This window comes from Aegilops tauschii, chromosome 6, assembly GCF_002575655.3.
Source record: "Aegilops tauschii subsp. strangulata cultivar AL8/78 chromosome 6, Aet v6.0, whole genome shotgun sequence".
NCBI classification, from domain to species: Eukaryota; Viridiplantae; Streptophyta; class Magnoliopsida; order Poales; family Poaceae; genus Aegilops; species Aegilops tauschii.
Window position 1 is genome coordinate 280,797,485 of NC_053040.3, and position 72,089 is coordinate 280,869,573.

Sequence of the window (72,089 nt, forward strand, 5' to 3'; positions counted from 1 at the left end):
TACTTCTGAAAGACTTCGTCTCAATCTTCGGGTTGAGTCTAGTGGGTAAAGTGTGCAAACTCTGCAGAATATTAAAAACTAATCATGATTAGCCGTGTCCCCGGTTACGGACAAATTTGAGCAACTATGCCATTACAGTTGTTGGATGATCTTGACAGATGTGACACTTAATAATATTTGTGGGAGAACTTAATAAAGGGTAGGTTGGAGTTGAATTTGCCAACTCAACATTGTGTATATAATTGTAGTAATAGAAGAACTAAATATTTTTTTTACTATTAGGTAGTTATGAGGAAAAAATCAGCTTTCTGCAAAAATAACCCTCAAGCTTTCATTTTGTGTACCATGCATATACATGTAGGTCTGCTTTATTATTACCCTGTGTAACTTGCTAATACATTCAAAGTATTGACCTATATGGCTGCAATGTCTCATGTTGCATGATTTTCAGATGAAGTGTAAGGTACCGTTAGGGTCGCGAGTCTGCACTCAACATCACCAGTGGGCTATGATGGGACTCATCGTTATTCCTGTTACGTTTCCGCTGTTTGATTAATGAAGCTAGCCATGTGCTATGCAGATTCTTTTATTTTATAAATTCTGGATCATACGTTGTAATAAATGATGCACTTGTTACTCTATTATTCATCTATACTATGTGTCCTAGCGAATCAATCTAGGGACTAGCACGGTAAGCACAAAGACTCAAATCCTTCGAGGTTTGGTTGTTACAAATACGGAGTTTGCCTGGATCATTCGGACGCCCATCCGGACGATCAGGACAATGCCCGGACGATCCAGACAATGTGCCCGAAGACAACAACAACATGGACCTCGAACAAGCTGGATCATCTGGGACTTCACTGATATGTCCATTTTGCATCATGTTTTTATGTTGATATTTATTGCATTATGGACTGTTATTTCACATTATGGTACAATACTTATGCCGTCTCTCTCTTATTTTACAAGATTTAAATGAAGAGGGAGAATACCGGCAGCTGGAATTCTGGACCGAAAAGGAGCAAATCTGATATACCTATTCTGCACAACTCCAAATGTCCTGAAACTTCACAGAGAATTGATGTTATATGATGGGATTTGATGTTATATGTACTGACCCCTCTAATAAAATGTTTGGTTAAGTTTTGTGTGGATGAGGTGTTCGAAGATCGAGGAGGTATTGATGTTTTAAGAATAAGGAGAGGCAAGAGTTCAAGCTTCGGGATGCCCAAGGCACCCCAAGTAAAATATTCAAGGAGACTCAAGCATCTAAGCTTGGGATGCCCCGGAAGGCATTCCATCTTTTTTCTTCAACAATTATCTGTATGCCTCGGTTTTTGTTTTGTTCACATGATATGCGAAAATTCTCGAAGTGTCGTGTGCTTTTCCTTTTTCTTTTAGTAATGCACCATGATGGTATGAGATAGTCCTTGGTTGATATATAGAATGCTCTTTGTGCTTCACTTAAATCTTTTGAATATGGCTTTATAGAATGTTGTGTGTGCTTCACCTATATATTTCGATCTTGCATGTTGGTCTCTCTATATTTATTATAGAATGCTCTATGAACTTCACTTATATCTTTTAGAGTATGAATAAAACTATTATGAAAGTGGATTTGGAGAGGTCATGACTTTATTTAGTGACGAATCCACTACTTTGGAGGAGGTTTCAGTTGATTATTATGAGAACAAAGTTGCTATCTTTGATGATTATGGTAATAACATGTATGGTATAAAGAATGGTGAAAACCATGAACCTTGTCATCATGATTTTAATGCTCAAATTTATTATGCCAATCAAGTATTGCAAGATAGTTATTTTGTTGAGTTTGCTCCCACTATTATTGATGAGAAGAAACTTGCTTATGTAGAGTGTAATAAATATTGTATGCTTGTGGATCATAAAAAGAATGCTTTATGTTATAGTAAAATTGTTGAATTCATTCATGATGCTATTGAAAATTATTATGAGAGAGGAACATATGCTTGTAGGCTCCTCAATATTATCAAGTTTCCTCTCTATGTGTTGAAATGTTTGATGTTATGCTTGTTTTTCCTCCCTATGCTAGTTGATTCTTGCTCCCATAAATTGTTTGCTCACAAAATCCCTGTGCATAGGAAGAGTGTTAGTCATAAAAGTGCTAGCCATATGCTTCATGATGCTCCTGTTATGTTTCAATTCCTTACTTTTATGTGAGCATCATTGAAATCATCATGCCTAGGTAAAAAAGTGTTAAAGAAAAGTGATTGTGTGGAGGCAACCCAATAATTACCTATTGTAAGGTGGGTCACTAATGGAGATCTTTTCACACTTGGAGGGGGGGGGGAGGGATGAACTCGGAATAACACAAGGGGGAAATCACTCAAACAAAACCCAATCACACATCCACTAGAGTAGCACACATGAGATCCACAAGAATACAAGAACTATTCAAGGAAAATAGCACCAGGGTAAAGTTCTTCGAACTCCAAAGGAGGTGAGGTATTGATGACAGTCTTCTCCAAGAGGAGGCCTTGATATCCACAAGGGGATTTACTCCTCGGAGGTCTTGATCTCCAAGAGGAGGGGGAAGATGTGCAGGGCTCTCTCAATGTCTATCAAATACTTTGCTAACCCTAAAAACAAGCTAGACGAGGAGTACTTATAGGCTAGGGACGAATTAGAGGACAACGGGGGTATAAGGGTCTTTTGCCCATAGTGCTCGCAGGCACAACCGGTGGGGTCCAGGCACACGGGGTAAAGTGGCCCGAGCACCCGGGGTAGATGCGTCGGGGGCGGGGGGGGGGGGGGGCGGGAACCCGGGAGTGTGGAGGACCAGGCACCCGAACCGGGCAGAGGGTGATAACCCACGAGTATAGGGGATCGTTTGTAGCCTTGTTCGATAAATAAGAGTGTCGAACGCAATGAGGAGCTAAAGGTAGAACAAATATTCCCTCAAGTTCTATCGACCACCGATACAACTCTACGCACACTTGGCGTTTGCTTTACCTAAAAACAAGTATGAAACTATTTTGCAAGACTAAACTATGAGTACTTTGCGAGAATAAAACTATGAATAAATTGCAAGGCAATAAAAGTGGATAGCTTTTGTCAAGAAGAAAGTCATTTGTCCCTAGGCAATAGATAACAAGTACCGGTAATCATTCTTGCAATTTTATATGAGGGAGAGGCATGAGCTAGCATACTTTCTCTACTTGGACCAAATGCACTTATGATTGGAACTCTAGCAAGCATGCGCAACTACTAAAGATCATTAAGGTCGTGAAACCCAACCATAGCATTAAGTATCAAGTCCTATTTAGCCCATACGCAACAACCCACCTACTGGGGTTTAAGCTTCTGTCACTCTCGCAACCCACCATAAGAGAATCATGAATGTATTGCAAGACCCTACAGCAGGGGCCCCTCACGTTTGCATGAGACGGAGGGCACCATAGGACAGCACCATAAATAAAATATACAATCATACCAACCAAGATCATGATTAACCCATAGGACAAAACAGATCTACTCAAACATCATAGGATAACCATAGATCATTGGGAAATAATATATGGAGTTGAGCACCATGTTTAAGTAGAGATTACAGCATGGAGAAGGGGTGTTACACCGTTGCATAGAGGGGGAGAAAGTTGGTGTAGACGGTAGCAAGATTGTCGATGTAGATCGCCGTCACGATCCTTGCCCCGGCGGCACTCCGGCGCCACCGGGCAAGAGGGGGAGAGAGCCATCCTCCTTATTCTTCTTCCTTGGTCTCCCCCTAGATGGGAGGAGAGTTCCCCCTCTGGTCCATGGCCTCCATGGCGGCGGAGGGGCGGGAGCCCCTCCGAGATTGGATCTCCCTCTTTGTTCTCTTCTATTTCGCGTTCCCCAGATCTGGCCGAAAACCTTTTCATATATTCCGGGAGATCCGTAACTCCGATTGCGCTGAGATTTTAACACGATTTTTTTTCGAATATAAGCTTCCTTGCACCCGAAGTAAAGCTCCAACCGATGTACGAGGTGATCACAACCCACCACCACGAGCCATGCTCCTCTGGCGCACCCTGATATCTTGTGGGCTGTGTGGGCCTCCTTTTGCGGTGATTCCAACTCCCAAAAATCACATATGTTCCAAAATAATTCTCCGTAAAAATTTATTGCATTTGGACTTCATTTGATACGAATTTTCTGCGATACAAAAAACATGCAAAAAACAGGAACTGGCACTGGGCACTGATCAATAGATTAGTCCAATAAATCATATAAAAAGTTGCCAAAAATATGTGAAAGTTGTATAATATTGGCATGAAACAATCAAAAATTATAGATACGACGGAGACGTATCAGCATCCCCAAGCTTAATTCCTGCTCGTCCTCGAGTAGGTAAATGATAAAAAAGATAATTTTTATGTGGAATGCTACCTAGCATAAACTTGATCATATATCTAATCATGCCATCAATATTAAGACATAAGTGATTCAAAGCAATAGTCTATAATTTGACATATAGACATCAATACTCAGGCATCCCAACAAACAATCATGTCTTTCAAAATATCAATGCTAAAGAAAGCTATCCCTACAAAATCATATAGTCTTGTCATGCTCTGTCTTCTTAACACAAAGTATGTATCATGCACAACCCCGATGACAAGCCTAGCTATTGGTTTATAATTTTTAACGCGCTTCAGCTTTTTCAACCCTCACGCAATACATGAGCGTAAGCCATGGATATAGCACTACGGGTGGAATAGAGTATGGTGATAGGGGTAAATATATAGAAGACAAAAAAGTAAAAAAGTCTCACATCGACGCAGCTAACCAACGGGCTATGGAGATGCCCATCAATCGATATCAATGCGAGGAGTAGGGATTGCCATGCAACGAACGCACTAAGATCTATAAGTGTATGTAAGCTCAATATGAAAACTAAGTGGGTGTGCATCTAATCCTATAATGAAAAATTCCCACTAGTTTATGAAAGTGACAACATAGGAGACTCTCCATATGAAAAACATGGTGCTACTTTGAAGCACAAGTGTGGTAAAGGATACTAACAATGCCCCTTCTCTCTTTGTTTATTTTTTCTTTTTCTTTTTCTTTTTTTTTTCTTTCATTTTTTTCCTTTTTCTCTTTTTTTCTTTCTTTTTCTTTCTTTTTTTTCTTTTTTTCCTTTTCCCTTTCTTTTCATCATTGTCCGGAGTCTCATCCCGACTTGTGGGGGAATCATAATCTCCATCATCCTTTCCTCACTGGGGCACTGCTCTAAAAATTAATAATGATGATCATCACACTTCTATTTACATATAACTCAAAGAAATAAAAAATTACAACTCGATACCTATGACAAAGTATGACTCTATATGAATGCTGTAACGCCCCGAGACCGACGCTCCAGACGTCTGCCATGTTTTGCGTGACCGTCGGGTGTTTATTTGTTTGTTGCATTCATCATCGCGTCATTTGCATTGCATCGGCACTCGTTGCCGTCATTGGTTTTAAAACTTGCATCCATTTTCGGTCTCCGGAAACTGCCGTCAGGCCTCTCCTTCCTTTCTCTCCTCTCCGCCCTTGGTCTTCTACATAGCCACAATCAGCCCACCAAGGCCTGCCAAATCCCCCCTCGCGATCGGATCCGTCGGATCGCGATCGGAGGCTCCGAAACCCCCCCTCTCTTAGCCCCCTACCTATAAATGGACACTCCTTCGTCCAAATCAAGCAAACCCTAGCCCCTAACCTCCCCTAACCTGCAACCGCCGCCCCTCCTCGCATTCCGCGCCCGGCCATCCTTGCTCCGCCACTTGTCGCCGCCAAATCCACCAAGCCGCCGTCCCGGTCAACCTCCGCGCGCCACCTCATCCCCCCAGCGTCCCCCGCAGCCAACCAGCACGCGCCACCTGCCCTCCCTGCGCCCCACTTCGCTGCGGCCCGCGGAGCCCATCTCGGGCCCGCGCAGGCCCGGATCTCCGCCGCCTGGACGTGCGCCTCCCGCGCCCGAGCGCCTCCCGCTCGATCCCACCTGGATCGGGAGGGAGCCCGAGCGCTGCTCTCCCCTCGCTGCGCCGGCGAGTCCGCCTGCCGGAGCCGTCGGTTGCCGCCGCCTCAGGTCTTCAGCGCCGCCTCCCCACCTCGTTTCCTCTCGATCTCCCTCTCTCTCTCCCGCAGGGAACACCTGTGGACCTCCCCGCCGGCCATGGAGCTCCGTCGCCGTCCGGTTCCGGCGCCGACCCACCAGATCCGGTTGCCCCTCTACTTCTCCGCCTCGCGCCCCTGCTTCCATCTCCATCGCCGCCGGCTGCATCGAGCAGCAACGAGCAGGTCGCTCGTCCCGCGCCCGTGCGCGTTGACCGCGCTCCTCGTCGTCGTGCAACTGGCCAGCCTCCCACGCGCTCGTGGGACGCGCCACGGCCCAGCCACCCGCTGCGAGATCCCCCTGCCGGCCTCCCTCTCCGCCAACCTGGGCCTCTGCCCGTGGTGAGCAGCCAAGTTCCAGCAGATTCGGCCAATTATGTTTTTTCCTGGTTCTACGAATTTGCCTATTCATCCAGTGAACGACAGATTTGCAGAAAACCCGTAATACATCATGCATATAATAACTTCACAACCGTGCATCGGATTAAAATGATTTAAACATGTAAAATGCTTAGAATTTTGAGTAGTTTAATAATATGCCAATTTCACCCATGTTAAAATTGTTTAAAATGCTGTTTGATTAAATTTTGCTCAAATAACATGCTAAATGCTTTAAATCATAACTAAATAACCGTAACTCGGATTTTAATAAGCTTCATATGTAAATGGGGTAGAAAAATGCATAGATCAACATGGTGCACTTCATTTTGCTGTTTAACAATATTAAAATTGCGTTTATGGCAGAACAGTACCAAACCTAAAAATATGGACATGAGGATTTTCCAGAAATTGTTGTTTGTTGTTCCGGCCTCATTTAAATTGCCTAAAATAGGTAGTTTCCTTATGCTTCACCTCTTGCCATGTTAATCAACATTTAATATTGTTGGGTACATAACCGAGAGAACTAAACAATTGATGTGGAGTCTCGTCAATATGCAACTCGTTGCATATTGAGCTCCACTTAATTTGTAGTGTTGTTTGTTGCACTTTGCCATGCCATGCCTCATTAAACCGGACATGCATCATATTTGTTTTTGCATCATGCCATGTGTATGTGATGGTTGTTTACCATGTTGTTTGTTTCTTTCCGGGTTGCTTATCTCATTAGCTTCGGTTTCGTTCCGGGGTTGTGAGGATTCGTTCGACTACGTCTGTTTGTCTTCTTCATGGACTCGTTCTTCTTCCTAGCGGGATTTCAGGCAAGATGACCATACCCTCGAAATCACTTCTATCTTTGCTTTGCTAGTTGTTCGCTCTATCGCTATGCCGCGCTACCTACCACTTGCTATATCATGCCTCCCATACTGCCATGTCAGCCTCTAACCTTTTCACCCGTCCTAGCAAACCGTTGTTTGGCTATGTTACCGCTTTTGCTCAGCCCCTCTTATAGCGTTGCTAGTTGCAGGAGAATATGAAGATTGCTCCATGTTGGATTATGTTTATGTTGGGATATCACAATATCTCTTATTTTATTAATGCATCTATATACTTGGTAAAGGGTGGAAGGCTCGGCCTTATGCCTGGTGTTTTGTTCCACTCTTGCCGCCCTAGTTTCCGTCATACCGGTGTTATGTTCCTTGATTTTGCGTTCCTTACGCGGTTGGGTGATTTATGGGACCCCCTTGACAGTTCGCTTTGAATAAAACTCCTCCAGCAAGGCCCAACCTTGGTTTTACCATTCGCCTACCTAAGCCTTTTTTTCCTTGGGTTCTGCAGACTCAAGGGTCATCTTTATTTACCCCCCGGGCCAGTTCTCCTTCGAGTGCTGGTCCAAACCGAGCGATGTCCAGCACCCCCTGGGCAACCAGGGTCTATGCCAACCTGACGTCTGGCTCATCCGGTGTGCCCTGAGAACGACATATGTGCAGCTCCTATCGGGATTTGTCGGCACATCGGGCGGCTTTGCTGGTCTTGTTTTACCATTGTCGAAATGTCTTGTAAACCGGGATTCCGAGACTGATCGGGTCTTCCTGGGAGAAGGAATATCCTTCATTGACCGTGAGAGCTTATAATGGGCTAAGTTGGGACACCCCTGCAGGGTATTATCTTTCGAAAGCCATGCCCGCGGTTCTGTGGCAGATGGGAATTTGTTAATATCCGGTTGTAGAGAACTTGTCACTTGACTTAATTAAAACGCATCAACCGCGTGTGTAGCCGTGATGGTCTCTTTTTGGCGGAGTCCGGGAAGTGAACACGGTTCTTGGGTTATGTTTGACGTAAGTAGGAGTTCAGGATCACTTCTTGATCATTACTAGCTGACGACCGTTCCGTTGCTTCTCTTCTCGCTCTCATTTGCGTATGTTAGCCACCATATATGCTTATTGCCTGCTGCAGCTCCACCTCACTATCCTTTCCTTCCTATAAGCTTAAATAGTCTTGATCTCGCGGGTGTGAGATTGCTGAGTCCTCGTGACTCACAGATACTTCCAAAACAGTTGCAGGTGCCGAGGATACCAGTGCAGGTGACGCAACTGAGCTCAAGTGGGAGCTCGATGAAGATCTTGTTCGTTGTGTTGTTTCTTTTCATGTTGATCAGTAGTGGTGCCCAGTTGGGACGATCAGGGATCTAGCAGTTGGGTTGTCTTCTTTTATTTTGGTTCCGTAGTCGGACCTATGTGTGTATCTCTGAATGATGTATGTTTTATTTATGTATTGTGTGAAGTGGCGATTGTAAGCCAACTCTTTATCCCATTCTTGTTCATTACATGGTATTGTGTGAAGATGACCCTTCTTGCGACTAAACCACAATGCGGTTGTGCCTCTAAGTCATGCCTCGACACGTGGGAGATATAGCCGCATCGTGGGTGTTACAAGTTGGTAATCAGAGCCATCCCCGACTTAGGAGCCCCCTGCTTGATCGAATCGCTGGCGTTGTTGACTCTAGAACAAAAATGTTTTGAGTCTTAGGATTATATATATCGGAGAGTAGGATTCTTTTTACTTCTCAGTCCCTTCGTCGCTCTGGTGAGGCCTCCTGACGTAGAAGTTTTTACTTTTCTCTCCTCAAATTTCACTAAAAGTTTTTTTTTTGGATCACGCGGGTATCTTGGAATCGTTCCGATGGTTTTGTGATGAGAACATTTTTCTTGGTGCCTCCTGACATTTAGGGGTTGTGGCAGTGTCCCGGGGAGTTGAGCTCCGAGGTGTTGTCGTCACAATTTTATCGTTGCAGTTCTGGAATACCTAAGTTTCGCCGACATCGAAATCTCTTTTATGCAGTTGTTGGTGAGATCACCTCGACGCCACCCAGTACTGGGGCGGGAGTTCGGTATTGCCATAACTCGTATAACGGATGCTTTTCGAAGGTTGAGGTAAACGATTTCCGAAGGTTTTCTTGGTTATGTGTTGACGGATGGATACAGCTGGATCTAGGTATTGTTAGTTTGGGTGATATATTTTGTGTCCCCTGTATCCCCAACACCTGATTGCATAACCAGAAAGTTTTGGGAGTTTATAAGTGGGAATTCAAGTAGCTCCTAGGATATCTTTCCGACAGATGCATGATATGAGATTGGGGTTCGACGTCTAGTGGTCCGCCTGTACACGGTTGGTTTTACAGTGGTCTCGTAGTGTCTTAAAGAGTCCTTGGCTATGCCGACTCGGGGACGCTTCGTATGTCATGTGCACTGCCTTGTACATGATGGTGTTGTACGATCGAGCCCGTGTGGGCCCCACCATGAAAACTTCGGACGAAATCTCTATCATATGTTTGTTCCGGCTTATTCCGCAAGCCAAATCCTTTGTTTTGTTTTTATTTGTGGTATTCGAGTTGCTTCAATGTCAAGTGTTGATTCCATACCTTATCCTAAGTGGTGTTCTCATATTCCTATGGGGATACTAATCCTTCTTGACCATCAAGGTCGTCATGGTAATTTCTTTTCCAACCGGCGTGCTTCTCTTCAAGTGGATCCAATCATTTCAACATTCGCAAGATCACCTCTCAGTTTCCCAACATTGTTCGTTTCAACCGTTTCCAAGTTGTCTTTGTTTTCCCGCCCTCCCACCCTTTTCCTTCAAGGAATCAGATGTCTTAACCAAGTATCCATTTTATTCACGTGAAGTCCCTTCATTCTTTTCAATCAATGTTCTTACCCGGTGGTTCTCATGAAGATGTTCTTCAAGTTTATCATTCTTCATTCTTTTTCTTCTCCGGTGGATTAAATTAAAGCCTTCAATGTTGGTCACGTTCCTTTCCTTGTTTCAATTTTTTTTCTCATGCTGGTGCAACTCTTAATCATTCTTCGCGTGCTATTCATTTGTTCCGGAGTGCTGAAGATATCTCTGAAGATTCGTGTTTCCACTCCGCATCAATTCTAACTATTTTGAGGTTGTTATCTCATTCAAGCCATTTAATTCAACCGGTGCAATCTCCTTTTTAAGTAATCATTCCAACGGTGTTTCTTTTGAGTGGGCCCATATCCCACAGGTCTTTTTCCAGGATCTTACCTGACTCTTCTAATTTTTCAGAGTTATTCTCAAATTCATGGCAAAGTTTGACGTAAGAATGGGTTATCATCAGTCATATGTCTTTCTCCAAGATCTTTCAAATTCTTTCATCGTTGGTTCATCATTTCTATTATCCATTGTTCCGGAGTGTCTCAATAATTCATGGCGGTGTTTCTCATCGTCATTCTCAACATTTGAAGACCGAAGAAGAGTTTCTCTTCAATATTGCTCCATTCTCTTCAAGATTCATAGTTCTAGCTTATGCCATCCTCTCATAATTGCTTTCGATTGCGAGAATTCTTTTCTTACCCATCCGGAGCATTTCAGGAGTCTTTTCAGTTTCATTCTCCGAAGGCCATCATCTCAGAAGATTTCTTCGTTCTAAGTTTTCAGCTTCGTTCTCCAATTATTCTAAATTGATGTCTCTTCGTTCTTCTCCATATTCTCCCGGTGCATCACTCAAATTTCCTCTAATCAGTTCATGATATCTTCCTTCTCATGTATCTAAATTCTGTCAAGTATCTTCATTCATTTTCTAATTCTTTCCGTTGAATTGTGCCTTTGCCACTTTCATTTTCAATTCTTACGGTGGTTCGTTCAAGATTTCTCTTCCTTCGTTATCATATCAATTTATTCGTTGTTTCAATCCTACCGGTGGTTCGATGAAGACCTTCACAAGTTTGCGCAATATCTATCTTAATCCTTTCTACGAGAATAAGTAGTATGCCAAATCCGTTGATTGTCATCAATTTATATTGGTGAAGGATACGCATAACATAATTCTTATTATTGTTTCATCCAAGTGATCTAATTTCTTCTTTCTGGAGTTGTTCATCATATCAAATTTTCGGTTCAAAGTTGTTCATCTTTTCTTTCGGGAGCTCCAAGTTATTTCAATTATATCATTTCAAAGATCCATCTAAATCATTGCAAGGATTCATCCTGTTCTTTCAACTTCTCCTTCTTTTATCATCCTTTTATTACGGGAGTTCTCACGAAGGCTCTACATGGTGGTTCGTTAAGGATTCCTTTCATTTTTCAATTGTTCTTCAAGATTTCTCTTGAAGTCAAGATCCGCCAAGCTATACTCAAAGATAAACATGGTATTCAACACATGTCTTGTTTTGAGGAGTTCAAGCATTCTTCATCTTGCATTCCGAAATGCAATTCTCTCTATCTTATCTTTCGAGATGGTGTTATATCATTCTTGACAATTACCCTTCATGGTTCATGATTCACAAGTTGTCCGGAATGACATATTTTAAAACCATCAATTTCAATTCGTTCACGAGATCTTTTCAATCCTTTAATCTCTTCGTTGGATCTATCTTGTGTCATGTTTCACCTAAAGCCTTCCCTAAGGAATATTGCTATTATGGTGTCTATCAATGATCCAAAATTTCTCCTATCCTCTCGGCGAGAGAAGTTTTCATCTCTTCGTTGATCTCAAGCAAGCAATTGTTTTCGTTAGTGGCAGAATTTCTCCTCAAGTTTCGAGATGTCTCCATAAGCCCACAAAGTTCATATCCTTTCTTTGTTGATTTTTCAACAACTCCGTTCTTCTCCGTTCTTTTCATTGCATTCTTTCATTTCTACCGGAGGCTTTGTGATGCTGCTCTCTTTGACCAATCATCTTGTTTTGTCAAGATCATGTAATTTTTCCTTTCTTATCCGTCTAGCCGGAGTGTCGTGTTTTCATTCGAGTTCTCTCATCTTATCAAGTTTTGTCTCCTTCCTCAACCGGAGTGCTGTCTGAAATCTTTCTTACCCCTTGTGCCATTCTAGCATTAGTTCCGGAGGCAATGTGTTGTTAATTTCATCGAGTATCCTCTCATCTTGTCAAGATCATGTTCAATTCCTTCCATTTACAGTCGGAGTGCTGCCCAAATTATACCATTCTCATTCCTTCTTTATCTTGTTTTAACCGGAGTGTTGATGTCTATCATTCCTCTTCTAACCGGAGTCTCATCCAAGTGCTTTCATTTTGCCAAGTCCATATTGTACCCCTTCCATTTTCCAACCGGAGCGTTATCGTAATTGATCATTATCGTTCCTTGTACATCGCGTTTCAACCGGAGTGCTTGCATGTATTTCTCGTTCATTGATTTTTCCATTCATGTCTTTCAACCTACAAGGTTCTCGTGATGTTCCTTGCTCCTCTTTCCTAACGGATTGTTTTCAACTTTGTTCATCTTTGTTGTATTCTCTCTTTTAATTCGTTCTACCTCTCAAGGTTCGTGGTTTCACTCGTTTGTCAAAGAAGCAATTTGTTTTACTTCTTCCCCTTCCATTGCTCTCTGGTGCCATCCTAGATCTCGGGACGAGATCCTCTTGTAGTGGTGGAGTGTTGTAACGCCCCGAGACCGACGCTCCAGACGCCTGCCATGTTTTGCGTGACCGTCGGGTGTTTATTTGTTTGTTGCATTCATCATCGCATCATTTGCATTGCATCGGCACTCGTTGCCGTCATTGGTTTTAAAACTTGCATCCGTTTTCGGTCTCCGGAAACTGCCGTCAGGCCTCTCCTTCCTTTCTCTCCTCTCCGCCCTTGGTCTTCTACATAGCCACAATCAGCCCACCAAGGCCTGCCAAATCCCCCCTCGCGATCGGATCCGTCGGATCGCGATCGGAGGCTCCGAAACCCCCCTCTCTTAGCCCCTACCTATAAATGGACACTCCTTCGTCCAAATCAAGCAAACCCTAGCCCCTAACCTCCCCTAACCTGCAACCGCCGCCCCTCCTCGCATTCCGCGCCCGGCCATCCTTGCTCCGCCACTTGTCGCCGCCAAATCCACCAAGCCGCCGTCCCGGTCATCCTCCGCGCGCCACCTCATCCCCCCAGCGTCGCCCGCAGCCAACCAGCACGCGCCACCTGCCCTCCCTGCGCCCCACTTCGCCGCGGACCGCGGAGCCCATCTCGGGCCCACGCAGGCCCGGATCTTCGCCGCCTGGACGTGCGCCTCCCCCGCCCGAGCGCCTCCTGCTCGATCCCACCTGGATCGGGAGGGAGCCCGAGCGCTGCTCTCCCCTCGCTGCGCCGGCGAGTCCGCCTGCCGGAGCCGTCGGTTGCCGCCGCCTCAGGTCTTCAGCGCCGCCGCCCCGCCTCGTTTCCTCTCGATCTCCCTCTCTCTCATGTTCCGGGCTCTCTCTCTCCCGCAGGGAACACCTGTGGACCTCCCCGCCGGCCATGGAGCTCCGTCGCCGTCCGGTTCCGGCGCCGACCCACCAGATCCGGTCGCCCCTCTACTTCTCCGCCTCGCGCCCCTGCTTCCATCTCCGTCGCCGCCGGCTGCATCGAGCAGCAACGAGCAGGTCGCTCGTCCCGCGCCCGTGCGCGTTGACCGCGCTCCTCCTCGTCGTGCAACTGGCCAGCCTCCCACGCGCTCGTGGGCCGCGCCACGGCCCAGCCACCCGCTGCGAGATCCCCCTGCCGGCCTCCCTCTCCGCCAACCTGGGCCTCAGCCCGTGGTGAGCAGCCCAGTTCCAGCAGATTCGGCCTATTATGTTTTTTCCTAGTTCTACGAATTTGCCTATTCATCCAGTGAACGACAGATTTGCAGAAAACCCCTCATACATCATGCATCTAATAACTTCACAACCGTGCATCGGATTAAAATGATTTAAACATGTAAAATGCTTAGAATTTTGTGTAGTTTAATAATATGCCAATTTCACCCATGTTAAAATTGTTTAAAATGCTGTTTGATTAAATTTTGCTCAAATAACATGCTAAATGCTTTAATTCATAACTAAATAACCGTAACTCGGATTTTAATAAACTTCATATGTAAATGGGGTAGAAAAATGCATAGATCAACATGGTGCACTTCATTTTGCTGTTTAACAATATTAAAATTGCGTTTATGGCAGAACAGTACCAAAGCTAAAAATATGGACATGAGGATTTTCCGGAAATTGTTGTTTGTTGTTCCGGCCTCATTTAAATTGCCTAAAATAGGTAGTTTCCATATGCTTCACCTCTTGCCATGTTAATCAACATTTAATATTATTGGGTACATAACCGAGAGAACTAAACAATTGATGTGGAGTCTCGTCAATATGCAACTCGTTGCATATTGAGCTCCACTTAATTTGTAGTGTTGTTTGTTGCACTTTGCCATGCCATGCCTCATTAAACCGGACATGCATCATATTTGTTTTTGCATCATGCCATGTGTATGTGATGGTTGTTTACCATGTTGTTTGTTTCTTTCCGGGTTGCTTATCTCGTTAGCTTCGGTTTCGTTCCGTGGTTGTGAGGATTCGTTCGACTACGTCTGTTTGTCTTCTTCATGGACTCGTTCTTCTTCCTAGCGGGATTTCAGGCAAGATGACCATACCCTCGAAATCACTTCTATCTTTGCTTTGCTAGTTGTTCGCTCTATCGCTATGCCGCGCTACCTACCACTTGCTATATCATGACTCCCATACTGCCATGTCAGCCTCTAACCTTTTCACCCGTCCTAGCAAACCGTTGTTTGGCTATGTTACCGCTTTTGCTCAGCCCCTCTTATAGCGTTGCTAGTTGCAGGAGAAGATGAAGATTGCTCCATGTTGGATTATGTTTATGTTGGGATATCACAATATCTCTTATTTTATTAATGCATCTATATACTTGGTAAAGGGTGGAAGGCTCGACCTTATGCCTGGTGTTTTGTTCCACTCTTGCCGCCCTAGTTTCTGTCATACCGGTGTTATGTTCCTTGATTTTGCGTTCCTTACGCGGTTGGGTGATTTATGGGACCCCCTTGACAGTTCGCTTTGAATAAAACTCCTCCAGCAAGGCCCAACCTTGGTTTTACCATTCGCCTACCTAAGCCTTTTTTTCCTTGGGTTCTGCAGACTCAAGGGTCATCTTTATTTACCCCCCGGGCCAGTTCTCCTTCGAGTGCTGGTCCAAACCGAGCGATGTCCGGCGCCCCCTGGGCAACCAGGGTCTATGCTAACCCGACGTCTGGCTCATCCGGTGTGCCCTGAGAACGAGATATGTGCAGCTCCTATCAGGATTTGTCGGCACAGCGGGCGGCTTTGCTGGTCTTGTTTTACCATTGTCGAAATGTCTTGTAAACCGGGATTCCAAGACTGATCGGGTCTTCCTGGGAGAAGGAATATCCTTCGTTGACCGTGAGAGCTTATAATGGGCTAAGTTGGGACACCCCTGCAGGGTATTATCTTTCGAAAGCCGTGCCCGCGGTTATGTGGCAGATGGCAATTTGTTAATATCCGGTTGTAGAGAACTTGTCACTTGAGTTAACTAAAACGCATCAACCGCGTGTGTAGCCGTGATGGTCTCTTTTCGGCGGAGTCCGGGAAGTGAACACGGTTCTTGGGTTATGTTTGACGTATGTAGGAGTCCATGATCACTTCTTGATCATTACTAGCTGACGACCGTTCCGTTGCTTCTCTTCTCGCGCTCATTTGCGTATGTTAGCCACCATATATGCTTATTGCCTGCTACAGCTCCACCTCACTATCCTTTCCTTCTTATAAGCTTAAATAGTCTTGATCTCGCGGGTGTGAGATTGCTGAGTCCTCGTGACTCATAGATACTTCCAAAACAGTTGCAGGTGCCGAGGATACAAGTGCAGGTGACGCAACTGAGCTGAAGTGGGAGCTCGATGAAGATCTTGTTCGTTGTGTTGTTTCTTTTCATGTTGATCAGTAGTGGTGCCCAGTTGGGACGATCAGGGATCTAGCAGTTGGGTTGTCTTCTTTTATTTTGGTTCCGTAGTCGGACCTATGTGTGTATCTCTGAATGATGTATATTTTATTTATGTATTGTGTGAAGTGGCGATTGTAAGCCAACTCTTTATCCCATTCTTGTTCATTACATGGGATTGTGTGAAGATGACCCTTCTTGCGACTAAACCACAATGCGGTTATGCCTCTAAGTCGTGCCTCGACACGTGGGAGATATAGCTTCATATAGCCTTGTCATGCATCATACTTGGTTGAGCATCATGCCTTGTTATGTGTTGTGTGTTTACCTTGTTGTGCTTCTTCCCTATAGTTCCCGTGTCGTTGCGATCATGAGGATTCGTTCGTCTTCGTGGCTTCATCTTCTTCATGGACTCGTTCTTCTTCCTAGCGGGATTTCAGGCAACATGACCGTTACCCTGGATCTCACTACTATCATTGCTATGCTAGTTATTTCGTTCTATCACTATGCTGCGCTACCTTTCACTTGCTCCTCAAGCCTCCCAAATTGCCATGAACCTCTAACCTTTGACACCCTTCCTAGCAAACCGTTGTTTGGCTATGTTACCGCTTTGCTTAGCCCCTCTTATAGCACTGCTAGTTGCAAGTGAAGATGAAGATTGCTCCATATTGGATTATGTTTATGTTGGGATATCACAATATCTCTTATTTAATTAATGCATCTATATACTTGGTAAAGGGTGGAAGGCTCGGCCTTATGCCTGGTGTTTTGTTCCACTCTTGCCGCCCTAGTTTCCGTCATACCGGTGTTATGTTCCTTGATTTTGTGTCCCTTACGCGGTTGGGTGATTTATGGGACCCCCTTGACAGTTCGCTTTGAATGAAACTCTTCCAGCAAGGCCCAACCTTGGTTTTACATTTGCCTCACCTAGCCTTTTTCCCTTGGGAGTCGCCCATCCCGAGGGTCATCTTTATTTTACCCCCCCCCCCCCGGGCCAGTGCTTGTCTAAGTGTTGGTCCAAACTAGAGCACCGTGCGGGACCATCCGTTGGCAACTTGGGTTACGTTGGTACCTGTACGCTTCGCTTATCCGGTGTGTCCTGAGAACGAGATACGTGCGACTCCTATCGGGATTGTCGACACATCGGGCGGCTTTGCTGGTTTTGTTTTTACCATTGTCGAAATGTCTTGTAACCGGGATTCTGAGACTGATCGGGTCTTCCCGGGAGAAGGAAAATCCTTCGTTGACCGTGAGAGCTTATAATGGGCTAAGTTGGGACACCCCTGCAGGGTATAAACTTTCGAGAGCCGTGCCCGCGGTTATGTGGCAGATGGGAATTTGTTAATATCTGGTTGTAGAGAACTTGATACTTGACTTAATTAAAACGCATCAACCGCGTGTGTAGCCGTGATGGTCTCTTCTCGGCGGAGTCCGGGAAGTGAACATGGTTTCGGGGTTATGTTTGACGTAAGTAGGAGTTCAGGATCACTTCTTGATCATTGCTAGTTTCACGACCGTTCCGTTGCTTCTCTTCTCGCTCTTCTTTGCGTATGTTAGCCGCCATACATGCTTAGTCGCTGCTGCAACCTCACCACTTTACCCCCCTTCCTTACCCCTTAAGCTTTGCTAGTCTTGATACCCATGGTAATGGGATTGCTGAGTCCTCGTGGCTCACAGATTACTACAACACCATTTGCAGGTACATGTTTTTGTGATGATCATGACGCGAGAGCGATGTTACTTGTGTTGGACTTCTTCTTTGGCTTCTTCTTCGATCAGGGGATAGGTTCCAGGTCGGCAGCCTGGGCTAGCAGGGTGGATGTCGCTTGAGCTTCTGTTTGTGTTTCATCCGTAGTCGGATGTTGATCTTATGTATGATGTATTGTTGTATTCTTGCGGCATTTGTATGCCTTGTATGTATCCCCAACTATTATGTAATGTTCATGCAATGATATCCACCTTGCAAAAGCGTTTCAATATGCGGGTCTATCCTTGGTGGGACCTTCGAGTTCCTCGCGGATAGGGTCGCATATTGGGCGTGACAAACACCAAAGAGGAAACCGGTACATTGCGCCCGCTGGCGCCCTCCTGGCCTTGGTCGTCACAGGTCACGTCACATGAACCTCACGAGGTGTACCCTGCATAGATATCTCTGCTCCTCGGGAGTCAGCCTGGTGAGGCCGCCCCTCAGGGAGGTCTTGGTGTCATCCGCCTCGCGAGGCTTGGCCCCTCGCGAGGGTCTTGGGTTGTCGTTGCTGAAGCTGGGTCGTACCGAGCCGTTGACAGATCCACGCCGTGGGTCGTAGGCACGCAAGTCTAGGTACCCCCATTCCCAGGACGCCGACAGTAGCCCCCGGGCCCAAGGCACGCTCGAACTTGGCTTCAGCGCGAAGCTACAGGGCAAGTGCGCAGTGCCGCGGGCTCTAACCGCCTGCGGTCTCGGTCGACGCGTGGCGATTGATGGAACGTGGGCGCCTCCGTTTCCCCACGCTACCTCGGCAACCGTTTGACTTGACGAGACCCTGCTTCATGCAGAGAAAACCATCATTATGCGCGATCGCGGAGGCCGACGGTTGGCCTCCTTCTGGCTATAAATGAGGAGAGGGGGTGGATCCCCCTGCTCATCTCCTTCTTCCCGTCACCCGCTCCTTCTTCTTCCTCTTTCTCGTCTCACCGTCTTGTCGTAGCACCCATGGCGCCGATTAGGAGGTTCTCTGCAGCGGAGAAAGGGAAAACCCCCCGCGAGGAGCAGGGACCGCTCCCACTGAAGAAGGGGCTCAGCCGCCCCCGCGATGCCGGCGAGAGGCCAGAGGTGTCGCGGCCTTGGTACGAGCGGCCTCCACCTGGCTTCCCTCTCCCTCTGTACGCCCAAGCGCAAGGCTCCGGAGAAGGCGACGGCGCCCAACGCCTCTCGAGCCGCGGCCGAGGTGGCCAAGCTGAGGTCGTGGGGGCTGTTTTTTTTACAGAAAGACTATAAGGGAACCCCCTACAGTATAATTGGTGCAACAAACCCAAATTGCAAGTACCATGCCTTGAACCTGGGTGAGGTCGCGCGGGCTGTTGGCCTGCGAACCCACGCCGAAGGCTCCTCGCGCGAGTTCGTAGTGTGGGCGGCGATGCCACCGCGCATGTGGATCTAGATCCCACGGTTCTTCACCTAGGAGATGCCGCCGACGGGGCCACTTGAGCTGTGGCTGCAGCATGCCGGGTGTTCAGTCTGGCCACGGGGGCAGAGGTCGAGGTCGTCCCCCCGGGCAAAGTCTTCATGACCCGAGGATGGGGTGAGGTTGCCCGCGCCTGCCGTGCGGAGGGGGCCCTCACCATCCATTTCGAGTATGATGGTGCGTCTACACTGTTCTTCAAGGTCTTCGATGAGGAAGGCCGCCGCCTGGAGTGCTGCCCCGGGGGAAGCCGGCAGCAGGCGCTGAGCTTGCCTCTGGCCCTGCCGACAGCTCCTCCAGCAGCAGCGGCGACTCCTGGGAGTCCAACGACTCTCCCGAGCCTAGCAAGTCTCTGGAGTCGAGCAACGACAGCTATGTGCCTCCGAGCTCTCGCCGTGCCCGGAGCGCAGCAACGACATCCGCTCGACGTCGACGATTATTTGGATGGGGTTGGCTTCGGGCTTCCGTGGTCCACTATTGATGATGGCGTCAACGGCGATGCCTGTAGCCAGGGCTCCTTGAGATTTTTCTTCTTTTGTTCCCTGCGAGGAATCGAGACAAACCCCGTGGGGGTATGTAAAGAACTTGTAATGCTTTTGCTCCAGTGTTTATTACTCCTAGTTTATGGTTGCAGCTGCGTGTCTCACTCTGGCATTGTTCCCCCTTTTTGTTCTCGCGGTAGCTTAGCACTCTAGACCGGCAGGTCCCAGTCCCCAGGCAAGCTTCGGCTGTTGCTGTATGCCAGGTCGCGATGCCGTGGTCAAGGCCAGGAGGTGAGTGGCCCAAGGTCCGGTAAGAGCTCCTAAGGTGCGGTGCTCAAGAGGTCCCCTTTGGCATGCAGCAGCTCCCTGAAGGCCGAAAAGGAAGGCGGCATTGCCGGAGCGAGGTTGCGAGAGTTGAAAATTCTGGACAGCGGCCTCACGCTAGTACATATAGGTGACTTATCTTAACGGGCCTGAGGTGATTCCTTTGCGCGGCGTCTGATTGTGCTCTTAGCGGCGGTGCTACCAAGTAGGGCTAACACCGGCCTCCACTTTCCTCGCTCATCTAAGTGCTCTACGTCCTCGGGTCCCGACCCTCGAGCGAGGCTCAGCCGCCGCTGGTATGCTAGGTCGCGATGCCGTGGTCAAGGCCAGGCGGTGAGGGATGGAGAGTCAATAGGAGCTCCTGAGATGCGGTGCTCAGGAGCCCCCCTTTAATGCACAAGTGAATTGCGTAAAAAGGGGACGGCCGGCGTGGCCGCTTGCATTTAAGCTCTGAAGATTCCTGCGGGTTAGTTCGAGAGTAGAATATAACTCATAATCGCGTTTGCTGTCCTACTGCTGATCTTTCTGCAAGAAGATGAAGGCACTGAGGACCTGGTGAGGTGACGTGCGCGGGGCGGGCCGCGAGCCAGAGCTCGATCTCTCAGATTTGTCAGCGTTGCAGGGACGGACTCGACCACAAGCGCCGTGCCAGGACGTGTAGCCCCCATTGCGGCATGAGCAGGAGGCCAGTCAGCAACGCGGGTGGCCGTGAAGGGCAATAATCAACAGGCGAGCAGGTGATAACATAAATCATCTCATGGCAGGAGGTAAATCTAGCTCTGATAGATGCAAGAATGATACATGCCACTGGGACAGACCCACGCGGCCTGGGGATGATGCAGCCCGAGGGGCGCCCCCAACAGGGCGACTAGAAGATGCAAGAAAGATACATGCCGCAGGGACATGCCCATGTGATATGGGGATAATGCAGCCCGAAGGGCCCCCCAACTGAATAAACCGGAAAGTGTCACCTGGCTTTGTTGATGAAGAGATGTTGAAGTAGCTGAAGACGCGTGCTGAAGAAGTCGCTCCTCACGAGCCGCCTGGGTCCTGAACCTCGGGAGGCTCTAGAGGCTTGGGAGGCTCGTGAAGAACCGTCACCATCTCCGCCAGGACTGCCTGGTGCCTGGCCTCCTGGGTCGCCATGATGCTCCGTATGCGGCGCTGGAAGGTGACAGCCGCGCTCGGCAGGCCAAAGGGCATGCGAACGCAGCTGTGAGGTGGGCCCTCACACTGACCAACGTGCGATGGCCAGAAACGCTCCTGGGATGCGGCACTTTTGAGCCCTGGAATGTTGATGTAGACGTGCAACTCATTGTCCTCGCGAGGACAAGGAGCCGCGCCAGATGGTTGGCGGCGGTCGCCGCGCATGGCTCTTGCCTCTTGAAGCTCCTCGGTCGCCTTGGTGATGAACTCTTGAGCACCTGGCACATCATTCCTTGTGCGCTCATGAGGAAAGCGTGCGATGAAGCATGCCTCCATGTGGTGCCCGAGCGCCTCCCTCGTGACATTGGCTAAGTCCGAGGCCCTCCAGAAGAGAGCCCCCGAGCCCAGCCTGAGGAGGGCGTCGGGCGCGCCTTCCTATGCATGAGAGGGAGGCGCCCTGTCCGTGGGCGCAGGTCCTGAGGTGGTGCCACTGGAGACACCACTCTCCTGAGGCTCTTGGCGGAGCAGCTGCTTCTTCTTCTTGGGGACAGCCACAGGAGGGTAGATGGTGCCTTTGTTGTCTGGGTCCTCGACCGCCGCAGCCTGGTAAGCGAGCTCGAGAGAACACACCGCGTCCTTCTCCTCGCAGGCGATTCTGATGATGTCGCGGTATCCTGGCATCTTGAGAACATTTTAACCATGATGAGTCACCGCCATGAACTTGGCCAGGGTTGGATACGCAAGGATGGCGTTGTACGGAAGGCGGATGTGGGCGACGTCGAAGTCGATGAGCTCTGTGCGGTAGTTGTCGCACTGGCCGAAGGTGACAGGGAGGCGGATCTGCCCTATCGGGATGGTGGAGCTGTCGGTCATTCCTGAGAAAGGATTGCTAGGCTGCAGCTGATCATAGGGCACTTGGAGGCGGTCAAATGTCTCGATGGAAAGAACATTGAGCCCTGCACCGCCATCGATGAGGGTCTTGGTGACGAGGACGTTGCTGATGACGGCCGAGCAAAGCATTGGGAGCGCGCCGGCCATTGCGCGCACTTGAGCTGGTCGGACGAGCTGAAGGTGATGGTGCACTTGGACCACCTGAGCGGGCGCGTGGCCTCGAGCCTGGGTAGGGCTGCATTCACCTCGCGGGCAAACTGCTTGAAGATGCGATGAGAGGCTGGGGCCTGAGCGCCACCCAGGATGCAAGCAATGGCTCGGGGCTCCTGAAAGCCCCCAGCCCCCTCGTCCTGGTGGTGGTCGTCATTCCTTCCTGGTGGTGGTGGCAGTGGAGGGAGGCCTGCGTTGCCCTGAGTATGGTCCTCATGAGGCTGGTCTCTCCAGGGGCCCTCGCGAGGCTGGCCCTGCCAGCAGTCCTCGCGAGGCTGGTTGCGCCACTCCTGTCGGGGGCTGCGGTCTTCCCAGTGTCCTCCACTTCGGCCTCCTCCTTGGCCGTAGCCTCGATCGTTGCACTCAGGGGCGTCGACCGAGGCGCCCGTCGCGGATAGCCCTGAGCTCCTGACAGTCATTGGTGTTGTGGCTATGTACATTGTGGAAGACGCAGAACGGACAGCTAATCTTGGACGACCCTGGGTGGTCGCAGCCGCGCTTCATCTCTGGTTCAGCCGTGAGCACGGCCCCCCCCTTGCGCTTCATTTCCTGGCCCTTGGCCTTCTTGTCTTCTAGGTTAGCCCCCGGAAGCTCCAGGAGGGAGAGGCGACCCTCCTCAGCTCTCGCACACTTGGTCGCCATGTTGAACATCTCCAAGGGCGTGCACAGGTCCTCGTGTATGGCGAGCTCCTCCTTCATCTTGACGTCACGGACGCCGTCAGAGAATGCCGAGATGATGGCCTCGTCCGACACCTTGGGGATCTTGAGACGAACGCTGTTGAAGCGCTGGATGTACTTCTGCATGGTCTCCCCTGGCTGCTTGATGCGCCGCAGGTCGCCCGCGGAAGGTGGGCGCTCGCGAGTGCCCTGAAAATTGGCGACGAAACGCTCACGCATCTCGCCCTAGGAGGAGATCGACCCCGCGGGCAGGTTCCGGAGCCACGAGCGCGCGCCATCCTTGAGGGCCATCGGAAACCAGTTCGCCATGACCTTCTCGTCGCCGTTGGCCGCCTCGATGCTCAGCTCGTAGAGCTGCAAGAACTCAGCAGCGTCGGGGGTGCCGTCGTAGCGTGGAGTCAGGCCGGGCTTGAACTTCCCAGGCCAGACGACGCTGCGTAGATCGGGAGTGAAGGCGCGGCAGCCCGCGGTAGTCACGGGAGCCGATCGTGGAGGTGGAGCCTCATCTTGGCGCTCACGTGCCACCACCGCAGGCAGCGCGCGGTCTTGACGTGGTGGTGCTCGGAGTGCTCGCGCCCCTGCTTGCGGCCGCAGGACCACCTGGCAGCTCTCTTCTTCGCGCGCGGGTGCCCTGTGCAGTGGGTCGCTGTCGGTGAGAACGACACCTATGGGATCACAAGAATCCCTACTACGGTTGGCGGGGCGCGGGGTTGTGAGAAGAGCGGGTCTGACAGAAAGCACACGGATCGTTTACCCAAGTTCGGGCCGCAAGGATGCGTAAAACCCTAGTCCTGCTTTGGTGGATGTATTGAGTGTTCTTGAGCTCTCGAACTAGCTATGGTGGCTGTGTAGTTCAAAAGAGCCGAATCCCCCTCTAGTACGCCATGGGCCTCCTTTTATAGTCGAAAAGGGCTGCCACATTGGCACACAGGAGGTGGAAAGGCCTAAAGTATTGCGAGCTTATAGCCCGTATTACAGGACAAGACGCATTTAATGCATCGCTTAGGTGTCCCTTAGCTTTATTAGGGACGGTAACGAGGCCCGTCCCGTCCGTCGCCGCCCCTCCTCACTTCGTCACGCGCCCTGGCCAGCGATGCATGCGGCGCCATGTAGGCAGGCAGGCAGCTGAGGTGGCGTGGTGGTAGGGTCTTCACGAAGATCTGCACGCCACCACGTAGGCGCTTGCTGAGTTGGCCTGGGAGCCGCGTGTTGCCACGCAGGTGCTTGCCCAGCTGGTTGGGCTGGCGGCTGCATGCTAATGGCGGTGGAAACTTGGCTGGTGCGGGCCTGGCAGTGGCACCGCTGATGTCCTCGGCAAGGACCTTGCCGGGGGCCCGACAAGGGTCTTGCCGTGGCGCGCAGTCGTCCTCGGCAAAGATCTTGCCGGGGGTCTTGTGGCTTTCCTCGGCAAGGATCTTGCCGAGGATAGTTGTCCTCATCTGATCTCATATATCTATGGTCTTGACAAAGACCTGCCTGCCACCACGGAGGTGCCTCCCGAGCCCTGGTCTAATCCTAGTCAGTTGGGCTGGAACCCGTGGGATCAAGGGCGGCTCGCTCTGTTGGTGTTTGGGCAAGTTGCCCCGGCAAGGCTCTTGCCGGGGCCGCGGAGGCCGCCCCGGCAAGGACCTTGCCGGGGAACTCCACCTCGCCCCTTTGCTGTCTTGTATTTCTGGTCTTGGCGTTGCCTCAGACCATCTTGTGCCTCTGGCTTCTCTCCGGGTTCCCTACCCTGATCTGCTTAGTGTGGCCGTGGGCGCGGCTCCGACTGTCCGTGCACAAGTAAAGGGGTCAAAAGGAGCGCCCCTACTTTTGTACACCGACAGGAGCCCCCGGGCCTGGGCCACACATAAGCGCGATATGTTGTTGGGCCAGGCCCAAAACGGTGCGCGCGCAGTCGGGGCGGGACTTTACCGCAGTAATTTTCCGTCCGCTGCGCTTCCCCACGACCAACGCGACGTGGATGGTCGTGCGTGATGTGGGGGTCATGCGTGGGGCGGTTTCCGCATGCATGCGTCACATCGTGGTAAAGAGGCGGCTCGCGCCTTCCCCATAAAAAGAGGAAGGCGTGGAGGCGCGGCTCATTTACTGGGTGGACTCAAGTCGCAGTCTTCAAGGCGCCCGCGCCCCACGATCACGGGGCGGGGAACAGTCACCTCACCCGTCCCTTCGACCCTGCTCGCCCGCCACGCGTCCTCCATGCAAGTGGCAGGCGGTGGAGGCGGGAAACCGGGCCGTCGCTGATTGGGGCAGCGGGTCGGTCCTGATTCCTCGCGCCCCCGATGACTGGGTTGGCCGAGTGGGGCGGCCGAGCCTCGACCCCGCCCCTTTATAAGGAGTGGGAGGAGGGGGCGTCATCCCACATTCCTTCCGCGTCCATCCTCCTCTACCTTCGCTATTTTCTTCCACCTGCCATGGCGAGAGGAGGTGCTAGGCCTTCGACGGTGGCGGCAAGGGTTGCTGCTCGTCAGCGCGTCCCCCCTTCCCATGAGCCCGCGGTGGCAGAGCCGGCCACGATAGGAAGGGGGAGGGGGCGTGGCCGAGGTCGCCGCGGCGGTCGGTGGAGAGGGGGACGAGGCGGCACGATGGCCGTGCCTCCGCCAGCGGTGCCTCCCGCGATGGAGGGTCACCTCGGGGCCCAGCCTGGTGAGTTCTTCATCAGGCTGCGCCGGCCACCGCGTCGTCGTCTCCGTCTTCCCACCCCCTTCGCCCAGGAGATGGAGCTCGATCCGCACATGAGGGGCTGCGGGACCGGCGACACGCGGGTCGACGTCGACTTCCCCGCTCCTCACGTCATGTATCTTCGTCGCGGATGGAATACATTTGCCCGCATCCATAGCCTGACGGTGGGGCTCGTCCTCTACTTCAAGTTAATGGAGGGCGGCCTTCTCTCCATCAAGGTCTTCGGAGATCTTGGCACTCGCCTGAAGTGCTGTGTGGAGAGCTCCTCCGATGATGAAGATTCCTCCTCAAGCGGGAGTGACGAGGAGGACAGCGACAGCGGCGACGAGGGAGTCGAGCGGCAGGATGCTGACTCCGACTTCGACTGACCGCGCCGGCCCTCCCTCGGCCACGCGCCCTGCCGAGGGCCATCCTCACCAAGCTCTCCATCGGGGTGCTCCCCGTCCTCTGCTTGGGCGGCTGGCGTAGGAGGATCGGAGAAGGCGAAGGAGGCGGGTGGCGGCCATCAACTCGGAGTACGCGGGCACCGACGCCTTCGTCATGTATTGCCGGCCCGCTGCCTCGTCTTCCAGCTCCTTTCCCGGCACCAAGATGTTCTCTTGGTGCCTTCTGCTCCTCGCACCTTGCCTAGGCGCCCCTTTTGCCCTTCTGCCGCCTTGTTCCACCTTCTGTGGAGAGGGACAAGAAAGGGATTACCGGCACCTTATATCTTTTTAGTCTGTAAGCCTGCGGGCACTTGTTAATTTTAAGACTTGTAACCCCCCTTACTCATGTTTTTAATTTTGTATGAACTGTACCTGTATGGGACGTTTTTAATGAAAATGGGTGCTTGCCGGGTTCTTTGTGCGTGAGCGAGGCCCATGCCAAGGACGAATACTTGTTATTTTTAAGGTAAACATTGTCGCCCGACAACAGGCCTTGTCGTTTCCCCACTTCAGTCGACCATTCTCGCGCTCTTGGCGGAGGCAGCTGCGAAGTAGAGTTAGGCCCCTCGTTCATCTCCTCGCCACCGCGACTACTACCAAATTTTGACCCAGGAGGTAGCTCTCAGGTACAGGAAAGGGGGAGCACGGTGGTTTTAGGAACATAAACGAGGTTTCATATGTCCCAGTTCTATACGGAAACGCTTAACAGGGGGATGAAAGACTTATCTGAACCCGCAACCCCCGGCAACCCTGGCTTGCCGTGGTTGGATCCTTGTATCTTTAGCCCCCGGCAGCCTTGCCCTGCTAGGGCCAGAGTGCCGGTTCATTCTCCTTTTCCCATGCGGCTCAGCAAAAGTACCCTGCGAACCAAAGAAAACAGAAAGACGCACACTAGACCTCTAGGCTTAGGGGTTAGTCGCCGCTACGCACTACCAACCCTAACCGAGGGAGAGACTTAACCTAGCATGCATGCTATAACTTAGGGCGCCAGCGCTTCATTTATTTATGCTCAGGGTCTGCGCCTGGCTTTTTACAGAGGGTTACATGCCTTGCCAGCAAAGCTTGTACAAAAGGTGGCTTGTCGGGAGGCCCGACAAGCCGCACCTTATGGGTAAAACTTGCGAAGATGCTTGATGTTCCAGGATTTGCTCACTGGGACAACAGCTTCGGTCTCTAGGCGGACAGCGCCCGGCCTGGTGACTCGTATTACCCGATAAGGGCCTTCCCACTTCGGCGTTAACTTGTTAGAACTCTTGGCCGACTGAACGCGCCGAAGAACAAGGTCGCCTTCCTTGAAGCTTCGGGCATGAACCTTGCGGCTATGATAGCGGCGCAAGGCTTGCTGGTAGCGTGCTGCTCTCACAGCCGCCCAAAGACGATCTTCCTCAAGGAGCGTTGCGTCATCTTGCCGCAACGGCTCTTGCGCAAGCTTGTCGTAAGCGAGCACTCGAGGTGACCCGTATATGAGTTCTGTGGGGCGAACTGCCTCTGCCCCATATACTAGGGTAGAGGGTGCCTGGCCGGTGGCTCGGTTTGGCGTCGTTCCGATCGACCAAAGAACCGTTGACAACTCATCAATCCAGCGCCTTCTGCTCTTGTGCAGCCTGTCAAAGGTCTTCGTTCTCAGGCCTCGCAACACTTCAGCATTCGGCCTCTCCGCCTGGCCGTTGCTTCGGGGGTGTGCCATGGAAGCAAAATAGACCTTGCTGCCGAGGTCTTGGATGTACTGCATGAAGGTGTGCCTTGTGAACTGCGTGCCGTTGCCGGTGATGACTCTATTTGGTACACCAAAACGGCAGACTAACCCTTTGAAGAACTTGACGGCTGACTGTGCTGTCACCTTCCTCACCGGTTCCACCTCTGGCCACTTTGTGAACTTGTCGATTGCAACGTACAAGTACTCAAAGCCCCTGACAGCACGGGGAAAGGGCCCAGTATGTCGAGCCCCCAGACCGAAAATGGCCAGGAGAGAGGGATTGTTTTAAGGGCTTGAGCTGGTTGATGAAGCTTCTTTGAATGGAACTGACACGCTTCACACTTGGTTACTAGTGTCGTTGCATCCTGGAGGGCAGTGGGCCAGAAGAAACCCTGCCGGAATGCCTTGCCGGCAAGGGCCCTCGACCCTATGTGGGAGCCACATATGCCTCCGTGTATCTCTGCCAACAGCCCCAGTCCTTCCTCCCGGGGGATGCACTTCAATTTCACACCATTCGGTCTTTTTCTGTACAGGACGTCATAGACAAACTGGTAGAAGGCAGACCGACGGGCTACTTTTTCCGCTTCTTCCTGCTCCTCAGGAAGTTCCCCTGTCTGGAGGAAACAGACGGTGTGCTGTGCCCATGCCGGAGCCTGGGGCTCGACGGCAAGGACCAAAGGCATATCTTCCGCCATGGGATCGTCCGTCTCTACGGCCAGGGCTTCACGGCCTGCCGGAGTCGGTCGCTCCTCGGCAGGCTCAGGGCCCACGGCAACACCCTTGCCAACGGCCCCTGGGGGCTCGGCAGGAAAGTACTTGCCAAGGCCTGATTTCCTCCGCTTGTTCTGCTCCGTTGATGGTTCGACGGATGGTTGAGTTAAACGAAGCAAAAAGGTACCTGGTTCCATAGGTAACTTGAATGCAGCGTGCTTTGACAGGTAATCGGCGATGTCGTTCTCCGCTCAGGGAACGTGCTCCGCTTGTATACCGTCAAAGCGGTCCTCCAGCTTCCTCACCTCATCTACGTAGGCCTCCATCAACGGGCTCTGATAATCTTTGTTGACTTGTCTGACGACAAGCTGCAAATCACTCCTGACGATGAGCTTTTTAACTCCGACGTCTGCCCCGATCCTGAGATCGGCAAGCAATCCCTCGTACTCAGCAGTGTTGTTGGTGGACATCTCCCTGGGACAGTGCATCTGGACTACATACTTGAAGTGCTCTCTGGTGGGTGCGACGAGAAGCACACCAGCACCGGCGCCTTGCAGCGAGAAAGCTCCATCAAAGTACATAATCCAGTCGCGAGCTGTTTCCTTGCCGGGGAGAGTGGTCTCCTGGATCTCTTCATCGGGCGTTGAGGTCCATTCTACAATGAACTCCACCAAGACTCTGCTCTGGATTGTCGAGGTACTTTCAAACTTCAACCCAAAGCTCGACAACTCCAAGGCCCACTCCACAATCCTTCCGGTTGCATCTGGATTGTGCAGTATCCGTTGCAACGGGAGGCGGGTGACGACAATGATCTCGTGGGCTTGGAAGTAATGACGCAGCTTCCTTGAGGCCATAAGGAGGCCGAAGAGCAATTTCTACACACCGGAATATCTTGACCTAGCCCCCTGTAAGAGGGAGCTGACAAAGTAAACAGGGTGCTGCATCATCATCTTCTTCTGCACCACTCCACTTGACGGCGCGGGCTCTGTCCCGATGGCGTCAGAATCTGCCGGGAGCCTTGCCTTGCCGGCACCAGGCCCTGCCGGGGGAGTCTCTGACTTGCCGTCTGCCGGTCCTGCCGCTGCCGCTGCCTCTTCGTCAACCTCCCTCTACGCCACTAGCGCGGCACTGACCACTTGATTCGTTGCCGCCAGATATAGCAGCAACGGCTCTTGTGGTCTAGGTGCAACTAGCATCGGTGTAGAGGAAAGGTATCTCTTTAGGTCTTGCAATGCCGCCTCGTCCTCTGGGGTCCATTCCATTGGGCCCGCATTCTTCAAGATCTTGAAAAAGGGAAGGGCGCGCTCGACAGACTTGGAGATGAATCGGCTCATGGCGGCGACGCAGCCAGTGAGCCGACGCACATCCTTGATCCGCTTGGGTGACTCAATCTGCTCAATAGCCTTGATCTTGACTGGGTTTGCCTCGATCCCACAGTGTGACACAAAGAACCCGAGAAGTTTGCCGGACGGAACGCTGAAGACACACTTCTCAGGGTTCATCTTGAGGTTGATTTTGCGAGGGTTGGAAAATGTCTCTTCTAAATCTTGTACAAGGGTCGCCTTGTCCTTGGTTTTTACCACTATGTCATCCATATAATCTTCCATATTACTATGTAGGTGGGGTTCAAAACCAATTTGGACTGCCCTTGCAAACGTCGAGCCAGCACTCTTCAAACCAAAAGGCATCCGTAAAAACCAATACGTACCACATGGGGTGATAAATGCTATCTTCTCTTCATCTTCTCTTGTCATGAAGATCTGGTGGTAGCCCGAGTAGGCGTCGAGGAATGACAACAGATCACACCCGGCCGTGTCGTCAACAATCTGGTCGATGCGCGGCAACGGGAAGGGGTCCTTAGGACAAGCCTTATTGATATCTGTGTAGTCAATACACAGCCTGCACTTCCCATTTGCCTTGCGCACCACCACCGAATTGGCCAACCACGTCGGATGGAGCACTCCCCTCACCAAACCTACCGCTTCCAATTTCCTGATCTCCTCTGTGATGAACTCCTGTTGTTCCAAAGCTTGCTTCCTGACCTTCTGCTTGATGGGTCGCGCATGGGGACAGACAGCAAGGTGGTGCTCAATCACTTCCCTGGGAACGCCGGGGATGTCAGATGCTGGCCATGCAAACACATCGACATTCGCCTGCAGGAAAGTGACGAGTGCGCTTTCCTATTTGCTATCGAGGGTGGAGCTTATGATGAAAGCCCCTCCCGTGCCATCCTCCTTGACGGACACCCTCTTGGTCTCTGGTGGTGCAGCTCTGGATTTCTTGCTCTTGCCGGTGGAGCTCTCTGGCACGTCCTCGACGGTAGCACAACACTCGGAAGAGGTGTACTTGCCGGAGTGGGTGCGAGAGGTCTTGCCGGTCTTCTTCTTCCCTCCCGAGGCTTCAGCGGCAGGAGCAAGTGCCTTGGCGGCAGCTCCTGCAACTGCCTCCCGGTAGAGTAGGTCAGCGCAGATCAGTGCGTCCTTCTTGTCGGAGGGGGCGGTGATGATGTTCATCGGCCCAGGCATCTTCAGCATGTTGTAGGCGTAGTGCGATGCCGCCATGAAATTGGCTAGTGCCGGGCGGCCGAGGATCCCATTGTAGGGCAAGGGGATCTCGGCTACATCAAAGACAATCCTCTCCGTCTTGTAATTCAACTCGCCTCCAAACGTCACAGGCAATGTGACCTTCCCCTTCGGCTGGCTCCTTCCCGGGTTGACCCCTTGAAACGTGCCCGTTTCCTCGAGGTCTCCATCGGGAATTTGCAGCCTTTTGATCACAACAGGCGAGATCAAGTTCAGACCGGCCCCACCGTCAACCAACATCTTGTTCACCTTGAGGTTGCGTATCGTTGGTGAAACCAACAACGGCAAACACCCGACCGCAGTTGTGCGGTCAGGGTGGTCCTCGGCGTCAAAGATGAGGGGTGTGCTGGACCACTTCAGTGGCTTCTGAGCGTCGAACGAGGGCTCCGCTCCTGTAATCTCACGCGCCCACTGCTTGAGCCGCCGGTGAGAAGTATGCAGCGAGGCACCACCATCGATGCACATGGCCTCCATAGCCTTCTGAACTCATGCTCGCCGGACTCGTCGTCCTCGTCATTATCGTCGTCTTCTTGCTTCTTGTCGTGGCCCCGAGCGAGCCTCTCTTGCTGGTTATCCTTGCCGCGGCGACCTCCCTGGCCGCCATGCTTCTTGCCAGATCCCTCGGCACCATCCTGGCCCTTCTCCTTGTCTCGCCTCTCATACTTGGCCCTTTGCTGCTCAACAAGCAGCTCGACTTGTCGGCAGTTCTGGAGGTCGTGGCCCTTGGTGCGATGGATCTTGCAATACTGCTTGTCAGAGCCCCCCGGCTTGTCGGCAGCCGCCAAGGCCCGGCAAGCGGCGCACCTGGCAATTTCCTTGTCGGGGTCGTCTTCCTTAGCCTTCTTGGCGGCGCCGGTGCTGTCGGATCCCTCGACGGCAAGCATGGTCTTGCCCTTGCGTTTCCTGTTGTGACGCCAGCCCTTCTTCATCGGGGCGGTGGTGTCTTCATCAGTAGAGTCCGTTTCCGCGCTGGCGTCCTCGCCGGGGTACTTCCTTCCCTCTTCAGCCCGGGCGCACCTATCGGCCAGAACATAAAGTTCGGCCACATCCTTAACTTTGTTCATCGCTAGCTCCTCACGCATCTTGCGATTGCGCATGTTCTGATGGAACGCGTTAATCACGGCCGCGGGCTGAACGTCGGGGATGTTGCACTGCACCCGGCTGAACCTCTGTATGTACTTGCGCAAGTTTTCTCCTTCCTTCTGGGGAATGCTATGCAAATCACTCACCTGGCCATGAGCTTGGTGGCCTCCAGTGAAGGCACCAACGAACTCATGGCACAGATTTGACCAAGAAGAAATGGAGTCCGCTGGCAAGTGCATCAACGAAGACATGACATTGGGTTTCAGGGCCAACGGGAAGTAATTGGCAAGCACCTTGTCGTCACGAGCCCCAGCGGCTTGCATCGCAACGGTGTAGATGCTGAGGAACTCCGACGGATGGTCTTGCTGTTGTACTTCTCGCTGATGTCGGGCTTGAACGTGCGGTGGGATGGCCACTGGAACTGCCGCGGCTCCCGGGTAAAGGCTGGGCAACCCACCTCATAAGGTAGGCCGCCGGAGCCTCCCGGAGCCGGGTAGTCCGCAGCGGGCCCTGCTTGTCTGACTGGTGGCGTGTATCGCGCCGGCGCTCGATGGTGGTTCGAGCGTCTTCATGGGCTCACTCTCGAAGAATTTGGCACTGGTCGCGGTGGGTCCGCGGGTCGGATGACGCTATAGAGATGTTATCACAAGCGTCGTCACGACGGGCTGACACCCGCGGTGGTTGGCGCGGAGGAGGAGAGTGCACTGTGATCGCAGCACGCCCGGTTCTTCCACCGCTGGCATCTGGTGGCTCGGTGGAGCGCCGACCCGAGGGCCCCGCCAGTCGCGGATCATCTTTGTTGGCGACGGCAACGAGGCTCCGGATGGTGGCTCTCCACTCATCGAGCTTCTCCGCAGCAGGAGGGAAGTCGAGGAGCAGCTGCGCGCGCGCCAAAGCTTCCGCTGGCGTGGGTGGTGGCGAGAGCTGCGTGGACCGTGGCCCACTTCGACTTCTAACCACGTTAGAACGAGCTCTAACGCGGCCCAGCGGCTGCGTGCCATTATCGCCAGCACTTCGGTGGGCATGCTGGCCTCCTTCGTCCCGCAGGTGATGCACAGGGCTCTTCCCACGGCGGTGCTCAGGGTCACCGGCGTGGTGACACTGCTCGTCGCGCACACCATGGGAAGAGGGAACTGTGGGTGCCGGAGTGGGCGTCCTGGAGGTCGCGCGCGGCCTGCGGGGGGCCCAGCTCCGTCTCTGGATTTTGTGGCGTGCGGCCCGCTGTCTTGCGTACGAACGACGCCGTTCGCCAGGCTCTGACTGCCAGAGCGATTTTGGTGCTCGCGGGCCGCGCCTCGGGTCCTGTCCGCGACAGGCCCGCTACTCGCCCTCACCGGTACGGGCCGTCTGGCCCCCGATGAACGGACCATCCTGGCCGCCTTCTTCTTGGGAGCCATGGCGACGAAAAACTGCTTGGCTAACAGCTAGACCAGATTCTCACAACAGCGCCCCCTACCTGGTGCGCCAAACATGTCGGTGAGAACGACACCTATGGGATCACAAGAATCCCTACTACGGTTGGCGGGGCGCGGGGTTGTGAGAAGAGCGGGTCTGACAGAAAGCACACGGATCATTTACCTAGGTTCGGGCCGCGAGGATGTGTAAAACCCTAGTCCTGCTTTGGTGGATGTATTGAGTGTTCTTGAGCTCTCGAACTAGCTACAGTGGTTGTGTAGTTCAAAAGAGCCGAATCCCCCTCCAGTACGCCATGGGCCTCCTTTTATAGTCGAAAGGGGCTGCCATAGTGGCACATAGGAGGTGAAAAGGCCTACAGTATTGCGAGCTTATCGCCCGTATTACAGGAGAAGACGCATTTAATGCATCGCTTAGGTGTCCCTTAGCTTTATCGGGGACGGGAACGAGGCCCGTCCCGTCCGTCGCCGCCCCTCCTCGCTTCGACACGCGCCCTGGCCAGCGATGCATGCTGCGCCATGTAGACAGGCAGGCAGCTGAGGTGGCATGGTGGTAGGGTCTTCACGAAGATCTGCACGCCGCCACATAGGTGCTTGCTGAGTTGGCCTGGGAGCCGCATGTTGCCACGCAGGTGCCTGCCCAGCTGGTCGGGCTGGCAACTGCATGCTAATGGCGGTGGAAACTCGGCTGGTGCGGGCCTGGCAATGGCCCCGCTGATGTCCTCGCCAAGGGCCTTACCGGGGACCCGGCAAGGGTCTTGCCATGGCGCGCAGTCGTCCTCGCCAAGGATCTTGCCGGGAGTCTTGTGGCTTTCCTCGGCAAGGATCTTGCCGAGGATCGTTGTCTTCTGATCCTCATCTGATCTCATATATCTATGGTCTTGACAAAGATCTGCATGCCACCACGGAGGTGCCTCCCGAGCCCTGGTCCAATCGTAGTCGGTTGGGTTGGAACCCGTGGGCTCAAGGGCGGCTCGCTCTGTTGGTGTTTGGGCAAGTTGCCCCGGCAAGGGCCTTGCCGGGGGACTCCACCTCGCCCCTTTGATGTATTGTGTTTCTGGTCTTGGCGTTGCCTCTGACCATCTTGTGCCTCTAGCTTCTCTCTGGTTTCCCACCCCTGCTCTGCTTAGTGTGGCCGTGGGCGCGGCTCCGACTGTCCGTGCACAAGTAAAGGGGTCAAAAGGAGCGCCCCTACTTTTGTACACCGACAGTCGCGCCTTGGCTCGACGATGGCATCTTGATGGGGAGGTGGAGGAGGTGCTCCATGGGCCACATCGCCCGCGGCAGGCGCCGGGCGAGGCAGTGAGAGGGACGATGCAGGAGAGCCCCCAGTGGCGCTGACAAGCTCGGCGATGCCGTCCAGCCAATCTTCGTAGAGGTCATCGACGGGGCGATAGCGCAGGAGCTCACACGCCATGAGCAAGGCGGCCTACGCGTTCGCTGGGCCGTGACGAGCGTGGGACAACGAACCGACCAGAGTCAGCAACGGGGTGGCGGTGCGTCCATCACGCCGCACCATTGGGTCCAGCGACGAAGCTTGCTGCTCGTGCCCCACCGGGACGGTGGCAGCGTTGGCAGCAGGTGACGGAGAGCAACGGGGAGGCCCACCGACGGGCGCCATCTGGACAACGCGAGCGGCGAGAATGGCCTGACGCTCAGCACGGGCTCGACGAGCGTCAGCCATGAAAGCGGTGGAGCAGTGGCGAGTCGATCGGTGAAAGAGAGGCTCCGATGCACCCCTACCTGGCGTGCCAAATGTCGGATTCAGGGTTCCGCAGTCCCTTAATAGGTTCGAACTCTGGGGTGCGTACGAAGAACTCGTCCTCCCCAGTCTGCCTGCTCACTGAATCTACAGCCTAGCTAGACGAACCCAACGAACAAATGACACAACAGTTTATCCTGGTTCGGGCCACCTTGCGGTGCAATACCCTACTCCACCTTTATGGTGGATTGCCTCGAGGGGCTGAGGATGAACTAGTACAGTGGATGAACAGCCTCATGAGGTGAGGTGTTCTTGACCTCGATGAGCTGGTGGGTGAGAGGCCGATCTGAATGATCCCTCTGGTCTCGTCTTCTGTCCTTCCTCTCTCTATGGTTGTGGTTAGTCCTATTTATAGTGGCATTGGTCCTCTCCCCAAATGTAGGCGGGAAGGGATCCCACAACGGCCAAATTCGAAGGGAGACAACTAGTACAAGTTATCCTGACAAAAGGGGTCTTCGCCTGCAAAAGCCTCTGGTGGTGACGCCGCAGTGGGTTCAGCGATGACCTCCGTCCTGGCGATCTTGGTCTTGTTGCACCGATATGGAAACCTTTGCTTGATTCCTCGGGACCCCGCGCCTGCGCTTGCCTCCTTAACAGCACAGAGGAAACCGATACACTGCGCCCGCTGGCGCCCGCCTGGCCTTGGTCATCACGGCTCACGTCACATGAACCTCGCGAGGTGTACCCTGCATAGATATCTCCGCTCCTCGGGAGTCAGCCTGGTGAGGCCGCCCCTCAGGGAGGTCTTGGTGTTGTCCGCCTCGCGAGGCTTGGCCCCTCGCGAGGGTCATGGGTTGTCATTGCTGAAGCTGGGCCGTACTGGGTCGTTGACGGAGCCACGCCGTGGGCCGTAGGCAGGCAAGTCTGGGTACCCCCGTTCCTAGGACACCGACAACTCTAACAAGTAAAAGTGAAGCAAAAGAGCATTCTTCAAATAACGGTTTTCTATGTGAAGAGAAACAGGCAATCCAAACTTCAAATGATATATTGAAGCACATGAAGCATTATATAAAGCCATACTCAAAAGATATATGTGAAGTGCAATGAGCATTCTATAAATCAACGATGGACTATCTCATACCAGCATGGTGCATAAAAGAAGAGTGAAAAGTAAACACAAAAGACGCTCCAAGATTCACACATATCACATGAAGGAAACGAAGACAAAAACATACCGATACTTATTGAAGAAAGATAGGATGCCTTCCAGGCCATCCCCAAGCTTAGACGCTTGAGTCTCCTTGAATATTTACTTGGGGTGCCTTGGGTATCCCCAAGCTTGAGCTCTTGCCTCGCCTCCTTCTCCTCATATCGAGACCTCCTCGATCTTTGATCACTTCATCCACACAAAACTCAACAGAAAGCTCGGTAAGATCCGTTAGTATAATAAAGCAAATCACTACTAAAAGTACTGTTGCAAACCAATTCATATTTTGTTTTTGCATTTTAGCTACTGTAATATAACTTTTTCATGGCTTAATCCACTGATAGAATCGATAGTTTCATCAAAACAAGCAAAACAATGCATCAAAAACAGAATCTGTCTTAAACAGGATAGTCTATAGTAATCTGAACATTCACCATACTTATGGTACTCCAAAAATTCTGAAAAATTAGGAAAAAAAATAATCAATTTGTATATCAATACTTTGCAAAAAGTTTCAGAAGCTTTTGACGTTCCAGTAAAAATGTAAAATCGGGCGCGACAGCCAAAGTTTCTGTTTTTGCACGGCACAAACCAACAAGCAATCTACTCATCCTAAAGGCAAATCTTTGCACATTACTTTTATAATACAATGGAATTGTACAAGAGGACAATTATTTTTGTTTAAAAGTTTCTGAAATTCAAAATTCACAAAGTTTCCATGGCCATGAACAAAGTTCAAGGCATGCTCCCGCTTCCACGGTGCTCGTCTATCTCACTTTCACTTTTCTTTTTGTGAAGTTTTAAGTTCCCCTCTATATTTTTTTGTTTTGAAACTTTATAAAAGCACTCAGCAGAAATAAATGACTCTCTACAACTTCGGGGTTGTCTCCCTGGCAGCGCTTTCTTTAAAGCCATTAAGCTAGGCATAAAGTGCTCAAGTAATGGATCCACCCGGATCCCACGGTATATCAAAGCCAATTTTAATTAACAATGATTTGGCATTTAGTAGTGAGCACAAATCAACATATATCATGCAATGGCGAAGTCTAACTCTCTTATGATGCATCGGCATGTCATACAAGAACAATTCATGCACATCAAGTAAAGGTCAATGCATAGTATAAACAGTTTCTTCCAATTTTATCGTGTTGGAAACATAAAGAGATGGAGATATAGTTCCTCTCTCATAATAATTGCAAGTAGGAGAAGCAAGCACATGGATATTATACTCATCAAAATTATCATGTGTAGTGGTAGAATGCAACCCATCAATGTAATCCTTAATAAGTGCAAACTTCTCCAATATAGTGTAGTTTGGAGAATTCAAAAAGATAATAGGACTATCATGTGTGGGTGCAATAGCAACAATTTCATTCTTAACATAAGGAACTATAGCAAGTTCATCTCCATAAGCATAATTTAAATTTTCATCATGTCCACAAGCATCATCGAAAAGGGATATTTCAAATGAATCAACGTGGTAAGAACGAATTAAACAATGTATGAGTTGAAGAGTTACTCTCATTAGAAGGTGGGCATGGGTGATCAATCCACTCTTCCTCCTTTTGTTCTTCGCTCTCCTCATCATCTTTTTCATCTAATGGGCTCACAATATCATCAATTTCTTCTTCCATAGACTCCTGCAAAATATTAGTCTCTTCTTGGACAGCGGAGATTTTCTCAATAAATTCATCAATATCGGAATTGTATTTATAATTATCATAGCAATATTTAAGGATAGCAAAATTTTCAGGTCTATAAACTAAATCATCAAAATCTTCAAACTTTATAAACAAAGATTCAATTTCATAAGCACCCTTAAAAGCAACAAATTCTTCTATTCGTTCCACATCATAGTAATCATATATACCATTGGCATAAGAAGCTAAGGTTTCATTACCATTAAATTTGCATGAAAAGGGAAGATGTGGAGCGTTCATCCTAGAGCGACAAGTATAATCATATCTCAGTTATAGCTCCCGAGCATACCAATGCAACATATGAATTTGATCCCATAACAATTTCCCTTTATCAGTCAACCGATAATCCCTAAAGTATTCACGTTGATCCAACGTTACTCCCATTATATAGTTGAATGGGGTTTTCTCAGGATTATCAAAGTAGTGCATAATATCTTTTACATAACAAGCATCGAGGGTTTTAGGAGGTTCCCCATCTCCATGAGTAGCAAGTACAACTAATTTTTTTTGGTGTTTCATGTTCCATATCACTGGTGCACGTCGGTCCTAAACAAACGGTTTTTAACCCCTTTCTACGACGGCATTTGGAACCGTTTCCAAGTGAGTGTGTGCGATAGGGTGTCCTTCCCACACGACCCAGAAACCGTTGGGGATATGGAGCAGTGATCTAGAGGCCTTCCAAAATGTAATCGTGTGTGATGCAATACACACTAAATTCTTTCGCACGTGTGGCATCGATGATTAAGCGTTTCTAATGACGCAGTGAAACCATATGGTCTGTCGTAACGAACCTTTTGGAAAACAGTATGTAAGGCACATGGGCCAACATATGAACTATGTGCGATTTGTGCCCTATCGCACACGAGGTTTCTGCGTAACCCGTCTGCCATGCTACACTCCATCGCACACGTTTTCCAACAATTACCGTCTGCAATAATGTTCTACCACAAACGGTTCAGGAGCCCGTTCACACACATACAAGTGCTGAAGACCGTTTTTGATTTGTTAGGTATCACCGACGGTTGCCGTAAGAGTGATGTGTGCTTTTCGTTTGGGATCCCACACGTTTCCTGAAAAAATTATGACTAGGATTGTATTTTGCATTGGGCACAGTTTACTCCCAGTTCTCGTGTGCGATAACGCGATATCACAAACGGTTCCGGAGAACCTACGCACACGTAGTAGCGCTGCAAATCGTTTGCGATCTGCTGTGTATCACCGACGGTTCCGCTACGATTGACGTTTGCTTTCCGATGTGGATCACACACACTCATTTAGTTCAACCGTGTGCGGAGCAATTGGCAGGTTAAAACAAAAATATCCCATTTTGAATTGGCACTCAAAAAGCAAATTCGCCACAATATTCAATTGAACAAATAAACAAAAATATCCCATTTTGAATCGGCACGCAAAAAGCAAATTGGCCACAATATTCAATTGAACAAATAGTGTCCACAGGAAGAACATTCAGCAGATTTCGCAACAATTGCAATTGAACATATGGTAGCTAAATTCCAATGATTTGTCCACACATATATGCATTACATAATTAATCATAGTGTACGAAATACGAAGACCTCATCAGATGGAAAACAATGGATCCATGCATTGTATATTTAGCGGCTAACTCTTACTCAATGTTTCAGGAACGCATGCTGAAATCTTCATTATCACCAGTGGGATTGATGTAGTGATCCAGGAAGAAGTCACAGGTAAATCTCCGAACCATCAGCAATTCACTAGCCGGGAGCGGTTCAGGGGTCCTTAGTTTTAAGATGAGCTGCAGTATTTTTATGATCATAATGTGCCATTTGAGTGGAGTAGAAGATATTAATTAAGATAGATTTCTGGTACTAATTCACGAGGATCGTCACAACTATCAGCGGATTTGCAGATGGAGATCATGTGTCTGCAAACATAGTATCCACAAAGGTTGGTCCATGCTTCTTGCTGAGGACACTGAAATTTTTTGTACAAAATTAGTCATGTATTTGTCCTATTAGGAAAAACCTAACCGGTGTTAGATGTATTATTTTTTCTTTGGACAAAATAGAAAGAGGTTTATTTAGAAGCTTGAAAATTTGACTAGCATAAGGAAAGGTATTTGCAGACTGTTGGATAAATTTTCCGAAAATAATGGATTTCGGTGTGTTACCAGAGAAACGATCTCGTGCTGCAGAGGTAGTTTCCTCTTGAATAGTTTCCCTGGTTTAGTTTGCCACAATGCGAGCACACTACAAATGATGATGAATTTTGACAACATCAATTATTGAACCAGATATGAATGCAAATTAATTTCAACATCATAGAATTCAATACATATCCAAGAATTGCTCAACATGCGTCAGATCCTGATTGTTTGTTGAATCTATGAGAGAATCGATGTAGTAAACTGTGTTCTTGTTTGGAACAGTGAATACCAATATCCAGTAATTGCTTCATATTAAGAAAGCCATGAAGTTACGAATGATGTCGAAATATGAAAGACAATCAGTGTATGTGTGGTTGTTTACTTGACTTATCGTTCATGATATGGCCAGAGAAATGATTCTGCATGGGACGTGTTTTCGAAGATACGGACAACCGTGTTAACGGCCCAGTCCCGTCGGTCCTTTTCACGTAATGTTGTGCCATTTGCTAATGCAGGATCTATGAAATACACACTCTCACTTTGTCTTCTTTGCGCGTTCAATCCCCTGAGAGGAATAAAATGCAGTTGGCATTTTATCATTTACAGCCTTGTATGGAGAAGTTGATCAAAGTTTGTTAAGTACTTACAAAATCACGCATCTAACAAGAGTGGCATCGAGCACGTTGAAGTTGAAGAAGAGATGTAAGTCCTCGAAACTCACAATGATGGAACCAGCATCGTGCCGGAAATGATCTCTGTTGTAGTGGACTAGCAAATGGTGATGACCTTCTGACATTTGATCCATGCAATATTCATGTAACTCGCGGCAACTGGAGCTGCACTCATCAAAGTATTCGCCAACAAGAAATGGCTGGCCATGGACGTAATTGCGTGCTTCAAGTACGCCTACTTTATTTTTAGCAAGCAACAAACGTACTTCTTCATCACCCATGGCGTCAGAATAATATTACTCCCCGATTCGAACAAGCTGCTGTTAATTTGGTTCTGGCGATGAGTGCTTTAAGTAAGAGGCAATCGTTCTCTTTCCTATTCACTCTCCTGCTGCGCTTCCTCGTGGTCGTGGGTGTAGCCTTTTTGGCCACTTCCTTCTTGGTACTTGAAGCATTTCTGGCAGAACGTCTGGTTGCCTGCACAGTAGACTGCCGAGCAGACGGTGAAGCTTGGACGGACTTCTTAGCGGACGATTTATCTATGCCGGACTGCTGAGCTGGCGGTGCTGCTGTGACGGACTGCTGGGCTGTAGGAGCAGAGGCATCGAACTGCTGACCATGCGTTGAAGCTATGTCGGGTTTCTGCGCAGGTGGTGCCAACTTGTCGGTGTGCTGAGGAGGCCGTGCCAACGCGTTGGTTTGCTGAGCAGGAAGTGCTAACGCATTGGTATGCTGATCACGCTCTTGCGGACCGACGGACTGATGAGCAGTCGGTTCTGGACCTACAGACTGCTTAGCAGGCAGTTCCGAAGCATCAGACTGCTTAGCAGTCTATTCCACCAGGTTGGTCTGCTGAGCATGTGCTGCAGCTGGGTCTCCCCCCGCTGCTTCAGCGGCCGGCATCTGAACCGGTGGTGCGTCATCAGCAGTTGTAGGCCTTGCCACTGGCTGCTTTGGGGCAGAGGATGACATGGCCTGTACGCCACAAAGTCGGTCCGGCTGATCACAGGTTGATGCATCAGCCCGCGAGAGCTGCTGTGGCAAGGAGAGCGTCACCAGTTGAGGGGCGATAGTGGTTTCTCTTGGTGGGGCTTCAGGAATCTCATCGATGAACTCTATTTCCTTTCGTGGCCACTGGATGTGATGTAACAGTGTTTCTCCCAAGGTCCTTTGCTCATCGAAGTCTCCTAGGACATTCTTCAGGTCAATTCATTGAATCCAGGCTTTACTTCAGTCATGTAGGACTTCACACAGCCCGGCTTCAATGCCACATTGTCCAAGAAGAGGCCATCTTCCAAGAAGGGTGGGAAAACGCAGGCTGTTGCACATTTTAATGTACCTTCATAATATGTAAGCACGCCCTTCAGTCTGTCTTCCATTCTAGATAGATCAGATATAGCATCATCACGAGCAGCTGTAGTCTCAGTGTCGCTGGAGTCAGCTGATGCACAACTTCTCTTGTGCAGTGCTGTCGCGCAATAAGCAGCATCATCCATGGCCGCCTCCCCTCCCATCTGCTGGCTATCTGTCAGTGTTAGAGTCTTCTGCATCATCATTGACTCCTCAACATCCTTTCGAACAGCCGGATAAATCTCCTTCTTCAACTTTTCAAATAATGCATTCTGCTTCATTTCACTCCTCGCTTTTTTCATGCTGAGCCTCACTTCTTTGCTGAGTGTGAAAGCCCTCTTGTGCGGGACATTAACACCTATACCCCTTGCACGGCCAGGGGCTCTTTTGTGTCCAGAGAAATGTACAGAATGCCACATGGCCCTGAGTTCCTGTAGAACTGTAATGCCCCAAGACCGACGCTCCAGAAGACTTCCATATATTTCGTGATCGCCGTGTGTTTCTTTTTGCTTGCTCTATTTATTTTGCATTGCATCATGTCATCATGCCATCATGTCATTTAATTTTTAAAACTCAACTAAATAAATTGCATAGAATTTTGATCTATTTAAATCGAGGGAGTTCATATGGTGACTTCTCTTTATAACATATCCTCCCAATATTAGGGAGCTATAATAAATATTCCATTCTTTTGGAATTAACCATAACACACTTGCAAATTATCCCAATGCCTTTGTTATCTTAATTCTTGGTCTCCAACCTTGCCATTTATTCTTTCATCATATTCTGGAGCTCCACCAAAAATCCAAATATTTTTGGACCTTCCCTACCCTCACTTCCTATTCAAATCATTTGAATTTAAATCAAATGAGTTTGAATTTATATCTTTCAATCATGGCCTTTTCTATTTTCTCGGAACAAGCACATTTTTGTGACTCCGGGAAAATTAACCGCGTGTCCAACTTCTTCCCCAACACCTCCTTTCTTCTTTGTTATTTTTTGTTTTGGAAAATAAGAGAGAGGGAGACGAGAGCCCAGCAACCCAGCAGGCCATCTAGGCCCACCTAACCCTCCTAAACCCTAGCCGAACCCCCTGCCCAATCCCCTCAGCATCTCTCCCTCGATCCCTCCTCCTCATTCCCTTGCTCCGCCACTCCCTCCTCTCAATCTCTCCCTCTCCCTCGCTTGTGCCGCCACCCGCAGAGAAAGAGAGAGGAGCGAGACCCCTCAAGCCAACCACCCCGCGGCCCCGTGGGCTCGTCTGCCCGCACGGCCATGGCACCGCCGGCCTCCATGGCTCGCCGCGCCCTGCTCCCTTCTGCATGTGTTGCTCCGCCCTGAGCTGCGGTGCGACCAACTCCGGCGGCCCCGTCGCTTCTGCGCGCGAGCGCCGCACGCCCAACCTCCTGGTCGCGCCTGCACCTCTCCGTCGTCAGCCACCTCAAGCTCGCCACCGTGCCAGGACCTCCTCGCCCGGATAGTACCCTCTCCGGAACGCCAAGTTCGTCTACGAAATGTGTACCACTACATCGGAGACCTCGGATCCATCAAGTTCCTCTTCAAGACGTGAACCACTACTTCCCACGACGACCCATGAACGACTACTTCCCTCGACGATTTTCAACCGCTCTGAAAATGCACGCTACGAAGGTATACCGCTGAAAACGACCGCCCGTGGACGAATGCATATGTTGCATGAAATGCTCGCGTTTTCAACGTGCCTGACGTGTTTCTTGCATGTTCCCGTTGCCATGGCATCGACCCATGGGAACCCGGTTCCCGGGAGCACCCCACCATCTCTTGCGTGTTCCACACATCCGCACTATTCTCTTTTGCGCCGGTATCTCCATGAGCTACCGGAACCGATATGTTGCCGTGGCATCATTTTCTGATTCGTTGCCGTGGCACCCCTTTCTTCCACCACGGTGACAAATGCTTCATAATATGCTCATGTCAACATTTTCATAAAAAGGCATAAAACTTGCATATGTCATCCGCATCATGATAATAACATTTAAAACGTTTAAAATTGTTGTTTTCTTTAAATTGCTAAATGACATATGGGGATTTTCCGGAATTGTTATTTGTTATTTCCGGCCTCATTTAAACTTGCCTAAATAGTTAGTTTTATTATGCTTCACCTCTTGCCATGCTTAACCACAGTTAATTTTGTTGGGTACATAAACGGGAGAGAACTAAATAATTGATGTGGTGTTTTGTCAATATGCAACTCGTTGCATATTGAGCTCCACTTAATTTGTAGTATTGTTTTTTGCATTTTGCCATGCCATGCCTCATTTAAACCGGACATGCATCATACTTGTTTGTGCATCATGCCATGTTTATGTGATGGTTGTTTTACCATGTTGTTTGCTTCTTTTCGGTTGCGCTTCTCCTTGATAGTTCCGGTTACTTTGCGATTGTAAGGATTCGTTCGACTACGTCCGTTTGTCTTCTTCATGGACTCGTTCTTCTTCCTAGTGGGATTTCAGGCAAGATGACCGTTACCTTGGATATCATTACTATCATTGCTATGCTAGTTGCTTCGTTCTATCGCTATGCTGCGCCACCTATCACTTGCTCTTCAAGCCTCCCAAATTGCCATGATAGCCTCTAACCTTTTTACCCTTCCTAGCAAATCGTTGTTTGGCTAAGTTACCACTTTTGCTCAGCCCCTCTTATAGCGTTGCTAGTTGCATGTGAAGTTGAAGATTGCTCCATGTTGGATCATGTTCATGTTGGGATATCACAATATCTCTTATTTAATGAATGCATCTATATACTTGATAAAGGGTGGAAGGCTCGGCCTTATGCCTGGTGTTTTGTTCCACTCTTGCCACCCTAGTTTCTGTCATACCGGTGTTATGTTCCTTGATTTTGCGTCCCTTACGCGGTTGGGTGATTTATGGGACCCCCTTGACAGTTCGCTTTGAATAAAACTCCTCCAGCAAGGCCCAACCTTGGTTTTACCATTTGCCTCACCTAGCCCTTTTTCCCTTGGGCTTCCGGAGCCCGAGGGACATTTGCATTTACCCCCCCCCGGGCCAATTCTCCTCCGAGTGCTGGTCCAAACCGAGCGATGTCCGGCGCCCCCTGGGCAACCAGGGTCTATGCCAACCCGACATCTTGGTCATCCGGTGTGCCCTGAGAACGAGATATGTGCAGCTCCTATCGGGATTTGTCGGCACATCGGGCGGCTTTGCTGGTCTTGTTTTACTATTGTCGAAATGTCTTGTAAACCGGGATTCCGAGACTGATCGGGTCTTCCCGGGAGAAGGAATATCCTTTGTTGACCGTGAGAGCTTATAATGGGCTAAGTTGGGACACCCCTGCAGGGTATAAACTTTTGAGAGCCGTGCCCGCGGTTATGTGGCAGATGGGAATTTGTTAATATCCGGTTGTAGAGAACTTGACACTTGACTTAATTAAAATACATCAACCGCGTGTGTAGCCGTGATGGTCTCTTTTCGGCGGAGTCCGAGAAGAGAACACGGCTTTTGGGTTATGTTTGACGTAAGTAGGAGTTCAGGATCACTTCTTGATCATTACTAGTTGACGACCGTTCCGTTGCTTCTCTTCTCGCTCTTATTTGCGTATATTAGCCACCATATATGCTTACTCGTTGCTGCGACCTCACCACTTTACCCCTTCCTTACCCTTAAGCCTTGCTAGTCTTGATACCCATGGTAATGGGATTGCTGAGTCCTCGTGGCTCACAGATTCCACCAAAATAGTTGCAGGTGCTGACGATACCAGTGCAGGTGACGAAACCGAGCTCAAGTGGGAGCTCGATGAAGATCTTGTTCGTTGTGTTGTTTCGTTTTCCAGTTGATCAGTAGTGGAGCCCAGTTGGGACGATCGGGGACCTAGCATATGGGGTTGTCTTCTTTTATTTTGGTTCCGTAGTCGGACCTTGTTTGTACTCTAAATGATGTATGTTTAATTATGTAAATTGTGTGAAGTGGCGATTTTAAGCCAACTCTTTATCCCATTTTTGTTCATTACATGGGATTGTGTGAAGATGACCCTTCTTGCGACAGAACCACCATGCGGTTATGCCTCCAAGTCATGCCTCGACACGTGGGAGATATAGCCGCATCGTGGGTGTGACAAGAACCTTCCAGGGATCTTGGAAGCCTCTACCATCACTTCATACAGTTTGGCGTCACGTGCGTTTTCAAAGTAATAAGTTACATCATCACGCCTCTTTGCACATGCCCGCAAGTAGTCTCTGGCGCGTTCGCCCATGATTTCACTAAAGACCGGATTCCCACCCGCCGCTGCTGCTTCTTTGTCCTCCTGTTCCCATATCAGTTTCATGCCGTAGTATCCTGCCACACCCATACGGTGGGGGTGTATGTTCTTCTGAAGTTCCGATTGCTTGAAACTCTTCTCAGCAAACTCTGGAGTTGCCCTGACCCTTTTGAATTCTGCCTAGTCTATCTTTGTAATTTGGGGGTATGCGGGGATTAGGTCCTTGCCTTCACTCAAGTACTTCCTGTACAACACGTGCTTCCAGTTTCTCCAAGCATCCCTAGCCTTCTTCAGTGCAGCGTGTTCCACCTGCATTCTCCACTTCTCTAGAACGTTGAAGTGATCCATGATCTCCCGGACTATCCTTCGTCGTGTTTCTGTGTCAGCCTTCCGAAACCCCGGCAGATTAATGTTGAGCCTTGCCCTGCTAACAAATCCACACGCACTCCTGAACCTCATGCGTGCTTTATCTGGTTTAGTTGGAGCCCAGGACTTTAAATCAATCTCGGTTACTTCATATACACCTTCAGGCTGTTGGGGACCGTAGTAATTTCAAAAAAATTCCTACGCACACGCAAGATCATGGTGATGCATAGCAACAAGAGGGGAGAGTGTTCTCCACGTACCCTTGTAGACCGAAAGTGGAAGCGTTAGCACAACGCGGTTGATGTAGTCGTACGTCTTCACGATCCGACCGATCAAGTACCGAACACACGGCACCTCCGAGTTCAGCACACGTTCAGCCCGATGACGTCCCTCGAACTCCGATCCAGCCGAGTGTTGAGGGAGAGCTTCGTCAGCACGACGGCGTGTTGACGATGATGATGTTCTACCGATGCAGGGCTTCACCTAAGCACCGCTACGATATTATCGAGGTGGACTACGATGGAGGGGGGCACCGCACACGGCTAAAAGATCAATGATCAATTGTTGTGTCTATGGGGTGCCCCCTGCCCCCGTATATAAAGGAGCAAGGGGAGGAGGCGGCCGGCCAGGGAGAGGCGCGCCAAGGTGGAGTCCTACTCCCACTAGGAGTAGGACTCCTCCTATTCCTAGTAGGAGTAGGAGAGGGGGAAGGAAAGGGAGAGGAGGAGAAGGAAAGAGGGGGCCAGCCCCCTTGCCCTAAACCAATTCGGTTTGGGCCTTGGGGGGCACACCCCACACTCCCCTTGCTGCCCTCTATTTCCACTAAGGCCCATGTAGGCCCATTAAGCCCCCGAGGCGGTTCCGGTAACCCCCGGTACTCCGGTAAAATCCTGATTTCACCCGGAACACTTCCGATATCCAAATATAGGCTTCCAATATATCAATCTTTATGTCTCGACCATTTCGAGACTCCTCATCATGTCCGTGATCACATCCGGGACTCCAAACAACCTTCAGTACATCAAAACATATAAACTCATAATATAACTATCATCGAAACGTTAAGCGTGTGGACCCTACGGGTTCGAGAACTATGTAGACATGACCGAGACACGTCTCCGGTCAATAACCAATAGCGGAACCTGGATGCTCATATTGGCTCCCACATATTCTACGAAGATCTTTATCGGTCAGACCGCGTAACAACATACGTTGTTCCCTTTGTCATCGGTATGTTACTTGCCCGAGATTCGATCGTCGGTATCTCAATACCTAGTTCAATCTCGTTACCAGCAAGTCTCTTTCCTCGTTCCGTAATACATCATCCCGCAACTAACTCATTAGTTACAATGCTTGCAAGACTTATAGTGATGTACATTACTGAGTGGGCCTAGAGATACCTCTCCGACAATCGGAGTGACAAATCCTAATCTCCAAATACGCCAACCCAACAAGTACCTTCGGAGACACCTGTAGAGCACCTTTATAATCACCCAGTTACGTTGTGACGTTTGGTAGCACACAAAGTGTTCCTGTGGTAAACGGGAGTCGCATAATCTCATAGTCATAGGAACATGTATAAGTCATGAAGAAAGCAATAACAACATACTAAACGATCAAGTGCTAAGCTAACGGAATGGGTCAAGTCAATCACATCATTCTCCTAAAGATTTGATCCCGTTAATCAAATGACAACTCATGTCTATGGTTAGGAAACATAACCATCTTTAATTAACAAGCTAGTCAAGTAGAGGCATACTAGTGACACTCTGTTTGTCTATGTATTCACACATGTATTATGTTTCCGGTTAATACAATTCTAGCATGAATAATAAACATTTATCATGATATAAGGAAATAAATAATAACTTTCTTATTGCCTCTAGGGCATATTTCCTTCTGTCTCCCACTTGCAGTAGAGTCAATAATCTAGTTCACATCACCACGTGATTTAATACCAATAGTTCACATCACCATGTGATTAACACCCATAGTTCACATCGTCATGTGACCAACACCCAAAGGTTTTACTAGAGTCAATAATCTAGTTCACATTGCTATGTGATTAACACCCAAAGAGTACTAAGGTGTGATCATGTTTTGCTTGTGAGAGAAGTTTAGTCAACGGGTCTGCCACATTCAGATCCGTATGTATTTTGCAAATTTCTATGTCAACAATGCTCTGCATGGAGCTACTCTAGCTAATTGCTCCCACTTTCAATATGTATCCAGATTGAGACTTATAGTCATCTGGATCAGTATCAAAATTTGCATCGACGTAACCCTTTACGACAAACCTTTTTGTCACCTCCATAATCGAGAAACATATCCTTATTCCACTAAGGATAATTTTGACCGCTGTCCAGTGATCTACTCCTAGATCACTATTGTACTCCCTTGCAAAAATCAGTGTAGGGTATACAATATATCTGGTACACAGCATGGCATACTTTATAGAACCTATGGCCAAGGTAGAGGGAATGACTTTCATTCTCTTTCTATCTTCTGCCGTGGTCGGGCTTTGAGTCTTACTCAATTTCACACCTTGTAACACAGGCAAGAACTCTTTCTTTGGCTGTTCCATTTTGAACTACTTGAAAATCTTGTCAAGGTATGTACTCATTGAAAAAACTTATCAAGCGTCTTGATCTATCTCTATAGATCTTGATGCTCAATATGTAAGCAGCTTCTCCGAGGTATTTCTTTGAAAAACTCCTTTCAAACACTTATGCTTTGCAGAATAATTCTACATTATTTCCGATCAACAATATGTCATACACATATACTTATCAGAAATGCTGTAGTGCTCCCACTCACTTTCTTGTAAATACAGGCTTCACCGCAAGTCTGTATAAAACTATTTCCATTGATCAACTTATCAAAGCGTATATTCCAACTCCGAGATGCTTGCACCAGTCCATAGATGGATCGCTGGAGCTTGCATATTTTGTTAGCACCTTTAGGATTGACAAAACCTTCTGGTTGCATCATATACAACTCTTCTTTAATAAATCCATTAAGGAATGCAATTTTGTTTATCCATTTGCCAGATTTCATAAAATGCGGCAATTGCTAACATGATTCGGACAGACTTAAGCATAGATACGATTGAGAAACTCTCATCGTAGTCAACACCTTGAACTTGTCGAAAACCTTTTGCGACAATCCTAGCTTTGTAGATAGTAACACTACTATCAGCATCCGTCTTCCTCTTCAAGATCCATTTAATCTCAATGGCTCGCCGATCATTTGGGCAAGTCAATCAAAGTCCATACTTTGTTCTCATACATGGATCCCATCTCAGATTTCATGTCCTCAAACCATTTCGCTTCTTCATAGTTCGTAGGTTCGTCATGGTCTAGTAACATAACCTCCAGAACAGGATTACTGTACCACTCTGGTGCGGATCTTACTCTGGTTGACCTACGAGGTTCAGTAACAACTTGATCAGAAGTTTCATGATCATCATCATTAACTTCCTCACTAATTGGTGTAGGTGTCACAGGAACCGGTTTCTGTGATGAACTACTTTCCAATAAGGGAGCAGGTACAGTTACCTCATCAAGTTCTAGTTTCCTCCCACTCACTTCTTTCGAGAGAAACTCCTTATCTAGAAAGGATCCATTCTCAACAACGAATATCTTGCCTCCGGATCTGTGATAGAAGGTGTACCCAACTGTCTCCTTTGGGTATCCTATGAAGACACATTTCTCCGATTTGGGTTTGAGCTTATCAGGATGAAACTTTTTCTTATAAGCATCGCAACCCCAAACTTTAAGAAACGACAACTTTGGTTTCTTGCCAAACCACAGTTCATACGGTGTCGTTTCAAACGAATTTAGATGGTGCCCTATTTAACGTGAATGCAGCTGTCTCTAATGCATAACCCCAAAACGATAGTGGTAAATCGGTAAGAGACATCATAGATTGCACCATATCTAATAAAGTACGGTTACGATGTTCGGACACACCATTACGCTGTGGTGTTCCAGGTGGCGTGAGTTGCGAAACTATTCCGCATTGTTTCAAATGAAGACCAAACTCGTAACTCAAATATTCTCCTCCACGATCAGATCGTAGAAACTTTATTTTCTTGTTACAATGATTTTTCACTTCACTATGAAATTATATGAACTTTTCAAATGTTTCAGACTTATGTTTCATCAAGTAGATATACCCATATCTGCTCAAATCATCTGTGAAGGTCGGAAAATATTGATACCCGCCGTGAGCCTCAACAATCATCAGATCGCATACATCATTATGTATTATTTCCAATAAGTCAGTTGCTCGCTCCATTGTTCCGGAGAACGGAGTCTTTAGTCATCTTGCCCATAAGGCATGGTTCGCAAGCATCAAGTGATTCATAATCAAGTGATTCCAAAATCCCATCAGCATGGAGTTTCTTCATGCGCTTTACACCAATATGACCTAAACGGCAGTGCCACAAATGAGTTGCACTATCATTATTAACTTTGCATCTTTTGGCTTCAATATTATGAATATGTGTATTACTACGATCGAGATACAACAAACCATTTTCATTGGGTGTATAACCATAGAAGGTTTTATTCATGTAAATAGAACAACAATTATTCTCTAACTTAAATGAATAACCGTATTGCAATAAACATGATCAAATCATATTCATGGTCAACGCAAACACCGAATAACACTTATTTAGGTTCAACACTAATCCCGAAAGTGTAGGGAGCGTGCGATGATGATCATATCAATCTTGGAACCACTTCCAACACACAACTTCACTTCACCCTTAACGAGTCTCTGTTCATTCTGCAACTCCCGTTTCAAGTTACTACTCTTTAGCAACTGAACCAGTATCAAATACCGAGGGGTTGCTACGAACACTAGTAAAATACAGATCAATAATCTGTATATCAAATATACCTTTATTCACTTTGCCATCCTTCTTATCTGCCAAATACTTGGGGCAGTTCCGCTTCCAGTGACCAGTCCCTTTGCAGTAGAAGCACTTAGTCTCAGGCTTAGGTCCAGACTTGGGCTTCTTCACTTGAGCAGCAACTTTTCTTGTCGTTCTTCTTGAAGTTCCCCTTCTTCCCTTTGCCCTTTTCCTTGAAACTAGTGGTCTTGTCAACCATCAACACTTGATGCTCTTTCTTGATTTCTACCTTCGTTGATTTCAGCATTGCGAAGAGCTCGGGAATTACTTTCGTCATCCCTTGCATACTATAGTTCATCACGAAGTTCTACTAACTTGGTGATGGTGACTAGAAAATTCAGTCAATCACTATTTTATCTAGAAGATTAACTCCCACTTGATTCAAGCGATTGTAGTACCCAGACAATCTGAGCACATGCTCACTGCTTGAGCTATTCTCCTCCATTTTTTAGCTATAGAACTTGTTGGAGACTTCATATCTCTCAACTCGGGTATTTGCTTGAAATATTAACTTCAACTCCTGGAACATCTCATATGGTCCATGACGTTCAAAACATCTTTGAAGTCCCGATTCTAAGCCATTAAGCATGGTGCACTAAACTATCAAGTAGTCATCATATTGAGCTTAGCCAAACGTTCATAGCGTATGCATCTACTCCTGCAATAGGTCCGTCACCTAGTGGTGCATCGAGGACATAATACTTCTGTGCAGCAATGAGGATAATCCTCAGATCACGGACCAAGTCCGCATCATTGCTACTAACATCTTACAACATAGTTTTCTCTAGGAACATATCAAAAATAACACAGGGGAGCTAAACACGAGCTATTGATCTACAACATAGATATGATAATACTACCAGGACTAAGTTCATGATAAATTAAAGTTCAATCAATCATATTACTTAAAGAACTCCCACTTAGATAGACATCCCTCTAATCCTCTAAGTGATCACGTGATCCATTTCAACTAAACCATGTCCGATCATCACGTGAGATGGAGTAGTTTCAGTGGTGAACATCACTATTTTGATCATATCTACTATATGATTCACGCTCGACCTTTCGGTCTCCGTGTTCCGAGGCCATATCTGTTATATGCTAGGCTCATCAGCTTATCCTGAGTATTTCACGTGTGCAACTGTTTTGCACCCGTTGTATTTAAACGTTGAGCCTATCACACCCGATCATCACGTGGTGTCTCAGCACGAAGAACTTTCGCAATGGTGCATACTCAGGGAGAACACTTATACTTTGATAATTTAGTGAGGGATCATCTTATAATGCTACCGTCAATCAAAGAAAGATAAGATGCATAAAAGATAAACATCACATGCAATCAATATAAGTGATATGATATGGCCATCGTCATCTTGTGCTTGTGATCTCCATCTCCGAAGCACCGTCATGATCACCATCTTCACCGGCGCGACACCTTGATCTTCATCGTAGCATCGTTGTCGTCTCGCCAATCTTATGCTTCTATGACTATCGCTACCGCTTAGTGTAAAGTAAAGCATTACAGGGCGATTGCATTGCATACAATAAAGCGACAACCATATGGCTCTTGCGAGTTGCCGATAACTCGGTTACAAAACATGATCATCTCATACAATAAAATTTATCATCATGTCTTGACCATATCACATCACAACATGCCCTGCAAAAACAAGTTAGACGTCCTCTACTTTGTTGTTGCAAAATTTACGTGGCTGCTACGGGCTTAGCAAGAACCGTTCTTACTTACGCATCAAAACCACAACGATAGTTTGTCAAGTTGGTGTTGTTTTAACCTTCGCAAGGACCGGGCGTAGCCACACTCGGTTCAACTAAAGGTTGAGAAACTGACACCCGCCAGCCACCTGTGTGCAAAGCACGTCGGTAGAACCAGTCTCGCGTAAGCGTACGCGTAATGTCGGTCCGGGCCGCTTCATCCAACAATACCGCCGAACCAAAGTATGACATGCTGGTAAGCAATATGACTTATATCGCCCACAACTCACTTGTGTTCTACACGTGCATATAACATCAACGCATGAAACCAGGCTCGGATGCCACTGTTGGGGAACGTAGTAATTTCAAAAAAATTCCTACGCACACGCAAGATCATGGTGATGCATAGCAACGAGAGGGGACAGTGTTGTCCACGTACCCTCGTAGACCGAAAGCGGAAGCGTTAGCACATTGCGGTTGATGTAGTCGTACGTCTTCACGATCCGACCGATCAAGTACCGAACGCACGACACCTCCGAGTTCAGCACATGTTCAGCCCGATGACGTCCCTCGAACTCCGATCCAGCCGAGTGTTGAGGGAGAGTTTCGTCAGCACGACGGCGTGGTGACGATGATGATGTTCTACCGACGCAGGGCTTCACCTAAGCACCGCTACGATATTATCGAGGTGGACTATGGTGGAGGGGGGCACCGCACACGGCTAAAAGATCAATGATCAATTGTTGTGTCTATGGGGTGCCCCCTGCCCTCGTATATAAAGGAGCATGGGGAGGAGGCGGCCGGCCAGGGAGAGGCGTGCCAAGGGGGAGTCCTACTCCCACTAGGAGTAGGACTCCTGCTATTCCTAGTAGGAGTAGGAGAGGGGGAAGGAAAGGGAGAGGAGGAGAAGGAAAGAGGGGGCCGGCCCCCTTGCCCTAAACCAATTCGGTTTGGGCCTTGGGGGGGCGCGCCCCACACTCCCCTTGCTGCCCTCTATTTCCACTAAGGCCCATGTAGGCCCATTAAGCCCCCGGGGGGGTTCCGGTAACCCCCTGGTACTCCGGTCAATTCCCGATTTCACCCGGAACACATCCGATATCCAAATATAGGCTTCCAATATATCAATCTTTATGTCTCGACCATTTCGAGACACCTCGTCATGTCGTGATCACATCCGAGACTCCGAACAACCTTCGGTACATCAAAACATATAAACTCATAATATAACTGTCATCAAAACGTTAAGCTTGCGGACCCTACGGGTTCGAGAACTATGTAGACATGACCGAGACACGTCTCCGGTCAATAACCAATAGCGGAACCTGGATGCTCATATTGGCTCCCACATATTCTACGAAGATCTTTATCGGTCAGACGGCATAACAGCATATGTTGTTCCCTTTGTCATCGGTATGTTACTTGCCCGAGATTCGATCGTCGGTATCTCAATACCTAGTTCAATCTCGTTACCGACAAGTCTCTTTACTCGTTCCGTATTACATCATCCCTCAACTAACTCATTAGTTACAATGCTTGGAAGGCTTATAGTGATGTGCATTACTGAGTGGGCCCAGAGATACCTCTCCGACAATCGGAGTGACAAATCCTAATCTCGAAATACACCAACCCAACAAGTACCTTCGGAGACACCTGTAGAGCACCTTTATAATCACCCAATTATGTTGTGACGTTTGGTAGCACACAAAGTGTTCCTCCGGTAAACGGGAGTTGCATAATCTCATAGTCATAGGAACATGTATAAGTCATGAAGAAAGCAATAGCAACATACTAAACGATCAAGTGCTAAGCTAACGGAATGGGTCAAGTCAATCACATCATTCTCCTAATGATGTGATCCCGTTAATCAAATGACAACTCATGTCTATGGTTAGGAAATATAACCATCTTTAATTAACGAGCTAGTCAAGTAGAGGCATACTAGTGACACTCTGTTTGTCTATGTATTCACACATGTATTATGTTTCCGGTTAATACAATTCTAGCATGAATAATAAACATTTATCATGATATAAGGAAATAAATAATAACTTTATTATTGCCTCTAGGGCATATTTCCTTCACAGGCTGGTGTGTGGGCTTCCTTGGAGCGTTCCTCCGTGTCCTAACCGGAAGGGTAATTGCTGCAGCTCTATCACGTTCAAGACTACTTGATCCCTCACAATCTGCTGAAGACCTAGGGTTGTCCGAATCAGATGAAGATACATGGCCTGAATGAGTGCTGTCACTGCTACTCGTCATCTACAGAGAACGCATGCGAAACTCAAGAAAGGAGGATAAGCATAAAACTAACAACTTGGTATCAAGATTTCTAAACATGCGATGCAATAATTTAGAAAATGTATGGCCAATTTGTTAAGTTTGTGTGACTCGGGCGCCCGCGATCTGTAAATAGGTAGTAACTTATTGGAACAAATACAACTTATATGTAGTAAGGAAGGTAGATAATGAACATATATACGCTCTCCGTTATTTTATAGCCAATTTGGTAACATACGGAACGAAATTGGAAGAGGGATTGCGAGGAAATATGCCTCACCATGATGGAGAGCAGTAACTAACAGGCTTCTTAATGCAAACCCGACCGGACCACACGAGAGGCGAGGGTTGCTGCATCGATATGCTCGAGGGTGGCTGGCGAGCAAACGAAGACGGCGAGGCACGGGCCGCCGCGTGTTGGGAACGGTGGTGGAGGTAGGCTTGACGCTGAAGAGCGGGCACACAGCCGGGTGAGCACGGGGGCGCTGGAGAAGGTTCTGCTGTGGATCTAGGGGAGGGGGAAGCTGGCGAAGGAGATTGGGTGGACTAGTTGAGTGAAACGGGGGCGGACGGTGGGGGGGGGGGTGTTGGCGGCCTAGGTGAAAAGGGTGAAAAATATCCTCGGTCGCCGCGCGCGCGGAAAGGCCTATGCAAATGGTTGCCTCTAAGTGCTCGTGTGCACAAACAGAATAATTTCGTTTGAAATGAAGACGTACTAATTTTGAAATGAAGACGTGGGTTCATCGTTTCGCCTCTATATTGTTCGCACGTAAACCAATCACAATTTTACAACGGGTTTGATTTGTTGGCGCATTTCAGGTCTCGTGTGCTATATGTAAGACATTTTTTGGCATTTACCGTGCATGTTGGCATATAAATCAATTCCTAGCCGGACTGCATATCCTGTCGAAAGGGATGAGGATTGCCGTTTGATCTGGGAGCATCCAATGGTGCAGAGGTATGATCCATGGGGTTTGGGTTCTGACTAATCAGAACGCACGACTCAGATCACGCGCGCAGCGAGGGGGGGCATCAGCCACGGTTTGGTAGGCACACGGCTTCCGTGTGTGAACCGTGTGCTATTTGAAAACATTTTTTTGGGAGGGGCTATTTGAAAACATGTACATGTGTTGTCGAAAGGGATGAGGATCACCGTTCGATGAAGGAGGATCCAACGGTGCAGACGTACAAGACGTACGATCCATGGGGTTTGGGTTCTGGCCAATCAGAAGGCACGACTTAGATCGCGCGTGTGGCAGAGGGGTGGGGGGCTGCATCGTCCATGGTTTAGTGGACACACGGCTTTCGTGAGTGAACCGTGTGCTCTTTGAAAACATTTACATTACCTAACATCATATTTTTGTTCGAATGAAAACATGAGTTCATAATTTCGCCTCCAATTTTTTCCACGGTAAGAAATCATGAGTATAGTGGACAGTGTCATATACTAGTATCATGAATAGACAATACATATGATACTAGTGTATGATACTACCTTTAATTAATTATAGTGCATAGTATAATACATAGTGTATAGTATCATATATAGATCATATTTATTGCCATGCATGACACAAATTAGCATCGCATTTAACATGATACAGTATCTACCTACTATATGTTACTCTAACCCTCTTTATATATATTTAATTCTTTGCCACATTAGCATACTTGTTATTTCCGAGTGCATGACATCGTCGGCTATGATTCCACCACTATGGACAACCTTAAGTGGGGAGTATCATATACTATATATATATAGTATCATGCATATGATAGTAGTGTATGATACTACGTACGTACCTTCATAGTGCATATATAGTATCATAGAGTAGTACTAGCTCCCTCTGTAAACTAATATAAGAGCGTTTAGATTACTAAATAGTGATCTAAACGCTCTTATATTAGTTTACAGAGGGAGTATATATCATAGATGACCGTATATATGGCCACGCATGACACAAAGTAGTATATCATTTATTATATATATATGTTTTACGGTATCTACTTATGTTACTGCTTCTTTGCCACATCATCATATTTTCTATTCCCGGGTGCATGATACCGGCTATGATACCCCCACTATGGCCACCCAAATAAGGTTGGTCCTAATATGGGAGTATCAAGCGGTATGATGCATGCCAACTAGACTTTTTGGATGATGTCGCACACAGTTAAATGATGAAGGAGAAGGTGTGTGGTATCATATCATGATACCATATCATATTAAATGTTGTACTACTTTGTGTCATGCATGGTAATTAATAAGGAACCTAAGACACTAACTTATGATACTATGCATGCACGCATTACGGAGGTATTGCCGATCATATACTAGTATCATGCATATATACTCCCTCCTTTCCGGTTTATAGGCTTATCTCAAAATTTTAGTTTTTACATTTTATAAGGCTCAATTTGGTTGTTCCCCATCACATGTCCAGATTCCAAGGTGCATTAAATCATTGCATGCAAGTATTAAGAGAAAGTTGACCAATGCATGTACTTTATATATGCATGCATGTATTGCGATTAATACATTGGAAAACATAATTTTTTGAGGAAAACAAAAGCATTAATTGGGTGTTTTTGCAAACTACAAAAAGTATTCCGCCACTCACCATCTACCTTGGTTGGTGAGATTTTTGAATTGAGCCCTATAAGGCTGGTTGTAATGGGGAGTATCATATATACTAGTAGTATCATGGATATATATGATAGTGCAGCTAGGATACTACTTCCGTAATGCATAGTATCATAAGTTAACATCTTAGGTTGCCTTACCAATTGTCATGCATCACACAAAGTAGTAGTACAACATTTAATATGACACGATATCATGATATGATACCACATCCTCTCTTGTGTGCCACATCATCCAGAAAGTCTAGTTGGCATGCAAGATACCGCTTATGATAATACCATTACAACCAGCCTAAACCTGAAAGGAGGGAGTATGAGACTAGCCACAATGGAGAGTAGTACACTAGTAACATACACATATCCCTAGACTATATATGTTACTACCTTCATAGTGGGTAGTAACATAAGTGCAGTGTCATGCAAAGCTTCATTTCTTAGGTTACAGACTCATATTGCATTGGTACATGTGATGCTACGGTAACTACCTAAGTTACTGAAACTATCTCTCTCCTCAGTAACTTATTGCCACATAAGCAAGTTTGCTGAGTTGGAGTCGGTGTTACTGCTGAAGTTACTCCCACTGTGGCTAGTCTGATACTAGCTAGTCGTCTATGATATACTAGCTACCTCACTAAGAGCATGGTTAATAATACAGCCAAGGGTCGGCTATAAGAAGTTGCCATGTCATATACAGCCAACCTATTAGCGGGCATGTACAATAATAAGTTTTATATACGTACTAGTTTATCGATAGTTGGCCCACCTTACATCCTCACAAAGTGTCTTGGGTCTCGTGTTGGAGCTGGCTCTACTAACCAAGAGCCCGCTTCTCTTCTCTTTCCTCCAATTAATAAGCACATATATATTATTCTATTCCTTATAGCCAGACTACCCACAGTGGGAGTAACATAGGTAGTAACATCACACATATCTAGATAAAATAGATGATGTGGCAAGCAATAAATGAAGAAATGGAGGAAAGTGGATATGTGTGATGTTACTACCTATGTTACTCCCACTGTGGGTATAGTCTTACTATAGTATGGACTACCCACAATGGGAGTAACATAGGTAGTAACATCAGACATATCTAGATAAAGTAAATGATGTGGCAAGCAATAAATGAAGAAAGAGAGGAAAATAGTAACATAGCTAGTTACTAGTAGTATGAGTCACATGTACATATCAAGGCAAGATGTGTCTATAGCCTAATAAACTAAGTGTTGCATGTTACCACACATATATGTTACTCCCCACTATAGAGGTAGTAACATAGACTAGTAACACATGGGCATGTTACTAGTCTATGTTACTACCCATTGTGGCTAGTCTGAGTAACATCACACATCTCAAGGCAAGATGAGTCTATAGCCTAATAAATGAAGTGTTGCATGTTACTACACATATGTTACTCCCCACTATAGAGGTAGTAACATAGACTAGTTACATTCTATGTTACTACCCATTGTTGCTAGTCTTATGTCACTCTATTGTCTACTTACTTGCTCTAATGCGTAGTATCATAGAGTAGCTAGTATCATATGTAGTACTTTATTTATATTGTCATGCATGACACATAGTAGCATAACATTTATTATGATATGGTTTCATGATATGATACTTAGCCCTCTCTTTCTTCATTTAATTAATTCTATGACAGCTCATCAAAATTTCCTAGGTGGCATGCATGATACTAGCTATGGTACCCCCTTACTATCAGCCTAGCAAAGGTGTACAGATCATTTGTGCGTTGCTTTGTGAGTTTTCATCCGTTTGTTTGAGAAGCGGGGAGAAGTTTCAAACATTTCGGCCGCGAGGTGCGGCCACTGGCGTAGGCCTAGTTGGTATTTCCATTACAGAAAATTCAGATGGAGTTCGGACATCATCAAAATTGATGTGTGCCTGTGGCGTGCTCTCACGACCCCGTGGAAAAAAATGGTAAAGTTTGGCACAAGTTTTGATGACCGCTCCTTCCAAACCTGAGCATCTCACATGAAGGATCATGGTTTTCCAAAAGGAGACGTGTCAATTCAAACTCCTGTGGCCGGGGACTTCATCACTTGGCCTTATAAAAATTTCTACGGTACGCAATCACCATTATACCACGGGTTTGATTTTCTGGTGCATTTCAGGTATCGCTAGCTATATTTAAGACATTTTTTGAGATTAACGTGCATTTTATGCATAAAAATAAAATTACAACCGGAACTACATGTGTTGTTGAAAGGGATGAGGATCGCTGTTCGATCTGGGAGCATCCAAGGGTGCAGACGTACGATCCGTGGGGTTTGGGTTCTGGCCAATCAGAAAGCACGACTCAGATCGTGGGCGGGTGGCGGGGTTTGGTCGGCACACGACTTTCATCAACGAACCGTGTGCTATTCGCAAACCAGATTGCATATTTTTGTTCACACATACTATAGCGAGATTGATTGAGTATGCTACCTCTATGATATAGTAATAATAATAATAACAAAAAATAGTTCATATTCATTGCCTGAGCTGACAGCATATCAAGGTCAACATATTAACGGTTCTTACATCAACAGAAAACCGGGCATAACTCACAAATTCAGTACACGCGACAGTTCTAAATTGAACGAATTAAGTTGCAGGGTAGGCATAAACACTAGTCTCACGGCTTAATTCCCATGTACATGGGGGAACTGGGATCATTAAGTTGACCCTGAATGAACTTGGGGTTTTTGATGATTTTACGCTGCTCTGCTGCACGTGTGTGTGATTCCTTGGTTGGCAACTCATCAAATTCATCGTACTTGTCCTCATCGGCAACATCGTCGACACCCAGTACCCTTCTCTTCCCATGCATCGCTAAATGGCCGTTCTTATGCAAGGGATCTTCCACAAAGAAAATCTAGGTAGCAATGTCATCGATGGATCCACGTGATATGCCATCGTTGTCCTGTTAACACAGGTCTTCCTATACTCATCAATCCTTGCCTGACCAAGAGGGATCCATGCGCACCTGAATAATGCCACCTTAACTTTCACATAGTCAAGCTCCCAAATCTCTTTGATGGTTCCATAGTATACCCTTTTATCAGCTTCATTTACAGTCATGCATTCTATTCGAACAGAGTTGTTCTGATACAAGGTCTTCTTGTCACGTTCCTCAGTGTAGAACGTGTATCCATTTATGTCATATGCTTGGTACATCAACACCGTAGGTGATGGCTTTTGTGCCAACCACGTAGCAATGTCATCGATGGATCCTTGTGCCAAACGATTCTTCAACCATTCGGCGTACTTCTTAGTGTGCTCCTTCATCTCCACTTCTGATGAAGGCACCATTGGTAAGAAGCTTTGGCGTATCTCCGCCAAGTGTTCTTCGGCATAAGAGATGAGAACTGGGCTGTTAAGCAGTACCATCAAATGGGCTTTCTCTGCCAATTCTCCGGGTGCAGCCATTTGCGTGGCAGCAAGGACCGGCTTACCTTTCAGCCTTCCCTCGTGGTGAGAGAGGGGCAAACCTATAGGTCTTTGTTTCATGTATTCAGTGCAAAACTCAACCACCTCCTCCGCGGTATAACCTTGTAGGAGGCTTGCCTCTGGATGGTTTCGGTTCTGACAAAAGCGCTTCAGTATTCCCATGAACCGCTCGAAGGGATACATGTTGCGAAGAAACACAGGACCATAATACTTTATCTCGTCGACAAGGTGCACAGTGAGATGGACCATGACATCAAAGAATGACGGTGGGAAAAACATCTCTAGGTTGGACAATATTCTTGCAATATCATCTTGCATATGATCCAACTCTTCAGGATTTACAACTTTCTGCCATAGTTGGTTGAAGAAATCACAGAGGTAAATGAGTGTATTTCTTATATCTTTGTCCATCAGATTCTTGATGGCCACCGGGAGGATTTGTGTCAACATTACGTGGCAATCGTGTGACTTCATCTGTACCAACTTCATTTTACCTGAGCTCACATCCACGAGACTTCTCATGTTTGTGTAGTAGGAAGAGGGTGTCTTAACTGACAACAAATAGGTGAAGAACTGTGTTGCTTCTTTTGTACCGAAATTGTAACTCTAGCGAGCTTTGATGAATTTGTCATCATCTTCCGCTTCACTCTTGCGTTGTGATTGATCAGCAAACATATCGAGCCGTGAACCGTCACCATCCTTTCTTTTACCTTTAATCTTGAGCAGAGTACCAAGGATGCTTTCACATACGTTCTTCTCTACGTGCACGACATCGATGAAGTGACGTACACGTAGAATCTCCCAGTAAGGTAATTTCCAGAACACCAATTTCTTCTTAAACACTTGATCCTTGGATGTTAGTTTCACTGTCAAAGGGTGGTTCTTGCCAAGCACAACATTAATATTTTTAGCCATGTTGTGGACCACCTCCCCTTCATAGGGTCTTGGGCCCTCAGCTGCCTCTGCCGTACCATCAAATTCAACTTTCATCTTTCGGTATGGGTGATTTTTTCCGTAAGAACCTACGATGACGCAAATACACTGTTTTGCACGAGTTGGGAAGTCTTCTGCTAGCTGTCCTATCCATGCATGTGACACACCCTACATCTCCCCTTGTTTTCTCCCCCATGTGTTGCCTAATGCCGGCATATCTTGAATGGTGTGCACCAGCATTGCATGTAGATCAAAAATCTCCTTTCTGTAAGCATCATAATATTTTACAACAGGCGCATCTATCCACACTGTCAGCAGTCTTCTACCAGTAGCTGAAAGTAAATGTTGATGTCATTTCCAGGTTGCTTCGGGCCTTGGATAATCATTGACATCATAATGTATTTTTTCTTCATACACAACCAAGGAGCTAGGTTATATATGCACAGAAGCACCGACCATGTGCTGTGATTGGTGCTCATATCGCCAAAAGGATTCATCCCATCAGTACACTCCCCGAGCCTTATACTTCTAGGATCCTTGGCAAATTTTTCAAACTTGTTGTCGATTAATTCCCACTGAGCGCCATCTTACGGGTGCCTCATAAACCTATCCGCAATTTGCTCATCATGATGCCACCGCAACCTCTTTGCCTCTCTAGGGGTTGCAAACAAACGCCTCAACCTTGGAATTAAAGGCAAGTACCAAACAACCTTGAATGGGATTCCTGTCTTGATCTCTTTCTCCAATTTGTACTTCTCCTTTGCTCTCCTGCGCTTGTATTGTGCATGCTTGCATGTGGGACATGCAAAAAAAATCTTTGTACTCACCACGGTACAATATACAATCATTCACACAAGCGTGTATCTTCTGTACTTCAAGTTCCAATGGGCAAACAATTTTCTTCGCTTCATTCGTGCTTCTGGGGAGCACATTATCTTCTGGAAGAATATCTTTGAAAATACCTAAGATCTCTGTGAAGCCCTTGTTTGATAGACCATTTGCTGCTTTAAATCTGAGAAGCGCCAGGGTGGCACTCAAGCTGGAATATTTCTTTTTGCAACTTGGATACAATTCTTTCTTGGAGTCTGCATCAATGGTTGGCAGATCCTTGTACCCAATCATATCCTTTTCTGGGCCCTCGAAATCTGCAATCATAGCAGCAAAATCTGGCATATCAAGATCGTCGTCATCTGCGTGGACGTCTTGGATTTCTAGTGGGCGTTTCGGCTTTCCGGTGTTCCATTGGTAGCTTGACGCCTCTGCCCTGATGTTAGATTCAACATCCATGTGACACTGATCTGGGTTTGGCATCTCGCTGCCCTGGGTATCTTCATGCATGACCTCCTCTTCACCGTGTCTGGTCCAACGTGTATATCCATCCATGAATCCCCTAGAGACTAAGTGCATCTGGACATCTACAACTTCATGTGACTCTATATTGGCACAATCAGTACATGGACACAGGATGTAATCTTCATCACAAATTCTCCTCTTTGTACTTTCAGCCAAATTCATGAACTCTGTCACGCCACCGATAAAATCTGCGGTTTTCTGATTCTTCATCCATCGAGATCGTTCCATCTACAGCAGACGAATGGTAATTAAAAACAAAACAACAACATTAATACACGGATTAACTGCTGCCCAGAGATGCGTGCATAAATCACAAGGTTTTATTTTAATAATTACTGAGGGCGCTCCATGTTGTTATCCAGACGTGCAATGACAAAAATTAATGGCCAGTCAATTTACACGTAGAGTACTAGTACAACACTACACTTAGGAATTGAATACCTTCATTAAGCCACTCACGAAAATAATACCTTAAATAATTAGCCGTGCGGCGACCTCCACCCAGCAGAGAGACAAGCGCGATGCGGTGGCACGCCGAGACAGCAGTGTCGAGGAGCAAAGCTTAGTGCGGCTGCCGCCTGAAGTTCGACCTCCACTATCCCGCCATCGACCGTGATGGATGTGCTCAAATCACGCCGCCGCCGATCTCGATGGTTGAGATCCTCCTATCTCCTGCTGCAGACCGAGGATTGACCTCCTATGACGCCGCCACCACCCACCGATCGAGGATTGACCTCTTCTCCAGTAGCCGCTGCCTAGGCCACCGTCGCCATCTCTATATGCAGAGCGGCTGTTTTTTTTACGGATATCCGTGGAGTGGTTGTTTACACGGTATCTCACTGTAACTCAATTATATGGACAGGGTAGTACATCACATACGGTTATGTAACGACAACCGTGTCTAACCAACATTGTCTTCTCACACGGTTTGGTGCGGAAATCGTGTGTGACGTTGTAATACCTAACACAAACGACATGTACAAACAGTGTGGCGTATACAACATATATATAGTGCCATTAGTAGTTCCCGACCGTTAGCTTATCTCCACAGTTTCCCAATTTCCCCCAAATCCCTACATAGCCTCCAAATTCCCTCGCGTGGCGCTGTCATTGGGGAAATGCAGACGAGTGGTGCTGATGGTTTCGGTGCGGCTGCTCCTGCTCATATCGCCGCCATGACGGCGGTCGCCGCCGAGCACTTGCCCAAGGTCATCAGAAGGCAGGTGTACTACGGATCCAAATCATCCTGTCAGGTTCCAATCTATCCCGATCTTTTTTAGCATGTACAAAGTATAGATCCTTGCTGAATCCGTCCTGAATGACCCCCCCCAAGGAAAGCGATCTGCCGCCGGATCTGGAGCTTGACTCTAGACTCCCGCAACACGAGTTCGACTCCGAGTTTTGCGGCACCGAGAAGTACCAAATGTTGAGTTGTGTGCACGGGCACACTCCCGCTTGACGTGTATGCACGGAGGGATTCGACATTGGCAGGCGGTTTCTCAGTTGCCCCTTAGAGGTTAGTGCTAACTAAGTTCATCATTTTACTTCAGTGAATGCCACCGCTCATCCAGAATACTATTTAACATTGGCAGGGATATGGGGCTTGTGCCTTTGTTAACTGGCTGGATGAAGAATGGCATGGCAGGGCTCAGAGTGTTATCACCAAGCTCGCAGAAGATAACGTAAAGCTGAAGAAGAAACTGGCTGATCTGGAATGTACAATCAGTACGATGAAGCAAGAAAGAATCAATCACAGGCAACAGATGAAAGCAAGAGACAAGAAGGAACTAGCATGTGTAGTTGTGGTTGTCGCATTAGCCATGTTATATGCGCTGTTTGCAATGATGATTAGGGGTTTTGTTTGACAGTATTGCTAAAGCACATCTAGATGTGCTCTAAGTAATGCACATCTAGGTCCTATGCCATTGATGTTACGCGAAGATTCGTGCAGATATTTTTCGTTGTCTTTTTTCTTTTCCTTTATAGTTTGATTATTACTGACTTTATCAATAAGAAGAGCTCCATGTATTGCTTGCCAACTGTCCTACTCCGTTCGTACCAGTACCGGTGCATAATCCCAAAACTCATTCTTTGTTTTTGTCCTGAAAAAGGAAACCAGCCAAATAGCCAATAGGAGTCCTTCGCAACCCCAGGAATTTGGAGCGATTAGGTACAAATAATTGCGGTTGATTATATCAGCAGTTAGATAATATGTCAAACCCCGCTTCAATTGGCAGTTCCTCTTCTCTGCATACCCCGCTTAAGTGTCCACCATCTTCATCGTCCCTGGCAGGCCGCGCTGCACACTGGCACACACTCTGCAGCCATGTCGAGCGACAGCGAGGATGACAATTCGACCAGCAGTCTGGCGCCCGATGATAGGTCAACATCGGAATCATCCCGCTCGTCTTCCATGAGTCCGGCGTCGAGCCCATACCTCAATTATATCCGGTTCATGGAAGGGACGCCGCCTCCGGAGTCATCAGACGACAACCAGACGGACGAGGAGCCGTCGGTGGACGAAGAAGAGGACGACAATGATGGGGAGGAGGAATGGTCGAACGAGGAGGAGGACGACGATAGCAACGACGACAGCGATGGCGGCGGTGATGAAAAGCCAACGGTCAGCGGCAAGAAGCGTCCTCGCCAAGACGATGTCGCAGTGCCATCCAACAAGAACAAGAGGAAGAAGGACTAAATTAAGCAGACTGTATATATCTATGTTTATCCTGTCAATCTCATCGCAGACGGTTAGTAATATGTATTCGACAGAGATCTTCTACATTATCGCCAACAGTTTGGTTTGTTGAACTGTGTGCCCTAACGAGCACACAATTCACAAAAAAAGACCGTATGGGCTGTCTATAATGATCGCACACAATTCTGATTACCGACCAGTTTGCCGGGTATCACATACATCTTGTTACGCCGAATCGTTTGTGTTCACCTCACTCATCGCAAACGGTTCATCGGAGTGAACTGTATGCTGTATATCGCACACACCTTGATCTGGCTGCCCGTTTCTATTGTTCTGTCTCATCGCAAACAGTTCGTACAGATCAACCGTATGCCCCTCATCGCACACGCAACTATAATTTGAACTGTGTTTGATGTATCATTCATCGCAAATGTTTTGCATCATTTATGACGGTTTTCATACAACACTGTTTGCGATTATTGCATCGCACACAGTTTCTCGAAGGGTCTCTGATCGTAGTGTCACGTTAGCAGCATCCTGCAGTAGTGTATCCATAACTAAAGATAGAGAACAACTTAGAACAGGAAATAAAAACTACTCAGTGATAAAAGCAAACAAGCACACGAGAATATTCACCCCACGCTATTGCTCCCCAATAACGGCGCCAGAAAAAGGTCTTGATAAACCACAAGTATAGGGGATTGTTTGTAGCCTTGTTCGATAAATAAGAGTGTCACACCCAACTAGGAGCTAAAGGTAGAACAAATATTCCCTCAAGTTCTATCGACCATCGATACAACTCTACGCATACTTGACGTTTGCTTTACCTAAAACAAGTATGAAACTATTTTGCAAGAATAAAACTACGAGTACTTTGCAAGAATAAAACTACGAATAAATTGCAAGGCAATAAAATTGGATAGCTTTTGTCAACAAGAAAGTCATTTGTCCCTAGGCAATCGATAACAAGTACCGGTAATCATTCTTGCAATTTTATATGAGGGCGAAGCATGAGCTAACATAATTTCTCTACTTGGATCATATGCACTTATGATTGGAAGTCTAGCAAGCATCCGCAACTACTAAATATCATTAAGGTCGTGAAACCCAACCATAGCATTAAGTATCAAGTCCTCTTCATCCCATACGCAACAACCCACCTACTCGGGTTTAAGCTTCTGTCACTCTCGCAACCCACCATAAGCGAATCATGAATGTATTGCAACACCCTACAACGGGGCCCCCTCACATTTGTGCGTGACGGAGGGCACCATAGGACAACACCATAAATAAAATATACAATCATACCAACCAAGATCACGATTAACCCACAGGACAAAACGAATCTACTCAAACATCATAGGATAACCATAGACCATTGCGAAATAATATATGGAGTTGAGCACCATGTTTAAGTAGAGATTATAGTGGGGAGAAGGGGTGTTACACCGCTGCATAGAGGGGGAGAAAGTTGGTGTAGACGGTAGCAAGATTGTTGATGTAGATCGCCATCACAATCCTTGCCCCGGCGGCACTCCGGCGCCACTGGGAGAGAGGGGGAGAGAGCCCCCTCCTTCTTCTTCTTCCTTGGCCTCCCCCCTAGATGGGAGGAGAGTTCCCCCTCTGGTCCATGGCCTCCATGGCGGCGGAGGGGCGGGAGCCCCTCCGAGATTGGATCTCCCTCTCTGTTCTCTTCTATTTCGCGTTCCCCAGATCTGGCCGAAAACCATTTCTTATATTCCAGGAGTTCCGTAACTCCGATTGCGCTGAGATTTTAACATGATTTTTTTCCGGATATAAGCTTCCTTGCGCCCGAAGTAGAGCTCCAACCAATGTACGAGGTGAGCACAACCCACCACCACGAACCAGGCTCCTCTGGCGCGCCCTAATGTCTTGTGGGCTGTGTGGGCCTCTGTTTGCGGTGATTCCAACTCCCAAAAATCACATATATTTCAAAATAATTGTCCGTAAAATTTTATTGCATTTGTACTTCGTTTGATATTGGTTTCTGTGATACAAAAACATGCAAAAAACAGGAACTGACACTGGGCATTAGATCAATAGGTTAGTCTAATAAATCATATAAAAAGTTGCCAAAATATGTGAAAGTTTTATAATATTGGCATGAAACAATCAAAAATTATAGATACGATGGAGACGTATCAGAGGGTCGCGCCCTTGGCGTCAGGCGGGGCCGGGCACCCTGGGGTTGATGGCCCGGGCACCCGTTCCGGGCAGGGGCAGTGCCCAGGTGGAGGCCGGGCACCCGGGGCCAAAAAGGTTGGGCACTCGGGGTGTCCAGAGGCCTCGCCCAAGAGGCGGCCCAAGGCCCGGGCACCCGGGGTCAGATAGGGCCAGGCCCCAGGGGCGTCCAGAGCCTCCGTTTCTTCGAGGTTCCCATGTATTCCATCCTCCTCCTTCTCCATTGTTGCTTGGATCCCCGTCCTAGCTTCCTCACGGTCATCTCCTTGGTACCTAAGAATGCACAACGTTTCCATTTGAGGTAGGACCCAATTCTCATGTGAATCCGAATGAAGTTCGAAGATGAAAGAGTTAACCTCGGTTTGGGTGGTATGTGCGCGAGCTCTTGTCATTGGTCCTCCTTGTTGATACGGGGCTAGAGCGGGTGTCGGCCGATCTTTCATGATTGGTGCGGATTCCCTCAAAGAACACGATGAACACGGGGAAGAACGGAGAGAAATCACAAGGGGAAACACTCAAGAACAAGTCCAATCACACATCCACTAGACAATCAAACACACAAGATCCACAAGGTACATGAACAACAAATGGAAAGATATAAGGTAGAGTTCATCCCAAATCCAAAGGAGATGGGTCTTGATGATCTAGGTAGATCCTTCCGACGAGGGGTGTCTCGATATCCCGCAGGATCTTATCACATGCTCACATGGAGGTCTTGAACTCCATGGGAGTGATGTCTCTCTATCTCTCTCTCTCTCTCTCTCTCAAGAGTAGAGGTAGGTAGGAGCAAAGATCACATACAAATGACCTATCATATTCGCTATCCCTAGAAATGAGGAGGGGGTGGTCTGTTTATAGTCTAAGCAACGAATGGGTAAGTGGGAGAGAGATACAAGGCCCAAGGCCTGCAGTTGCGCACGGGCAGGTACCAGATGTACGGTCGGTGTCGGACGTCCGAAGGCTCGTGAGGGACCGGTCGTCCGGTGAGGGTTGGACATCTGACGATTCTGCTCTGTTGAGGTGGTGTCGGATTTCTGGACTGTGTTGATCATCCGGTCACTGGAGGTTGTCAGACGTTCGGAGTTCGCCGGTCGTCCGGGTGCTGTAGACTTGGTCTACTGCTGGTTTCCTGAGTGGCTGGTCGAGGGTGTGTCGGACATCCGGTGGACGCCGGCCGTCCAGGTGCTATATAGTGTCGGATGTTCGGTGGCTTCCGGTCATCCGGCCGCTGTAGACTCCGCGACTCCATTTTCTTCCGTCTTCGCTTCCACGCTTGCCTCGCGGATGGTGTAGTCGTTCCGATGTGCTCGCACTCCTCCTCGTCGTCCGTGAAGCTCCTACAATACCTATGCATGCACATGAGTGGAGTGTCAAGTAGTATACCATCCTCGAAGGGGTCAAGTGAACACGTGTAATGGAGATGATTCACCTTTATGTATGTGAAGTAGAGGTCGCACGTTTCACTTGCCAAATGGACTCTTGACATGGTGATGTCCATAGGATGCTCCGCATCATCTCCCCCCCTTGGGAAAGATCCGACCTTGGATCGAAAACCAAATCACCATGCGAAAGAGATGGCTTCGCCGTGTGGAAATGGACGATCACCAAGTACTCATCATCTTCAAGCTCGAAATGAGCACTCTCCAATGTCGCACCATCTTGTGATTCCTTCAAAAGGAGTTAGGACAACAACCACTTGGAAAAACAAATGTGGTTAGCGTTAGGACAAAACCAAACATTCGAGTGGTGATTCACCCAATAAGTGTCATCATCAAGAATAGCATATGGTGTGACAAAGGATTGTGACATGGCATGTAAGCATATGAATTGAGGACAATCAAGGTCATCATGGAAACAAGCATGTAAATGTGAGGTAGTGATGCAAATATGTGTGACAAGAGAATAAGAAACTACCTCAACTTCATAGCAAGCATGCATAAAGAGCTCAACAAATGGCCTATGGTATGCATATGAACCATTCACAACACCAAAGAAAATGAAGTGTCTAAACACATGTGGCAAGACAATCCAAGCATAATGTGCATAGGGTGTAGTGAAAATCGCATAGCACTCAACACAATAGAAAGAGCAATTGTTCAACATGTGTGAGGCAATCAAGGTAAGCATGTAGGAATCAATGGAACATGGCATATGTGAAGAAATGACATTGTTGCAACCAAACATATGATAGGAGCAAGTAATCCAAGAATTGGATGCAACACACAAGGCATATATATCATGATGCATGGAAATGTGAAAATGGCAAGTCGAAGAAAGATCTCTAACATGTGCGCAATCAAGTGGTCCAATATGGCCAATAAGTCGCATGGTGCAAGCAACACAAGCAAGTGCGATGAAGTGGCTCGCTCTCAAGAGCTCGAATTGTCAACTCACGTGAAGTGGGAGTCGACACGAAGTCCAAGTATCCTACACATATACACAACAAAACATATAGAGTATGTGCATGGTAGATAAACACATCATCCATCGTGATGGATCCCTTCTCTTGCACATAACCATTAGTAGCAAAAGTGCATGAATAATATGATGCAAAAATATTAATGTGCATGGCACTATGCATATGGTGCAAAGAAGGAAGGCAAGCATGCTTCACAGGAAATATGTCAAAATCTCCAAATATATGCGAGAATGATATGGGGGCAATCTCATTAGCATGGTTAAAAGCATTTTTGCACTCAATACGTGGCATATCATCTAGCATGAGGGAGGTAGCATATGGATACATATGACAACAAGCAATATCAATCATGTGCAAAGCATGGCAATAGTGTCTATGAACCGCATGAAAT